The sequence below is a fragment of the Aquarana catesbeiana genome, linkage group LG02, assembly GCF_042186555.1.
Source record: "Aquarana catesbeiana isolate 2022-GZ linkage group LG02, ASM4218655v1, whole genome shotgun sequence".
Classification (NCBI taxonomy): Eukaryota; Metazoa; Chordata; class Amphibia; order Anura; family Ranidae; genus Aquarana; species Aquarana catesbeiana.
Window position 1 is genome coordinate 8,762,503 of NC_133325.1, and position 72,089 is coordinate 8,834,591.

General features: G+C 47.1%; 3 protein-coding genes across 3 annotated transcripts; 1 reads left to right on the forward strand and 2 right to left on the reverse strand.

The window, feature by feature from the left end:
• Positions 1 to 8,657: 8,657 nt before the first annotated feature.
• On the forward strand, positions 8,658 to 12,514 carry LOC141126386 (olfactory receptor 52A1-like). The gene is made up of 2 exons (XM_073612334.1): positions 8,658 to 9,384; positions 12,342 to 12,514. The coding sequence occupies exons 1-2, from the start codon at positions 8,658 to 8,660 to the stop codon at positions 12,512 to 12,514; spliced, it is 900 nt and encodes a 299-aa protein (XP_073468435.1).
• A 13,770-nt stretch (positions 12,515 to 26,284) lies between these two features.
• LOC141129576 (olfactory receptor 52E2-like) lies at positions 26,285 to 27,232 on the reverse strand. Its single transcript, XM_073617674.1, has one exon. The coding sequence runs from the start codon at positions 27,230 to 27,232 to the stop codon at positions 26,285 to 26,287; it is 948 nt and encodes a 315-aa protein (XP_073473775.1).
• A 28,370-nt stretch (positions 27,233 to 55,602) lies between these two features.
• Positions 55,603 to 56,550, reverse strand: LOC141129577 (olfactory receptor 52N5-like). Its single transcript, XM_073617675.1, has one exon. The coding sequence runs from the start codon at positions 56,548 to 56,550 to the stop codon at positions 55,603 to 55,605; it is 948 nt and encodes a 315-aa protein (XP_073473776.1).
• Positions 56,551 to 72,089: the final 15,539 nt, after the last annotated feature.

Below are 72,089 nucleotides of genomic sequence, written 5' to 3' on the forward strand. Positions count from 1 at the left end.
CCTCAGGACCGTCGCCTCTTGGGTCAGAGAAGACCTCAACCCAGGCAAGATCAAGAATGCTCTAGAGATGCCCGCCGCTATAGGCCGGGTTGCGAATTCAGGAAGAACTGGAAGAGAAATCAACCTTCTGGCCAGGAGTCCTCAAAGACAACCTCTTCTGGTGGACGGGAGGTGTCTAAGTCCTTTTGATATGAAGCCTGTCCAGGCGGAGCAAGTTGGGGCTCGGTTACTCCTTTTTCAGCACGTCTGGGCAGCTTCGATCAGGGACTACTGGACGGTCAAGACAGTCTCATCAGGTCATTCGTGGGTGTTCAGCAATCCACCCTTACACCGGTTTGTTCCCACAGTCCTTCCTCACCTGGAAGAGAAGAAACAAATTCTTCTGTCATATACAGATTCAATGATAGCTCAAGGGGCTGCCATCCCGGTGCCCTCGGAAGAAAGATTTCAAGGGGTGTATTCCCCCCTTTTCATGGTCCTCAAAAAGAGTGGCTCCTGGAGGCCAGTCATCGACCTGACACACCTGAACTCCTTCATCAAGAAGGAAAAATTCAAGATGGAGACACTGCTAACAATTCGTCAGACAATACAACCAGGTGATTGGCTGGTCTCCATAGACCTGAAAGATGCCTACTTTCACGTACCGATTGCAAGAGACTTCCAGAAGTATCTTCGTTTTGCAGTAGGTCAGAGACATCTCCAATTTACATGTCTCCCATTCGGGCTTACAACATCGCCTCGAGTGTTTTCGAAGCTCTTACTGGCTGTCGTGGCATTGATCAGAGTCAAGGATATCCGATTACACCACTATCTGGACGACCTACTCCTGCTTTCGCAGGACAGGGAACAACTGTTGTCACACCGAGATCAGGCCATTTCTACCCTGACAGAGTTCGGTTGGCTGTTGAACAGGGAAAAAAGTCATCTAGATCTGACACAGTCTCTGATATTCCTCGGAGCCCAGTTCAACATGATGAAGAGCACCATCTCTCTGCCTCTGGAGAAAATCCCTTTGATTCGGGACAGAATTCATCTGGCAATGTCATCACCAATACTCAGAGCTTCTCAGTGTCTCAGGATAATCGGCACCATGGTGGAAACAGCCCCCATGGTGAAATGGGAACAATGGAGGATGCGCCCCTTTCAGAAGGGTTTTCTCCAACAGTGGGATCCGGGATCCCGAGACCATCTCGTCCGGATATCCCCGTCCATGCGGGAGAGTCTCCCCTGGTGGCTGCAGCGGAAGAATCTCCTCAAATGCCATTCCATAGCACCCGTTTCCTGGATCACGGTGACAACGGATGCCAGCAGGAGAGGCTGGGGCGCTCTCTGTCTGACGGAGATAGCCCAGGGCAAGTGGGATTTCCCATCCCGAGGTGTAGTTTCAAATGTTCTGGAGCTTCGAACTGCCTTCTGTGCGCTACGAGCCTTTCTCCACTTAACATCAGGCGCCTCAGTCCTCCTAAGGCTAGACAACACGACAGCGGTGTCTTATATCAAGAGACAAGGGGGCACACGCAGTCTCTCCTTACTGAAGGAAGTGAGTCCAATCATGTCCTGGGCCCAGACGAACCTGACAAATCTGACGGCTGTCTATCTTCCCGGAGTTCAAAATGTCCAGGCAGACTTTCTCTCAAGGTTTGTCCTGGACAACAACGAGTGGTCTCTCCACGCAGAAGTTTTCAGTTGGATTCTGTCTCTGGGAGTGACACCGGGGGTGGACCTGTTTGCGTCCCCTTGCAACCACAAAATAGAAAAATACTACACGAGATGTCGTTGTCCCCAGGCCTTCGGAGTGGATGCCCTAACGGACCAGTGCAGATTCCACAGGGCTTATGCCTTTCCACCAGTTCCGGTCATTCTACGTTTTCTATCGAGGCTCAGGTGGGAAGAGGTCGAAGTAGTGGCAGTTGTTCCATATTGGCCCAACAGACCGTGGTTCCCCCTCTTACTACAACTCAGCTACCGGAATCCAATTCCTCTCCCACCCAGACCAGATCTCCTATTACAGGGGACATCTCTTCACCCATGCCCATCCCAGCTCCATCTGATGGCTTGGTTCTTGAGAGGGGAAGGTTGGAAGCCCTAGGATGTCCAAGTGCAGCTATTTCAACTCTACTGAATGCCAGAAGACCAGGTACCAATAGAATTTATCAAAGAATTTGGTCAAAGTTTGCAGATTATGTTTCCACTACTGACGGTTTCTGTATTGACCCAAGGATTCAGGATATTCTGGGTTTCTTACAAACAGGCCTGGATCTATCCTTATCAGGAAGTTCTCTACGGGTTCAGGTTTCTGCAATCTCTGCCTTCACAGGTATATCCTGGGCCAGACACCCTCTTATAAGGCAGTTCTTCAGGGGAGCAATAAGGATCAGGCCTCAAAGAAAAACAAGGTTTTCCAAGTGGGATCTTCTTCTTGTCCTGGATTTCTTTTCAGAAAAAGAAATACAACTTGTGGATCAGGCAGCTATTAAAGATCTCTCTCTCAAAGCTGTATTCCTAGTGGCCATAACATCGGCCAAGAGGGTCTCCGAGATCAGTTCTCTAGGATGTAAAGAACCATTCCTTACTTTCTTCCCTGACCGGATGGTCTTGATTCCTATGCTAGGATCAAATCCTAAGGTAACATCTGTATTCCATGAGAATCAAGAGATTGTTCTTCCAATTTTTCGGACAACTGAGGACTCTAGTATTCATCCTTTGGATGTGGGAGAAGTTCTAAGGCAATACCTTGAAACCACTGCCTCTTTTCGAAAATCCGATCATTTATTCGTTTATTTCCAAGGAAAGAACAGGGGTTTGCGTGCTTCCTCCAGAATCATTGCAGCTTGGATCGTTCAGGCTATACCAGGGGCTTATACAGCTAAGGGTTTGGCTCCTCCAGAAGCGGTGACCGCTCATTCTACCAGGAGTGTTTCTATGTCATGGGCAGCTTCCCGTCATGTATCCCCGGAAGTGATCTGCAAGGCGGCCTCTTGGTCGTCGATCAACACATTTATGACGCACTATTGCGTAGAACCGGCTTCTTTGTCTTCGGTTAATTTTGGTTTGCATGTGTTGTCTGTTGACGGTGCCAAATAAACCTTTTTTCTTTAAACCAGCAATTTCCCACCCGGGAGTGTATGGCTAGTCATTTCCCATACGTAGGCTGCCATGGAGTCTGTCAGGAAAACTGAAAATTTATATCAAATACTTACCGTAATTTTCCTTTCCTGATGGACTCCATGGCAGCAGGAGTTCCCTCCCATTTGCTGGAGTAGGCTAAGCTACGGAACATGGTCTCTGGCTAGAAGCAAAGATTTATGGGAGTGGGGTCCTATGAGGTATGAGAGGCGGGATTAACCCATACGTAGGCTGCCATGGAGTCCATCAGAAAAGGAAAATTACGGTAAGTATTTGATATAAATTTTCCGTTTTTTTTTACTTTACTGCTTAAGCTCTGGAAGGTTTTATCCCTCCTTGACCAGGATATTTTTTCCTATTCAGCATTAAGCTATTTTAACTGCTAGTCATACAACACTGTACACAAAATTACGTTTATGTAATTTTTTTCACACAAATATAGCCTTATTTTAGTGGTATTTGATCACCACTGGGGTATTTATTTTTTGTGATATAAACGAAAAAAGACAAAAAAAAAAAAACTATATCTTAGAAACAAATCTACTTTGTGTCATAAAATATTTTCAATTTAAATAAAATGTTGCCATGAATTTAGGCCAAAATGTATTCTGCTTCCTGCGATTGGTAAAAAAAAAAAAAAATCCCAATATGTGTATAGTGATTGGTTTGTGTGAAAGTTACCGCGTCTACAAACTCTGGGATATTTATTTGAAAATTGATCAATTCTGATGTATTCGGTCTCCTATCTCATTTCTTGGGGGTCCCTAAATTGTCAGGACCGCACAAATACCCCCGAATGTCCCCGTTTTTGAAAAGTAGACAGTCTGAGGTTTTTTGAAGTTGTCATTTTTGTCACAATTTTTTTTTGAAAATGAAGAAACTGAATACATTGTTTTTCATATTTTTTTTTTTTTACATTCTGTCACCGGTGCGGTGCAGCGTCATCATATGATTGGTGTGGCGGTGATCAGAGACACTGACTGGTGACAGGATGTTACAAAGATAATAATCGTTTTTTTTATTCAATTTTTTTAAACATATCTTACATTTTTTTACTTTCTTTTGCCTTTTTTTTTTACATACTTTCATCAGAGTAGTTTTTTTTATTCAATTTTTTTTAACATATCTTAAATTTTTGTTAACTTTCTTTTGGCTTTTTTTTTTTTACATATTTTCATCAGAGTAGTTTTTTTATTCAATATTTTTAAACATATCTTACATTTTTTTTTACTTTCTTTTGGCTTTTTTCTTTTACATACTTTCATCAGAGTAGTCACCACAGTAACACTGTACTACTCGGGGGGGGGGGCTGTGATCTACAGCTAAATGCAACAGAGAGGAAACAGAAGTAACAACGAGCTTTATCTATTGTAACAGCGAGCCAATAAAAACCTCTGGTTGTGTCCTGGATTAAAAATTGAGGTAAATTGGGCCAGCTGAAGCAGGTTGTCTGCTATTGAGCTTAAAGCGGGGTTCCACCCAAATTTTGAACAATATCTGTATGTATTCTCTTCCTTGCCTAGATGCTGACATGCCATTTAAAAAAATTTAAATCACCGTAATTACCTTTTATTTTTCTATTCTTCTTTGCACTTCCTGGTTCTCCTCCCGTGGGAGTAGGCGTGTTTTAGCCTCTCCCAGACTCCTGGGAGCTAGTCTCAGGCTTCCCAGAATGCCACTGAGCATGTGCGGGAACGAGCGGTGAATGCTGGGAGCACAGCATTCACCGCATCCAGGAAATAAATGTTTGTGGGCTTCAAATGCCCACAATGAAGATGGAAACCGCCTGCAGTGAATAATATAAGTTATTCTTTCCGACGAAATCTGACACAGGCGGACATATTACACACAATATGTGAGTATGTGATGCTGAGAAGAAAAGTTTGCGAATGAACTCAAAAAAAAAAAAAAAAAACGATAGATAGGTGGACCCCCGCTTTAATATAAACTCCCAGCATGCTCAGGGGTTGTGCTCAGCCCTGGATCCAGATTCTGTGTATGTCAGACTGGGGAGCACTGAAATACCTGAGTGGTGACAAAGACCTGAGTGGTGAAAGACAAAGACCTGAGTGGTGAAGGACAAAGACCTGAGTGGTGAAGGACAAAGACCTGAGTGGTGAAGGACAAAGACCTGAGTGGTGAAGTACAAAGACCTGAGTGGTGACAGACAAAGACCTGAGTGGTGACAGACAAAGACCTGAGTGGTGACAGACAAAGACCTGAGTGGTGAAGGACAAAGACCTGAGTGGTGAAGGACAAAGACCTGAGTGGTGAAGGACAAAGACCTGAGTGGTGAAGGACAAAGACCTGAGTGGTGACACACAAAGACCTGAGTGGTGAAGGACAAAGACCTGAGTGGTGAAGGACAAAGACCTGAGTGGTGAAGGACAAAGACCTGAGTGGTGAAGGACAAAGACCTGAGTGGTGAAGGACAAATACATGAGTGGTGACAGACAAAGACCTGAGTGGTGAAGGACAAAGACCTGAGTGGTGAAGGACAAAGACCTGAGTGGTGACGGACAAAGTCCTGAGTGGTGAAGGACAAAGACCTGAGTGGTGAAGGACAAAGACCTGAGTGTTGAAGGACAAATACATGAGTGGTGACAGACAAAGACCTGAGTGGTGAAGGACAAATACATGAGTGGTGAAGGACAAATACATGAGTGGTGAAGGACAAAGACCTGAGTGGTGAAGGACAAAGATCTGAGTGGTGAAGGACAAATACATGAGTGGTGACAGACAAAGACCTGAGTGGTGACAGACAAAGACCTGAGTGGTGAAGGACAAATACATGAGTGGTGACAGACAAAGACCTGAGTGGTGACAGACAAAGACCTGAGTGGTGAAGGACAAAGACCTGAGTGGTGAAGGACAAAGACCTGAGTGGTGAAGGACAAAGACCTGAGTGGTGAAGGACAAAGACCTGAGTGGTGACAGACAAAGACCTGAGTGGTGAAGGACAAATACATGAGTGGTGAAGGACAAAGACCTGAGTGGTGAAGGACAAATACATGAGTGGTGAAGGACAAAGACCTGAGTGGTGAAGGACAAATACATGAGTGGTGAAGGACAAATACATGAGTGGTGAAGGACAAAGACCTGAGTGGTGAAGGACAAATACATGAGTGGTGACAGACAAAGACCTGAGTGGTGACAGACAAAGACCTGAGTGGTGAAAGACAAAGACCTGAGTGGTGAAGGACAAAGACCTGAGTGGTGAGGGACAAAGACCTGAGTGGTGAAGGACAAAGACCTGAGTGGTGAAGGACAAAGACCTGAGTGGTGAAGGACAAAGACCTTAGTGGTGAAAGACAAAGACCTGAGTGGTGAAGGACAAAGACCTTAGTGCTGAAGGACAAACACCTGAGTGGTGAAAGACAAAGACCTGAGTGGTGAGGGACAAAGACCTTAGTGGTGAAGGACAAAGACCTGAGTGGTGACAGACAAAGACCTGAGTGGTGACAGACAAAGACCTAAGTGGTAAAGGACAAAGACCTGAGTGGTGTAGGACAAAGACCTGAGTGGTGAAGGACAAAGACCTGAGTGGTGAAGGACAAATACATGAGTGGTGACAGACAAAGACCTGAGTGGTGAAGGGCAAAGACCTGAGTGGTGAAGGGCAAAGACCTGAGTGGTGAAGGACAAATACATGAGTGGTGACAGACAAAGACCTGAGTGGTGACAGACAAAGACCTGAGTGGTGACAGACAAAGACCTGAGTGGTGACAGACAAAGACCTGAGTGGTGAAGGACAAAGACCTGAGTGGTGAAGGACAGCTACTGTTTGGTGGGACTTCTGGTTTGGTGGTAACTTTACATGCAGGGAATTAGGGGCCTGGATCAGCAGTAGATTGCTCCATTTGTGTTGGGGATCATGTACGTTGATAAGACACCGAGTGGTAAGGTTTTATTTTCTTGTTTGGATTTTTGTATTTTTCTGTCTCCTGCTCCTGTACATTGTATATACTGTATATAGTTCTGTGTAAATTGTATATTGTATATGTGCTTCACCGATAACCAACATATCTTAAGAGTCAAACATTTCACTCATTTTGAGGGCAATGCACATCTGTGTTATTGGGGCCGGTGTTCTGCCAAAATGAGCAACCTGCCAGAATGTGCAACCCGCGTCACTTCCTGTGACGTGAAATCAGCTGTGCTCACTGCGCATGCGCAAAGCGTCATTAATACCTTCAGTGGCTGACGTTGGTGCACAGAGAAATTTCCTCCTGCGCTCAGGTGTCCAGTGACTTAGTATGTGGTGTGACCAACTTTACGAAGTAATGCCTGCCGTCTTGCAGCCCTCCTCAGAACAATGGGTATTCATGGACTAAAGGGAAACAAGAAAAGAAGGAGGGTGAACCGACCTTGTGCATAACCACTGGTAAAGCCTTATTAAAGCATAAAAACAGCAAGATGTATACTCACAAGCAAGCATTCATAAAAAGCTTTGACAAAGGAGCAGGTACGCTGTTCTGAAGATCGACACGCCAGGACCTAATGTCGCAAGGATCAAACCGATAGGCTGATGGTTGACGCGTTTCAGGGAATACCCCTTTCCTCAGATCCTATTGCTCACTTAGGCTCTGAGGAAAAGGGTACTCCCCCAAAACGCGCCAGCTATCAGCCATTCCCATCAGCCACACAATAATAATTGGCAGAGGGTGTAGAAGCAGGTGCAACAGAGCCTAGCAGCACAACAGGGGGCCCAGAAATAAGCCAAGGGCCCCACGGGGGGGAATTGTTGTTGCAGCAGAGCCAAGATTTCATTGACAAATTCAGGTTACAATGCAGCAGCTTCTACAGAGACATCTAGCCTATAATGTGTATGGTTGGAGCAATACATTCGGTGCAAAATCTGGTGCAGCTGTGAACGGTAGCCAATCAGCTTCTAACTTCAGCTTTTTCAATCACGCTTTGACAATAAAACCTGGAAGCTGATTGGTTTCTATGCAGAGCTGCACCCGATTTTACACTCTCCAGTTTTAGTATATCAACCCTGTTGGCTTTCTGAGTAAGTAGCCTATTGTTAAGGTGGATGACCCTGAGGTTTTTTTGACCACTTCTTAACAACCGTCGAAAGAGAACGTTGGCTAAAGAATAGTAACCCAGAATGTTGGTCAAATTATTATCTGGAAAAACCCAAAAGGCCTACTATGACATGGAACCTGCAGATCCAAGGGGCTATCCTCACGAATATAGTAGAAATATTGGCACATCTGGGTGTAACCCTGGATGTCCAAGCTCAGCTTGTTCACAAATGGATTCATAGACTAGGAAAACCACCCTGATCATATATACAGTATATGACCGCATCCAATACAGCATGCTTATTGTGTCTATTGTCTAATATAACGTGTTCCTAGTCAGGTAAAAAAAAATTTTGTTTTTTTTTATTTATCAATCATAATTATATGTCTTCTATCCCATTAGGTAACTTAGGTGACCTTATAGTATATTAATCCTCCACAGAGAACTGTGGAATTGGGTGTAGAAGATGATCAATGGTGAAATGAACGACATCAAAGTCAATGGCACGTTCACGTTATAACTGGGTAGGTCTCGTTGTTTGCTTATGTTATGTTCTGGCATTGTTGGGAAATATCATGCTCCTGACTGCCATCTCAGTGTGTTCTGGCCTCCACAAGCCTATGTTTATTTTTCTTTCTCTGTTGGCCTCCAGTGATGCCCTTTTGTCTACAAGCATTGCCCCAAAAATGCTGTCTGTCTGCTGGTTCCAGCAGAGGCACATTCGTTTTGAGTCATGTCTCCTCCAGATGTTCTTCCTCCATTCCTTCACCAGCTTGGAGTCAGGACTTTTACTTGGTATGTCCTTTGACCGTTATATTGCTATCTGCCAACCGCTCAGCTATGGGTCCATAATGACCAATTCCATCATCGTTATACTGTTCATCTTCTTACTGCTCAGAGCGGTCACTTTGTTTTCTCCCTGCATAATTTTGATACAGAGATTTCCAGAATTTAGAACCAACATTGTGCCCCATTCATACTGTGAGCACATGGCGATTGTGAATCTCGCTGCTGCCGACATCAGAATAAACAGTGCTTTGGGGTTAGCTTTGGCATTCACAATCTCAGGAACAGACCTGCTGTTTATCCTGGTATCCTACTGCGCCATCTTCCACGCCGTCTTCAGTCTTCCATCCAAAGACGCCCGACTGAAGACCTTTAACACCTGCATACCTCATATGTGCATCTTTCTAAGTTTTTATGGTTTGGCCATCTTCACTTTCCTGTCCCACCGGTAGGGATGAGCCGAACACCCCCCTGTTCGGTTCGCACCAGAACATGCGAACAGGAAAAAAGTTCGCTTGAACAAGCGAACACCGTTAAAGTCTATGGGACACGAACATGAATAATCAAAAGTGCTAATTTTAAAGGCTTATATGCAAGTTATTGTCATAAAAAGTGTTTGGGGACCCGGGTCCTGCCCCAGGGGACATGGATCAATGCAAAAAAAAGTTTTAAAAACGGCCGTTTTTTCAGGAGCAGTGATTTTAATAATACTTAAAGTCAATCAATAAAAGTGTAATATCCCTTTAAATTTCGTACCTGGGGGGTGTCTATAGTATGCCTGTAAAGGGGCGCATGTTTCCTGTGTTTAGAACAGTCTGACAGCAAAATGACATTTGGAAGGAAAAAACACATTTAAAACTACCCGCGGCTATTGCATTGCCGACAATACACATAGAAGTTCATTGATAAAAACGGCATGGGAATTCCCCACAGGAGAACCCCGAACCAAAATTAAAAAAAAAAAAAATGACGTGGGGGGGTCCGCCTAAATTCCATACCAGGCCCTTCAGGTCTGGTATGGATATTAAGGGGAACCCCGGCCAAAATTTAAAAAAAAAAATGACTTGGGGTTCCCCCTAAATTCCATACCAGACCCTTCAGGTCTGGTATGGATTTTAAGGGGAACCCCGCGCCAAAAAAAAAAAAAAAACGGCGTGGGGTTCCCCCAAAAATCCATACCAGACCCTTATCCGAGCATGCAACCTGGCAGGCCGCAGGAAAAGAGGGGGGGACGAGAGTGCGGCCCCCCCCCTCCTGAACCGTACCAGGCCACATGCCCTCAACATTGGGAGGGTGCTTTGGGGTAGCCCCCCAAAACACCTTGTCCCCATGTTGATGAGGACAAGGGCCTCATCCCCACAACCGTGGCCGGTGGTTGTGGGGGTCTGCGGGCGGGGGGCTTATCGGAATCTGGAAGCCCCCTTTAACAAGGGGACCCCCAGATCCCGGCCACCCCCTGTGTGAAATGGTAAGGGGGTACTTACCCCTACCATTTCACTAAAAAACTGTCAAAATAGTTAAAAATGACAAGAGACAGTTTTTGACAATTCCTTTATTTAAATGCTTCTTCTATCTTCCTTTATCTTCTTCTTCTTCTGGTTCTTCTGGCTCTTCTGGTTCTTCCTCCGGCGTTCTCGTCCAGCATCTTCTCCGCGGCGTCTTCTATCTTCTTCTCCTCGGGCCGCTCCGCACCCATGGCATGAGGGGAGGCTCCCGCTCTTCTCTTCATCTTCTTCTTCATCCTCTTCTCTTCTTCATCTTCTTCATCTTCTTCATCTTCATCTTCTCTTCTTTTCTTCTCCGGGCCGCTCCGCATCCATGCATGAAGGGAGGCTCCCGCTGTGTGACGGCGTCTCCTCGTCTGACGGTTCTTAAATAACGGGGGGCGGGGCCACCCGGTGACCCCGCCCCCCTCTGACGCACGGTGACTTGCGGGACTTCCCTGTGACGTCACGGGGAATGCCACAGGGAAGTCCCGTCATGTCCCGTGCGTCAGAGGGGGGCGGGGTCACCGGGTGGCCCCGCCCCCCGTTATTTAAGAACCATCAGACGAGGAGACGCCGTCACACAGCGGGAGCCTCCCTTCATGCATGGATGCGGAGCGGCCCGCAGAAGAAAAGAAGAGAAGATGAAGATGAAGAAGATGAAGAAGAGAAGAGGATGAAGAAGAAGATGAAGAGAAGAGCGGGAGCCTCCCCTCATGCCATGGGTGCGGAGCGGCCCGAGGAGAAGAAGATAGAAGACGCCGCGGAGAAGATGCTGGACGAGAACGCCGGAGGAAGAACCAGAAGAGCCAGAAGAACCAGAAGAAGAAGAAGATGAAGGAAGATAGAAGAAGCATTTAAATAAAGGAATTGTCAAAAACTGTCTCTTGTCATTTTTAACTATTTTGACAGTTTTTTAGTGAAATGGTAGGGGTAAGTACCCCCTTACCATTTCACACAGGGGGGGGGCCGGGATCTGGGGGTCCCCTTGTTAAAGGGGGCTTCCAGATTCCGATAAGCCCCCCGCCCGCAGACCCCCACAACCACCGGCCACGGTTGTGGGGATGAGGCCCTTGTCCTCATCAACATGGGGACAAGGTGTTTTGGGGGGCTACCCCAAAGCACCCTCCCAATGTTGAGGGCATGTGGCCTGGTACGGTTCAGGAGGGGGGGGGGGGGCCGCACTCTTGTCCCCCCCTCTTTTCCTGCGGCCTGCCAGGTTGCGTGCTCGGATAAGGGTCTGGTATGGATTTTTGGGGGAACCCCACGCCGTTTTTTTTTTTTTTTTTTTGGCGCGGGGTTCCCCTTAAAATCCATACCAGACCTGAAGGGCCTGGTATGGAATTTAGGGGGACCCCCCCACGTCATTTTTTTTTTTTTTAATTTTGGTTCGGGGTTTCCCTGGGGGGAATTCCCATGCCGTTTTTATCAATGAACTTCTATGTGTATTGTCGGCAATGCAATAGCCGCGGGTAGTTTTAAATGTGTTTTTTCCTTCCAAATGTCATTTTGCTGTCAGACTGTTCTAAACACGGGAAACATGCGCCCCTTTACAGGCATACTATAGACACCCCCCAGGTACGAAATTTAAAGGGATATTACACTTTTATTGTTTGACTTTAAGCATTATTAAAATCACTGCTCCTGAAAAAACGTCCGTTTTTAAAACTTTTTTTTGCATTGATCCATGTCCCCTGGGGCAGGACCCGGGTCCCCAAACACTTTTTATGACAATAACTTGCATATAAGCCTTTAAAATTAGCACTTTTGATTTCTCCCATAGACTTTTAAAGGGTGTTCCGCGGCATTCGAATTTGACGCGAACACCCCAAATTGTTCGGTGTTCGGCGAACTTGCGAACAGCTAATGTTCGAGTCGAACATGAGTTCAACTCGAACTCGAAGCTCATCCCTACCCACCGGTATGGAGGTCAAAGGATTCCACCTTATGTTCACATAATTCTAGCCGATACGTACACTCTCGTTCCTCCCATGCTAAATCCAATTATTTATGGTGTGAAGACCAAACTGATCCGGGAGCAAGTCCGGAAATCTTTATCTACATATCAAAGTCTTCATGTAAAGTGACTGAATATGTAGAGCTGATGTATTTTCATCCTGAATTCTTCAGATTCACAAAATAAACAAATATTTGAAGAGGTCTGATGGGTTCACCTAAAATTTACTCCAAGTACGTGTGACGGTGGAGAGATGTTAGAGTGCAAGCTCTGCCGTCAGAGCAAATGGTAATTTATTATACTGTGAGACATGTTCGAGACGTGTTTTTTGTGCAGCACTGTGGTATATGTGAGCTATATAAATCCTTCATAATTAAACAGTCCCATTTCTGTTTTGCAATGGGGTAACAGAAGCAAGGGTGTGCACAACATAGGGGGAACCTAAAAGAGAAGTATGGCCAGATCTACCTGGCTGCCTGATTGACAGCTGACTCCACCTCTTAGTGTGTGGCTGAGAGTCAGAGCCAGATGCACCTGCCCCCTCCACAACCCGGCACTTCATTGAGCACTGAAGGAACAGACCAGGAACTGTGTGATCAGAGGTCATGTGATCGCTCAGTTCTCAGTCTTAGAGCTAACATGGGTCAGCTGCAAGCATCACACCGATGGAGGTAAAGTATGTAGGGTTATTTTTTTTTCATCATACGTCTCCTTTTATGTAGAAGAATTCTCAGGAATTAATTGTGTCTGATGTTTGAAGAAATTCCGGGAACATATAGGAAGGGAACAATAGATGGCACCACTCCACTCATGCAGACCTTCAGAAAACCTAGGTCTTCTCCACATAGCTTACCAGTCTCATACTGGTTTGAGTTATCTGCTTGCCGTGTATCAAGAATGGTAAATCTTCCAGTATTTGGGTAACAAATGCTTAAGGAGACATATGACTGTTCACCACGAAGCTCAGTAGTAGCAGCAAATGAATATTGGTTTGACAACAAAAGGCCCCCAGTCTTCCTCCTTCTCACTCCTCCCTCTCCTTCTCCTCCGACTCTATATGAAACTCCATCTGCTTCCACCGCAACCTCTGTGGCCTCAAGCAGTAGGGATGGAAGTCTGATAAGGGTTTAATAGGCCTACCTTACAGCATTTGAAGTGAGGAAGAGCGTTGCCAAGCATATCTCCTGCACATCTTTGTCCAGGATAGTGTATATTCCCCAGATGGTGGAGCAGAAGAAAGAATATTTACCCAACTGCCCACATTGCCCAAGGCCAGCTTGGCAAATGTGTTGGCATTACAGCTGCTGTTGCTCCAGATGTTGGAGTCTGTCCTCTTCTACTACTTTTGGGCCAGTTCTGCACCACATGGACAGATGTCCAACCACCATTTTTTCCTCCACAAAGCTGCCCCTGCTCTCCACCAACATGTGGAAGTTAATGGACCCATGTTGCTGGACCACGCATTTAGCAGCAGGATCCACACGAGCAAGTATGTTCTATATCTTTAATAAGCACACTGGGAAAATCTGCTGACATCAAGGAAGGATGCAGGATGGGGCACATGGCTGGAGCCCGTGGTGCCACAAATTAAATAAACAGAAGGATTATTGTAACAAATTACCTTCATTGGCTTACAAAATCCATAAAGTACAAAAATATCACACAAATACTAAACAATATCCCTCACCATTTCTCCACATTAAAAGACAATGTTGTCCCAAGACACAGACTGATCATTACTGTGGTCACTATGTGTAAAAGTAGCAACCCATAGCTAGATAACATGCAAAATCTAAATGAAATCTACAACAAGGTACAGGGTTGCTTCACCAAACACACCGCCCTACAAACAAGTACCTAACACATACTGTACAGTGTAATGAAAAAGAGTCACAGCCATAATACTATTGCAGAAGGAATAGTAATAATAAACCAAAGTGGACAGAACTTGGAGTAATGTGCAATAAAAGTTCTCAAAAGTGTTTGGGGACCCGGGTCCTGCCCCAGACATGTATCAATGCAAAAAAAAAAGTTTTAAAAACGGATGTTTTTTCGGGAGCAGTGATTTTAATGATGCTTAAAGTAAAAAAAAAAAAAGTGAAATATTCCTTTAAATATCGTACCTGGGGGGTGTCTATAGTATGCCTGTAAAGTGACGCGTGTTTCCCATGTTTAGAACAGTCCCTGCACCAAATGTCATTTTTAAAGGAAAAAATCTCATTTAAAACTGCTTGCGGGTTTAATGTAATGTCGGGTCCTGGCAATATGGATGAAAATCTGTGAGACAAACGGCATGGGTACCCCCCAGTCCATTACCAGGCACTTTGGGTCTTGTATGGATATTAAGGGGAACCCCGCACCCAAATTAAAATAAGGAAAGGTGTGGGGCCCCCAGGCCCTATATACTCTGAACAGCAGTATACAGGCGGTGCAAACAAGACAGGGACTGTAGGTTTGTTGTTAAGTAGAATCTGTTTGTAATTTTGAACTGGTACATTTTTAACGTGTTTAGCTCCAGCCAAAAAATCTTTTTTAAGCTTTTTGGAAAACCTAGGGAAGGGTTATCACCCCTGTGACATTTGTTTTGCTGTCTGTGCTCCTCTTCAGAAGATTTCACCTCACTTTCTGTCACAATGACAAATGTTTTTAGAAAATTTGGGGTTTTTATTGAAACCAGGATTGGTGATAAAGCATCAGTGGAAAGGAGAAATGTGTTTCCCATATTAACTCTTACAGGAGAGAATTTCCCTTCCTAGGGGTAGATTTCATCTCACTTCCTGTTGTCTCCTTCAGTTTGCAAGTAGGAGTCGTTTGTAAGTTGGATGTTTGAAAGTAGGGTCCTGCCCTATATACTCAGCAGAAATTTGGGCCTTAGGTGTTGTTGTGGCCACAACACTGTAAGCCCTCACAGGGCCCTGCTGTGAAATATTAGATCAAGAATTGTAATTACATGCCCCTGTTGAGTAGGGGCTGAAAAATTGGGCCTTAGGCACTGGTGCTGGTGCCACAACACTGCAACCCCTCACAGACACTCTAGTTGGAGTGCAGGAACGAGCCCTGCTGCAAAGTATTACATCAAAAATTGTAATTACACGCCCCTGTTAAACAGGGGCAGAAAAATTGGGCCTTAGGCACTGGTGGCGGCGCCCAGAACCAAAAATGTTCTTACAAGCTATCATCATGATCATTGAGGAGGAAGAGGATAATTACTCAGCATAACAGGATAGTCACTCAGCATCAGCATAGGCAGTCTTTGAAGGGATCTGACATTTCAAAAAAAAATATTTGGTTACATCAGCATCAGGTGCTTGGTAGCTGGTGGTAAACCAAGACTGATTCATTTTTATGAAGGTCAGTCGATCGACCGAGTCAGTGGACAGACGCACCCTGTGATCGGTTACAAAGCCTCCATCAGCACTGAATGTGCGTTCCGAAAGAACGCTGGACGCAGGACAGGCCAGTAGCTCAATTGCATACTGTGCAAGCTCTGGCCAGTGATCCATCCTCAAGACCCAGCAACCCAGAGGATTTTCTGTGGGAAAGGTGTCCAAGTCAGATCTTGCCCCTAGGTATTCCTGCACCATGTAAAACAGACGCTGGCGATGGTTGCTGGAACCGATCAGACCTTGGTGCTGCGGACTAAAAAATTGTATGAAAGCATCGGTCAGATGGCCACCTTTTCCACCGCTCCTTCTTTGACTGACCAAAGCCTCAGCAACACGTTGTCCAGAAACAGGAGTTTGTAACCTCCCAGTCTCTGGGAACGCGTTGTACAGACCTTTCTGCAAGGCCTCCCAAAGATGTTTCATCCTCTGCTCCCTCTGCGATGGCAAGATAAGGTCCGCAACCTTACCCTTGTAACGTGGATCAAGGAGGGTTGCCAGCCAGTATTGGTCCTTCTCCTTTATACCACGAATACGAGGATCCTTACGCAGGCTTTGCAGGATCAGGGAGGTCATGCAGTGTAGTTTTGCTGAGGCATTCGGTCCAGAGTCCTCTGGGTCACTAAAGACGACATGATCCGCAGCCACCTCCTCCCAGCCACGTACAAGTCCATGGGTTTCTTGGGACTGATCCCTTAAAGACTGCTGCAGATGCTGAGTGCCCGGCTCCACCTCCATACTGACACAATCCTCTTCCTCCTCCTCTTCCTGTGTGATCGGCGGGCACGCAGGAACACTGTCTGGATAAATGGGGCCTTGAGAGGTAATGAAGTCCTCCTCTTCCTCTCTCTGTTCTGCCTCAAGTGCCCTGTCCATTATTCCATGCAGCGTGTGCTCCAACAGGTTGACAAGAGGGACAGTGTCACTGATGCATGCACTGTCACTGCTCACCATCCTCGTGGCTCAAATGGTGGCAGGACAGTGCATGCATCCCTGATCATGGCCCACTGGCGTGGGGGAAAAAAAACAAGCTCCACTGACCCTGTCCTGGTGCCATAGTCACACAGGTGCTCATTGATGGCCCTCTGCTGCGTGTACAGCTGCTGTAGCATGGCCAACGTTGAGTTCCACCTGGTGGGCATGTCACAGATTAGGCGGTTCTTGGGCAGGTTAAACTCCTTTTGGAGGTCTGCCAGCCGAGCACTGGAATTATATGACCTGCGGAAATGCACACAGACTTTCCTGGCTTGCCTCAGGACATCCTGTAAGCCCAGGTACCTGCCCAAGAACCGCTGCACCACCAAGTTAAGGACGTGAGCCATACAGGGCACATGGGTCAGTTGTCCCTGTCAGAGGGCGGAGAGGAGGTTGGTGTCATTGTCGCAAACCACCATTCCTGCCTTAAGTTGGCATGGCATCAACCACCTCTGAACCTGACCCTGCAGAGCTGACAGAACCTCTGCCCCAGTGTGGCTCCTGTCCCCCAAGCACACCAGCTCAAGCACCGCATGGCATCTTTTGGCCTGCATACTTGCGTAGCCCCTTGAACGCCTACAGAGCACTGCTGGTTCCGAGGACAAAGCACAGGAAGAGGCCATGGAGGAAGAAGAAGAGGTGGGGGTGGAGGAGAGAAGTGTGTCAGAATCATTAGTAGTGGCATTTTGGAGGCGTGGTGGCGGAACAACCTCCAACACTACTGCACCTTGTCCTGCATCCTTCCCAGCTGCCAGCAGAGTCACCCAATGAGTGAAACTTAGGTAACGTCCCTGTCCATGCCTGCTGGACCATGAGTCAGCGGTAATATGCACCTTACCGCTGACCGCCCTGTCCAGCGAGGCATGGACATTGCCTTCCACATGCCGGTAGAGAGCCGGAATCGCCTTCCGTGAGAAAAAGTGGCGTTTGGGTACCTGCCACTGAGGAACCGCACATTCCACAAACTCACGGAAGGGGGCAGAGTCTACCAACTGAAAAGGCAGCAGTTGAAGTGCTAGCAATTTTGCCAAGCTAGCATTCAACCGCTGGGCATGTGGATGGCTGGGAGCAAACTTCTTTCGGCGGTGCAGCAGCTGGGGCAGGGAAATTTGCCTGGTACAATCTGACGTCGGTGTACCAAAAGCAGATTGCCCACAAGTACTTGGCTGTGACACACCTAATTCTACACCTTCATTCCTCTCAGTGCAGGTCTCAGAGAGGACTGAAGGTATAGTGGGGTTGGAAATCTCAGCTGATGAGGAGCAAGGAGAGGTCCTCTTTGTTCTTTGGTGTGGGTCTTTTAGATACGCTTGCCAACGAACTGCATGGCAGGTCAACATATGTCTGGTCAAGCATGTGGTACCCAAGCGGGAGATGTTTTGGCCACACAAGATACGCTTGAGACATATGTTGCAAATAGCAGCGGTGCGATCTGATGCACTCGTCTCAAAAAAGGCGCACACCAAAGAACTTTTGGAATAACGCGCAGAGACAGCAGTGCCCTGCACATGCAGAGCTTTGCGGTGTGATGCAGTCAGTGTGCTGCCCTTAGGCTGGCCCCTGGAGGGCATCCTGCCTCGTTGGTGATGTGCCTCCTCCTCCTCCTCCCCTCCCTCCTCATCACTGGAGCAAACCTGGCAGTATGCTGCAGCAGGGGGAGCATGACTGCCACATTGCTGTCCTTCTTGGGCACCCCCTCTGTCCGTGCTCACGTTACTGCCTTCATCTAGCTCAGTATCATCATCAGAGCCTTCTAAACGCTGGGCATCCTCCTGGAGCATGTACCCAACACTCTGGTCAAACAGTTTGAGGGACTCCTCAGGAGGACATGGTGGGGCTAGGGAAGGAGTCACTGATGACATTGAGCCGAGGGAAGAGGCCGCATTGGCAGCTGCTTTGCCAGACAAAGTACCCTGAGCCTGGGTGAGAGAGGATAAGGAGGATGAGGACAGCTTGGTCATTCACTCTACCAAGTCTTCCGCATGTTGTGGCTCAACACGGCCAGCTGCCGAAAAAAAGGACAAGCGTGTCCCACGGCCATGTGCCGATGAGGATGCACCGTCTCCACGATCAGCACTGTTGCCTCTAGACACAGAGCCTGCTTGCCCTCTTTTATTGGCTTTTGACTGCCTGCCTCTCCTTATAGCTTTAACTGAACACTGTTCAGGGGACGCACTACCCTAACTTGTAGCTTTAACTGAACACTGTGAGCAGGACGCACTACACTAACTGTAAATAGTCTAGCTGCCTGACTGTGGTACTAATAGGATCAAAAGAACACCAGCAATTTTCTTCAGGTAGCTGTAAATACTGTAACAAGACAAGCCTGCCTGTCAGTAGCAAGATAACAGGAACAGATCTAGCTAAACTGAATACAGTGTGTATATATATATATATATATATATATATATATATATATATATATACAACACCTGTGATGCATATATATATATATATATATACACAATACACTGTAAGTGCAGCTAACTCACTGACTGTCCTGCCTAATCTAACTTTAATCAAATGACACTGTCTCTCTCTCTCTCTATCTCTCAGCACACCGGAACACACACTACACAGGGCCGCCGTGCAGGCAGCCTTATATAGTGTGGGGCATGTACTAAATTCCCTGAGCCATAATTGGCCAAAGCCAATTACGGCTCTCTGTTCAGACGGCGCTGTGATTGGCCAAGCATGCGGGTCATAGTGCATGCTTGGCCAATCATCAGCCAGCAATGCACTGCGATGCCGCAGTGAATTATGGGCCGTGACAAGCCACACGAATTTGGCGCGAATGGCCCATATTGTTCGCAATTCGGCAAACGGGCGAACAGACGATTTTTTGAGTCGAACATGGGTTTGACTCGAACACGAAGCTCATCCCTAGTGGCGACTATTTTGGTCTAGGCACCTATGTCCAGTCTTTCGTTGGTTGAGGTTACACTGGCCACTTGGGCTACACTAGAACCTCTAGTGATTTGGCATACCACATGAATTTAGACCCCTATGATTTTTATTTGTTTTTGTATATGGAATTTAATTCTATCAGGTGGTTTTGTGACAGAAAAAAGAATGCACTGTTTCCCAACACAGTTGACTGGCTCACAAAATATTTTTTTCTTTTAATTTGCCCCCAAAGCACTATTATACCATACAGCATTGCCATCTCCGGTCACCATTGCTGGCCTGCCACAGTTTCCATATCCTGCCACCATTTCCAGCTTCTTCTATCAATACTGACCTTCCACCATAACCATCTCCTATCACTGCTGTAATTCTGCAACCTTATACTGCCTTTTTTTGCCCTAGTCCAAAGTTCCAGCACATTCAAGGTACCACGTGTTTCCTCAGCCGCCAGATCTGTGCAATGTTTCTGCGGGGTCATTTTTGCATTGAGCTTCGAAATCTGGGTTGTCTTATGGTGCTCCAGCACTGTCAAGGCGTCACACCTAATGTTTCCACATCTGCCCCTGTGGAAGTATTTTCTGTAGGATAAATCATGTTCCTTAACTGCTTTTTCAGTTTATTGCTTAATCAAGTACATGTGTGCCCATTGTCTCTCTGAAATAGTGTACTCCAACTGGGTTTTTATCATTAAACACAGTCTGCAGTCTTGTAAAAGTGTTGACATACTCTGCAAGGAGTCACTAAAATATCCTGTAAATAGACTCTGAAGTTGTAAATACACTCTGAAGTTGATTTTTGTTTTTACTAAAAGCTGACTGTTGTCCCTCCTGTTCAAAATGCAGCCTACCAAAAGTGCTTAGCTACAATCTTTGATATGACAGCAATATTTCTTCTTGCTTCAAAAGTGAAAGTATCACTGATCCTCCTTCCCACCACTGCCCTGAACACATCTGAGGTGGGGTTTTTTTGGAGAGCTGTTACCTTTTTAAACAGCTCAACTCTTGCCTCTTCCTCAACTCTTGCCAGACATAGCTTGTTTTGACCCCCTCACGCTGGTCGCATCCTCCTGGGACATGTTACTCATCCCAGGAGGTTGCAGGGCCAGTATCACTGCACACTCCATGTGCACACTGAGAACCAGCTGTCATACATCAGGAAGTCACAGTAGGGTTTGCCACCTGTCTGGGATTCACCCGGACAGTCCAGGATTTGATTCACGTTTCTGGGTTTCGGATCACCTGAAACCCGGAGTTCAAAAGGATGACCGCTCCAGGTGATAGCCCCGTGTTCACACCACCCTTGTGTTTCAGGAGATGGAGGGTGCTGGCCCAGCAAATACGATAACAAGAGAAATCAAGTAGCACAGCCACACTCCGATATAATGCCTTTATTGATAAAACTTAGTCTATACACCAACAGAGGCACAGGTACAGATGATAACTGATGCGTTTCGCACCGTTAGTGGCACTTAGTTATAGCTGTAGGACTACTGACCCCTGTATGGTTAAACATGAAACATTCTTATCATGCACATCAATCCAATGCCTGGTGACATTGGTCAAGTGATTATTTTTCAATGTCATGCAGATGATCGTAGAGGACTACTATTTATATCTCACCTCCCTGCTTTGAAAGGTCTTTTTATAGTGGGCAACTTTATATCTGCCTTCTTGCCATCGCACTATATCAGGATTATACTGAATATATATATATTTTAGGATTACACTACTAATATTTATGACACCAATTAATATCTGGAGAGACTATATGGCCTGTAATTTGCATTTACATTGTTCTAGAGGGCAGAGGATCACATGGCAGAGAAGGAATGGATGAAGAACATCTGAACCAGACAATCCCCAAAGCAGACCTCTTGGAGGCTGAACCAAGAAAGCATCTCAGGGAGGACAGTATTGGACTTGAATAAGGTCTGTGAACAACAACATGAAAATGAAGAATCGCATTGGCCGGTGGAGGCTCACCTCTGTTTTAATAATAAGCAGAACACTAATATTGGCCAACAAGGTCATCAGAGAAGATCTGCAATGAAAACCAAACGCATTTGACCTTATTCATCCTTTAGTACAACAAAACCCCAAAAAATATCCCACAATGTAAATCCATCATCAATTACTGTTCATTGTCAATCGTGCTGAACAATGCCACCTGGTCTGCCGAAAAAACCCTCGGCATGTCCCATCCAGATGACTGTTCACCCGAAAAGACAGATCTTGGCTTACAGCTGAATTGTAATCAAAAGGGGCTGGGAGGTTGGTTGATGTCATTGACCAAATTATGGCTGTTGGCATTAGGTAAATATGGTCATGGGTGTAATTGGTTAGCCACCATCCCATCCCCTTGTTAACATTTAGCTGTCAGCTGCTGGGACCTGTCATTTGGTATGAGCAGTTGTCAGGATTGGACTTGTTGGCGGTTATCATGTTTTTTTCTTTCTAAGGTCAGTAGGTGTTGTTTATCGTAACCGAAAATGATCTTGTCAGGAGCATCTAGCGTTCCTGCTCCTCATTCCAGCATCCTGGTTTTGGCTGTGGCATTCTCCTTGTCTGTCTGTCCACCTGCATGGTGATTGATGTGGCCAGTCTCTGGGTGGAGACCAAACCTGATTTAAGCCAGCCATGCCTGTAGTCTCATGCTTGTGTTAGTTTGGGATCAAGCTGCCTGCTTGTCTGCCCTGCTCTGCTAGATTGGATTTCCCTCTATGACCTCGGATCAGATAACGACTATTCTCTGAACCTACCTACCTTTTTTTTTTCCCATAATAATTTTTATTAACAAATGCATAGAAAAACACATACAATAGAAGGGGTATCATGTAGTATTTTTGTAACACAGTTCAAGGTTACAGGTACACAACATAGGTATGGAATTGTCATTACAGCAAATTGAGATTTGTTTCCATATCTTCAAGTTAGCAAAATGTTTCAAGTAGACCTAAAAGAATACGAAGGGAACAAATTTGTTCCATTAAAAGAGTAGGGGTGGTATTTAGAGAAAGAAACAAAAAAAGGGAAAGAGAAAAGAAAAAAAAAAAAAAAAAAGAAAAGAACCAGGAGGGGAAAGAGGAGTCAGGAAGAGAGGGAGAAAAAGGGGAAAAGGAAGGTAAGAATATAAAGAGCATGAACGTTAGAATGGTGGGAAGGAAAAGAGAGGAAAAGGGGATAGGGGTTTCGAAAGGAGGCAGGAGGTTTAGAGTGGGGAGGAGAGGTAGGATGGAGGGGTGAAGTCCACATGACCGCCCCCATGCGGTGCCACCTCCCCGGTGTGGCTCTCTCTGTCCCCTGCCATATGGTTTAGGAGCTATATGTACTATAGCGTTGAGAACATTTGAAGTGCGACCAACAGGCCCATGTAGTCGTGAATTTTTGGATTCGTTCTTGTGAGATATGACCCAGCTCTTCCATCTCCTCTATTTTAGAGACCTTCCGAAACCACTCTCCAATCGTAGGAGAGCATGTGGATCGCCAATGTGTCGGGATGCATAATCTCGCCGCGTTCACCAAGTGCATGGCCAGAGATTTATAGTACTCATTTTTGGTTAGATGGGTATGGTGTAAGAGATACTGAGCAGGAGAGTAATCTAAAGAGTATGTTGTGACATATGTAATAAGTTCATGTACCTCTTTCCAGAATGGTTGTATGAGGTCACAATCCCACCAGATGTGGAGCATGGTACCCTTCGCTTTCCCACATCGCCAGCATGTATCTGGGATGGCTGGGGGGAATTTATGTAAACGTGATGGGGTCCTGTACCAGCGTGTTTGAATTTTATAGCCGTTTTCCTGGATGGCAACATTAAGGGATCCCTTGTGTACGTATTCGTTGATGCGAGTCCAATCCTCCTCCGTAAGAGATATCTGTAAATCAGATTCCCATGCTGTGCGTGCTGGGTCTGAGGTGCCAGGAAGTGTCATCTATAAGTGCATTGTACATATAGGAGATTAGATGTCTCTGCGGGGGGAGCTCGGGTGCATAATTCTTCAAAAGGTGTTAATTGTCTCGTCCAGGTCGTTGTTGTTGCCTGAGTTGAGAGAAAGTGTTGAATCTGTCGGTATGTCCAAAAAGGAAGGGAGTTAAGAGGGGACGAGTCTACCAAGTTCTCGTATGACCGAGGGGTTCTACCAGTAAAGAACTGGAATGCTAGTACCTGCCTACCTTTTACCTGGACTGTCATTGAACCACTCTGCCTGTCTGCCAACTGCCAGTACCTGTTTGCTTTGCTCAGTTCGTGCCTGCCCTGGCGTGGTGGTAAAGGCACCATCGCATTGTGTATAAGTCCTGGGGGCAAACGAGTAGGCCTGCTTGCCTTAAGGGTAAGGGGGCTACTACAGGCGGAGAACACAGTAGCCAACTATAGTGTCTGACCACCTGCGTTAGGGTTAAGCGTGACAGATCTGCATCGCTGGGCCACATGACTGTTAATAGATTTACATTTTGCCTTTTTTTTTTTGCTCTTTTACATAGTGGTGGCCAATATCCTTATTTTTAAAGGAGGCTTCCAATAATTCCCTATCTGCACACACACACACACACACACACACACACAACCGCCAGGCCAGGCGCAGGCCCTTGTCAATATTGTAAAAATGTGCTTTGCCAGTGGTGTCCCCTCTGGTAGGTTACCCTTTCAATGTTGAGGGCACATAGCCCGGTACGGTTCAGGAGGTTGGACTGCACGCTTCTTCTTACCTTCCCCGGCCAACCAGGCTGGTTGCTCTGATGAGGGTTAGGTATAGATTTTGTGGGGAAAACTTTTTTTTACCATTTGTTTTTTTTTTTTTTTTGCATGGGGTACAGCCTTAAAACCCATTCCGAGACACTGAAGTATCTGGGAGCAGTAGTACAAAATGTTTACCTTTAGATTGAGGGGTGAACGTCCCTGAATGTTCTGATTTGGACCTAGCTCTGAACAAGTGAAATTTCCATTTCTGAACCCGAAGGTAATCCCTAAACATGGACAAATGGGAATCTTCACAGACATCCCACCTTCCTACTTTTCTGTTACTCTAATGCCGTGTACACGCCACCAGACTTTTCCATGGACTGAACTCCGAAGGACTTTTCAACGGAGTTCTGACGGAATGGACTTGCCTACATACGATCACACCAAAGTCCGACTGATTCGAACGTGATGACGTACACCGGACTAGAATAAGGAAGTTCTTAGCCAGTAGCCAATAGCTGCCCTTGCGTCGCTTTTTGTCCGTCGGACTAGCATACAGACGAGCGGATTTTTTTCGATAGGACTCAAGTCCGTCGGAAAGATTTGAAACATGTTCTATTTCTAAAGTCCGTCAGATTTTTCGACAGAAAAGGTCAGATGAAGCCCACACACGATTGAATTGTCTGACGGATTGGTTCCATCGGACCTTTGCTGTCGAAAAGTCCGGTCGTGTGTACACGGCATAACAGGTTTTTGAAGAGTATGTACACCCAGAAAAGTAAAGTGAGTTATAGTTAGTCTGGTTGAAAAAAGACACAAATCCATCCAGTTCAACCAATAAATACACTATATTGCCAAAAGTATTGGGACACCTGCCGTTACACGCACATGAACTTTAATGGCATCCCAGTCTTATGCCCCGTACACACGGTTGGATTTTCCGATGGAAAATGTCCGATCGGAGCGTGTTGTCGGAAATTCCGACCGTGTGTGGGCTCCATCGGACATTTTCCATCGGATTTTCCGACACACAAAGTTTGGGAGCAGGCTATAAAATTTTCCGACAACAAAATCCGTTGTCGGAAATTCCGATCGTGTGTACACAAATCCGACGCACAAAGTGCCACGCATGCTCAGAATAAATTAAGAGATGAAAGCTATTGGCCACTGCCCCGTTTATAGTCCCGACGTACGTGTTTTACGTCACCGCGTTCAGAACGATCGGATTTTCCGACAACTTTGTGTGACCGTGTGTATGCAAGACAAGTTTGAGCCAACATCCATCGGAAAAAATCCATGGATTTTGTTGTCGGAATGTCCGAACAAAATCCGACCGTGTGTACGGGGCATTAGTCTGTAGGGTTCAATATTGGGTTGGCCCACCCTTTGCAGCTATAACAGCTTCAACTCTTCTGGGAAGGCCGTCCCCAATATTTAGGAGGGTGTCTATGGGAATGTTTGATCATTCTTCCAGAAGAGCATTTGTGAGGTCAGGCAAAGAGTGGGCCAACTCAATATTGAACCCTATGGACTAAGACTGGTATGCCATTAAAGTTCATGTTCGTTTAAAGGCAGGTGTCCCAATATATCCCATAATATGAGACTTCCATATAGTACAAATTACAGATCTTGAACATCTTGTAGAGCAAACCTAAATGGTATATTTCCCTTGACTTACAGGTTCTCCATGCAGAATGGTAAACATGTAAGGCCAATGGCCATGTCAACCACATAACTGTGTCTGATGATAAGGTATAGCTCAAGGAAGCAACGTTGTTGGCACTGATCTGCATTCCCCCAAATTTTGAATTGCTTAGACAATTAGGCACTAATCAGAAATACTTTTCATTGTTTTGATGTTCAGCCAATAAAAGGTGATTGGTTGCCACATTTATCTGCATGTGATTGTTCTTTCCAGTGCAGGTTCAATATGTCCAACAAAATTTGTCCAAAATCACTGACATCTGGACCTCTGTGCACAGTATAATTTTAAAACATTTCTCTTGATCTCTTTGGTTTTTATTCCATATATTATCGGGTTCAGCATTGGAGGAATGATTAGGTATAGGTTGGACAAGATAATTTGGGTGGAAGGAGCTATCTTCCCCCCAAACCTTTGAGTGACAGAGGAGAAAAGTGCCGGGATGTAAGCCAAAAGAATGACACAAACATGGCTGACGCATGTACTCCCGACTTTGTGTCTGGCCTCTCGGGATGGGAGGTTGAAGACCGCAGTTACAATCATCGAATAAGAAACTGTAATACCTATGAAATCTGCAGCTGTAAGCAGAACAGCTACTAACCCGTATACGACATTAACTCCGATGTCTGCACAGGCCAGTTTAGCCACAGTCATGTGATCACAATAAGTATGCTCAATCATGTGGCTGTTGCAAAACGGCAACCTCCTGACCAGGAAAGGATGGGGTAGCACCAGAACAGTTCCTCTCATGGCCACCGCAACTCCAATTTTTGCGATCAATGGGTTGGTCAAGATGGTAGAATATCTCAGAGGTTGGCATATGGCCACGTAACGATCAAAGGCCATAGCCAAGAGGACAGAGGAGCACATGACAGAGAAGGAATGGATGAAGAACATCTGAAGAAGGCAACCTTCAAAGGTGATCTCTTGGAGGTTAAACAAGAAGAGCAGGAGCATCTTAGGGAGGATGGCATTAGACTGGACAAGGTCTGTCAGCAACAACATGGAAAGGAAGAGGTACATGGGCTGGTGGAGGCTCTCCTCTGTTTTAATGGTAAGCAGAACACTAATATTGGCCAACAAGGTTATCAGGTATATGCAGAAGGCCGGCAATGAAAACCAGAGCTGGATGTTTTCCATCCCAGGAATTCCAACCAGGATGAAATAAGAGGAGCTCAGATTATTACCCCCAGACGTCATGACTCTGTTGTGTGCTGGTTCAAGATGCCTTCTTCTAATGTTACTCCTCGGTATGACAAAATCAGGAAACACTTTTCTTGACCGAGATAAAATACTATTCTGCAGAAGACAAAATCACAGAAAAAAAAGAGGTGCTAATTATGTTAGTGATACTACAGGCCTAAAATACGACCTATCATTTCAGTTCATCTGACTTAATGCTGGAACTAATACCGATAAAAATGATCAAAAGATGACCTGTCCCCATGAATGCCTTCAAGAAAATAGACTCTATGGCGTTTGCGTGCCACCCTATTGGTGTGGGTTTCTTGCAAGTGATTTGCTTTCCTGCCACAAACCTGAGACTGGTGTGTAGATTATCCCTAAGGCTTAAATGTTTAACTTCCATCTGCCGGTGGGAGATTCTGGCTGTAGTGCCCTCCTCCTCTCCCCACCTCTGTTTCTGGTCAATAGGCTGGGAGGTTATTCAGGATATCACCGTTAGGGGCACCCCTTGAGGATTACAAGCCTTGACATTTACTTTAGGTGGCATTAACACTTCCAGGAAGGAGACACTAATACCACTATAGTAACACACCCCTGCAGAAGGAACATGTCTTCTTCTGCATCTTCTCAGTCAATGACATGGTCTATTCCTACCCGTCCTGAGTCACATGACTCCAAAGCATTTTGAGTAGGTGTTAGTGGTAGAGAAAAAGAACGTATCTCTACCAGCTTGATTCACATCTTAAAGTTATTCTAAAAGCTCAAGGGTTTTTTTTTTTATTTCATCCATTCTATGCATAAAGGTAAAAAAAAAAAACTTCTATCTGCAGCAGCCCCCCTCAGTCCCCCAATACTTAACTGAGCGCCATTGTGATCCAGCGATGTGCACAAAAACCTGAGAGTCTGCAAAAGACTTGAGACTGGGGCGGAGGTTCACCTTCCAGCAGGACAACGACCCGAAACATCCAGCCAGAGCTACAATGGAATGGTTTAGATCAAAGCATATTCTTGTGTTAGAATGGCCCAGTCACAGTCCAGACCTAAATCACATTGAGAATCTGTGGCAAGACTTGGAAATTGCTGATCACAGACGCTCTCCATCCAATCTGACAGAACTTGAGATATTTTACAAAGAAGAATGGGCAGAAATGTCCTCTCTAGATGTGCAAAGCTGGTAGAGACATCCCCAAAAAGACTTGTAGAGAAAGGGGGTTCTACAAAGTATTGACTCCGGGGGGCGCCATACAAATGTCCCTCCCCCCACACTTTTCACATATTTATTTGTATCATTTATCATTTTCCTTCCACTTCACAATTATGTGACACTTTGTGTTGGTCTATCACATAAAATCCCAATAAAAGACATTTATGTTTTTGGTTGTAACAAAATGTGGGGAATTTCAAGGGATATGAATACTTTTTCAAGGCACTGGACCTGCTCTCTGTGTAATGGTTTTGCACAAAGCAGCCTGGATCCTCCTTTTCTCGGGTCCCTCGCTGGCTCTTCTGGCCCCTTCCTCCTGTTGAGTGCCCCCCACTGCAAGCAACTTGCTATGGGGGCACCCGAGCTCCGTGTATCCATTCAGACACAGAGCCACTGCCCGGCCCCACCCCCTCTCTAACCTGATTGGCTAACCGAGTTTAATTGACAGCAGCGGGAGCCAATGGCGCCGCTGCCGTGTCTTAGCTAATCAGGAGGGCGAGTCCCGGATGACCAAGGCATTCGTAGACATCGCTGGACAGAGATGGGGCTCAGGTAAGTATTAGGGGGGTGAGGGGGGGCTGCTGCACACAGAAGGCTTTTTATCTTAATGCATAGAATGCACCTTCTGCCTTTACAAGCACTTTAACTCAGTATATTTACCTATATTCTGCCCTTGGGTATACAGGGAAGCCCGTATACTTCACTTTTCAAGGCCTTGCACACAGTGACCCCAGGCTCTATCTTCCAGTGTAAATTTACATGATATTATCTCAGTCTGTAGAAATCTAGGGGAGGGGTAGTTTCTCACCTCGGAGTGTAACGGTGGTCAGAGGATGCAGGCTGTCACAGCTATTCTACATTATGGGAAACCATCTGTAATTATAAAGCTTGTGTGATCCTCTGGGGAGCCGCACAGAGGACAGGAAAATGACACGAATGTCAAACCATTTCATTATAATTAACCTGTAGATCCCTTAGGAGTCACCTAGAGCAGCTGGGGAGATACAAACCTTCATCTGGATGTGTCTGCCATAGGGAATTCTAATTGTTCTCTCCTTGTGATCACAGTTCATATAATTATTCCATAAGACTGGACAAAGACCCAGAAATATTTTGGATGACTCTACTTGCTATAGACTTCAGTGAGACAATGGGAATCCATGGTGGTAATCCATGTTGGTAATACATTTTGGGAATTCATGCAGGGAATCCATGTTGGAAATCCATGTTCTGAATCCATATTCAGAATCCATGTTGGTTATCCATATTGGAATCCATGCTGGAAATCCATTATTGAAATCCATGACGGGAACCCATGTTGGGAATCCATGTTCGGAATCCATATTCAGAATCCATGTTGGTTATCCATGTTGGAATCCATGCATGGAAATACATAATGGGAATTCATGTTGGAAATCCATTATGGGAATTCATGTTGGAAATCCATGTTGAAAATCCATGATGGGAACCCATGTTATGAATCCATGATGAGAGTCCATGTTGGAAATACATAATGGGAATTCATGTTGGAAATCCATGTTGGGAATGCATAATGTGAATCCATGTTGGAAAATCCATGATACAGTGAGAACATTTACAAGACTTGATAATTGTCTTCAAAGAGAAGTCCATAGACTGAGAGTATAAAAAAGAAATTTCTGGGCTTTGTGTAACCCTATAGCTTATTCATGACCCTCATTGGTTTAAGGAATTAAATAGAAGAAGGCCTTGGGGTTCTTTAACTGATACAAACAATACTTCCTTACATCATTTGTCACCTAATACTTCAGGAAATATTTGATGGCTCTTTCTCTGTAGTAAAATGTGATTTTTTTTTTGCATTATAATAGTTAGGTGAGTCCCTCAGTAGTCAGTAATGGGACCCATCGCAGATTTATTCCAACAACTTTGGCCCACTGGTTGGGTCATTTGAGTTTGACATACATTAGTCAGACTGGCCCTGGTCATTTTTCTTCACTAGGTTTGTAAGTAGTGATGAGCAAACCGGGCAAAGTTGGGTTTCCAGAAGGTTAGGAAGCCCAGGAGGAAGTCCATGATTCCCTGAACAAAGCACAAAACCAGATTCCCAGCCCAATATGATCATGACTATGTTTATTCAAGGACGTCATCTGGGATAACTAGCCAGTGTGTTTACCAACAGAAGCTAACCAGGGATCTTTCATTTTGACTTTAGTCTGTCGGGGGGTCTTCATGATTAACGAAAATCTACATTGCTGGACAATTGTGGGATATTAATTACATTAATGTCTAAACCACTGGTAACAAAAGTCAGTACACCCCTAAGTGAAAATCTCCAAATTGGGCCCAATTAGCCATTTTCCCTCCTTGGTGTCATGTGACTCGTTAGTGTTACAAGGTCTCAGGTGTGAATGGGGAGAAGGTCTGTTAAATTTGGTGTTATCGCTCTCACTCTCTCATACTGGTCACTGGAAGTTCAACATGGCACCTCATGGCAAAGAACTCTCTGAGGATCTGAAAAAAAAGAATTGTTGCTCTACATAAAGATGGCCTCGGCTATAAGAAGATTGACAAGACCCTGAAACTGATCTGCAGCACGGTGGCCAAGACCATACAGCGGTATAACAGGACAGGTTCCACTCAGAACAGGCCTCGCCATGGTCCACCAAAGAAGTTGAGGTCACGTGCTCAGCGTCATATCCAGAGGTTGTCTTTGGGAAATAGACGTACGAGTGCTGCCAGCATTGCTGCAGAGGTTGTAGGGGTGGGGGGGTCAGCCTGTCAGTGCTCAGACCATACGCCGCACACTGCATCAAATTGGTCTGCATGGCTGTCATCCCAGAAGGAAGCCTCTTCTAAAGATGATGCACAAGAAAGTCCACAAACAGTTTGCTGAAGACAAGCAGACTAAGGACATGGATTACTGGAACCATGTCCTGTGGTCTGATGAGACCAAGATAAACGTATTTGGTTCAGATGGTGACAAGTAGGGATGAGCTTCGAGTTCGAGTCGAACTCATGTTCGACTCGAACATTGGCTGTTCGCAAGTTCGCCGAACAGCGAACAATTTGGGGTGTTCGTGGCAAATTCGAATGCCGCGGAACACCCTTTAAAAGTCTATGGGAGAAATCAAAAGTGCTAATTTTAAAGGCTAATATGCAAGTTATTGTCATAAAAAGTGTTTGGGGACCCGGGTCCTGCCCCAGGGGACATGGATCAATGCAAAAAAAAGTTTTAAAAACGGCCGTTTTTTCAGGAGCAGTGATTTTAATAATGCTTAAAGTCAATCAATAAAAGTGTAATATCCCTTTAAATTTCGTACCTGGGGGGTGTCTATAGTATGCCTGTAAAGGGGCGCATGTTTCCTGTGTTTAGAACAGTCTGACAGCAAAATTACATTTTGAAGGAAAAAACTCATTTAAAACTACCCGCGGCTATTGCATTGCCGACAATACACATAGAAGTTCATTGATAAAAACGGCATGGGAATTCCCCAAAGGGGAACCCCGAACCAAAATTAAAAAAAAAAAATGACGTGGGGGGTCCCTCTAAATTCAATACCAGGCCCTTCAGGTCTGATATGGATATTAAGGGGAACCCCGGCCAAAATTTAAAAAAAAAATGACGTGGGAGTCCCCCTAAATTCCATACCAGGCCCTTCAGGTCTGATATGGATATTAAGGGGAACCCCGGCCAAAATTAAAAAAAAAAAATGAGGTGGGGTTCCCCCTAAATTCCATACCAGACCCTTCAGGTCTGGTATGGATTTTAAGGGGAACCCCGCGCCAAAAAAAAAAAAAAAAACGGCGTGGGGTCCCCCCAAAAATCCATACCAGACCCTTATCCGAGCACGCAACCTGGCAGGCCGCAGGAAAAGAGGGGGGGACGAGAGTGCGCCCCCCCCCTCCTGAACCGTACCAGGCCACATGCCCTCAACATTGGGAGGGTGCTTTGGGGTAGCCCCCCAAAACACCTTGTTCCCATGTTGATGAGGACAAGGGCCTCATCCCCACAACCCTGGCCGGTGGTTGTGGGGGTCTGCGGGCGGGGGGCTTATCGGAATCTGGAAGCCCCCTTTAACAAGGGGACCCCCAGATCCCGGCCCCCCCCTGTGTGAAATGGTAAGGGGGTTCTTACCCCTACCATTTCACTAAAAAACTGTCAAAAATGTTAAAAATGACAAAAGACAGTTTTTGACAATTCCTTTATTTAAATGCTTCTTCTTTCTTCTATCTTTCTTCATCTTCTGGTTCTTCTGGTTCTTCTGGCTCTTCTGGTTCTTCTGGTTCTTCCTCCGGCGTTCTCGTCCAGCATCTCCTCCGCGGCGTCTTCTATCTTCTTCTCCTCGGGCCGCTCCGCACCCATGGCATTGGGGGGAGGCTCCCGCTCTTCTCTTCTTCTTTTCTTCTCTTCTTCCTTCTTCATTTTCTTCTCCGGGCCGCTCCGCACCCATGCTGGCATGGAGGGAGGCTCCCGCTGTGTGACGGCGCTCCTCGTCTGACAGTTCTTAAATAACGGGGGGCGGGGCCACCCGGTGACCCCGCCCCCTCTGACGCACGGGACATGACGGGACTTCCCTGTGGCATTCCCCGTGACGTCACAGGGAAGTCCCGTCATGTCCCGTGCGTCAGAGGGGGGCGGGGTCACCGGGTGGCCCCGCCCCCCCCGTTATTTAAGAACTGTCAGACGAGGAGCGCCGTCACACAGCGGGAGCCTCCCTCCATGCCAGCATGGATTGCGGAGCGGCCCGGAGAAGAAAAGAAGAAAAGAAGAAGAGAAGAAAAGAAGAAGAGAAGAGCGGGAGCCTCCCTCCATGCCATGGGTGCGGAGCGGCCCGAGGAGAAGAAGATAGAAGACGCCGCGGAGGAGATGCTGGACGAGAACGCCGGAGGAAGAACCAGAAGAGCCAGAAGAACCAGAAGAACCAGAAGATGAAGGAAGATAGAAGAAAGAAGAAGCATTTAAATAAAGGAATTGTCAAAAACTGTCTCTTGTCATTTTTAACATTTTTGACACTTTTTTCGTGAAATGGTAGGGTTACTTATGTACCCCCTTACCATTTCACACAGGGGGGGGCCGGGATCTGGGGGTCACCTTGTTAAAGGGGGCTTCCAGATTCCGATAAGCCCCCCGCCCGCAGACCCCCACAACCACCGGCCAGGGTTGTGGGGATGAGGCCCTTGTCCTCATCAACATGGGGACAAGGTGTTTTGGGGGGCTACCCCAAAGCACCCTCCCAATGTTGAGGGCAGGTGGCCTGGTACGGTTCAGGAGGGAGGGGGGGCCGCACTCTCGCCCCCCCTCTTTTCCTGCGGCCTGCCAGGTTGCGTGCTCGGATAAGGGTCTGGTATGGATTTTTGGGGGGACCCCACGCCGTTTTTTTTTTTTTTTTTTGGCGCGGGGTTCCCCTTAAAATCCATACCAGACCTGAAGGGTCTGATATGGAATTTAGGGGGAACCCCACGTCATTTTTTTTTTTAAATTTTGGCCGGGGTTCCCCTTAATATCCATACCAGACCTGAAGGGCCTGGTATGGAATTTAGGGGGACTCCCACGTCATTTTTTTTTTTAAATTTTGGTTCGGGGTTCCCCTTTGGGGAATTCCCATGCCGTTTTTATCAATGAACTTCTATGTGTATTGTCGGCAATGCAATAGCCGCGGGTAGTTTTAAATGAGTTTTTTCCTTCAAAATGTCATTTTGCTGTCAGACTGTTCTAAACACAGGAAACATGCGCCCCTTTACAGGCATACTATAGACACCCCCCAGGTACGAAATTTAAAGGGATATTACACTTTTATTGTTTGACTTTAAGCATTATTAAAATCACTGCTCCTGAAAAAACGGCCGTTTTTAAAACTTTTTTTTGCATTGATCCATGTCCCCTGGGGCAGGACCCGGGTCCCCAAACACTTTTTATGACAATAACTTGCATATTAGCCTTTAAAATTAGCACTTTTGATTATTCATGTTCGTGTCCCATAGACTTTAACGGTGTTCGCGTGTTCGAACAAACTCTTTTCCTGTTCGCATGTTCTGGTGCGAACCGAACAGGGGGGTGTTCGGCTCATCCCTAGTGACAAGCGTGTGTGGGGGCAACCAGGTGAGGAGGACAAAGACAAGTGTGTCTTGTCTACAGTCAAGCATGGTGGTGGGAGTGTCGTGGTCTGGGGCTGCATGAGTGCTGCCGGCACTGGGGGGCTACAGATCATTGAGGGAACCATGAATGCCAACATGTACTGTGATATACTGAAGCAGAGCATGATCCCCTCCCTTCAGAGACTGGGCCGCAGGGCAGTATTCCAACATGATAACCACCCCAAACACACCTCCAAGACCACCACTGCCTTGCTAAAGAAGCTGAGGGTAAAGGTGATGGACTGGCCAAGCATGTCTCCAGACCTAAACCCTACTGATCATCTGTGGGACATCCTCAAACGGAAGATAGAGGAGCACAAGGTCTCTAACATCCACCAGCTCCGTGATGTCATCATGGAGGAGGGGAAGAGGACTCCAGTGACAACCTGTGAAGCTCTGGTGACCTCCATGTCCAAGAGGGTTAAGGCAGTGCTGGAAAATAATGGTGGCCAAACAAAATATTGACACTTTGGGCCCAATTCGGACATTTTCACTTAGGGGTGTACTCACTTTTGTTGCCAGCAGTTTAGACATTAATGGCTGTGTGTTGAGTTATTTTGAGGGGGGCATAATCCACATCCATATTAGGGGGCAGAATGGGGGGCTCTTTTTCCATCAACATGATGATAATGTGCCTTGCAAGACAAAAACAAGCCCCATTCCCTCTTTCAAATTAACTTATCTCTCATGCTAAGAGAAAAAAGACCTCACCCCACATCTGGTCCCCAAAAAGGATATGGTGGTTTGCAGGGGTGTACTTATCAGGACATACAGTATTTGTGAAAAAACAAGTGTAGCGCTCAATGTGGTAATATAACAGGCAATGAACGGAAATAATGAAGGTATGTGAACATATATTATCAAATAGAAGTGAACGTGCAAAAGTTTAATATTCACTGGTGTGAAAAATGTGAAAGTTCAAATAAACATAAAAGAAACTGCTGGAAAAGACGTGTCCATCTGGTACATGGCTTGTGACTCCTCAATGATATTAATGGCAGTGCAAACAATATGTGACTAGCTGTGAAGCTGCAGAAACAAAATCCTCTATCAAAGAGTATGGATGGGTACTCTTACTGGATATGGTGGACCCACTTACCAGCGGTGGTGGGTCAATCAGGCTTGTATAGTCTGACTGCTTAAGGGTTAAAAGTTGACAGGAAGTAGGTTTCTCCAAACGGGGTAATTTCACTCCTCGATAGTGACGGTCCAACTGAAATTCCTAGACTTGAATAACTCTCAAAAGAGCATAGAACCTCCACCCAATAGGGGAGCCATCTGGAGGTCGATGGTGTGTACAGATAGGCTCAATCAAACCGGGGTATAGGTTAAGAAAAATTGGAGAAGCTCCATATGGTGCAGGTCAAAAACGGAGAGTATGAGTACAATAGATGAGTACAAAAAATACTGGTGATCACAAGTAATAAAAGTATAAAAAAGCAATGTGGGAAGCAAGCGTAGCAAGCCCAACGCTTTTTGCCCCAACGGACTTCAACTGGGGCATACAGTATTTGGTCAATCGTGATGCACGTGATCCCTGGCAAGTTTGTTTAGAAACAGAAGTTGGGGGTTCAGGTGGGTGAACTGGTCTCATTTGGTCATTTTTTCAGTAAATGAAATGTTCCTTTAAATATCGTGCCTGGGGGGGGGTGTCCTTAGTCTGCCTATAAAGTAGCACATCTTTCCCATGTTCATAACAGTACCACAGCAAAATGATATTTCTAAAGGAAAAAAATGTCATTCAAAATTGCTCGCGGCTGTAATGTATTGTTGGATCCCGGCAATATACATAAAAATCATTGAAAAAAATGGCATGGGTCCCCCCCAGTCCATTACCAGGCCCTTCAGGTCTGGTATGGATTTTAAGAGGAACCCTAGCCAAAATAGAAAAAAAATAGATAGGGGCCCCCCAAAATTTATACCAGACCCTTTTCTGAGCATGCAACCTGGCAGGCTGCAGGAAAAGGGGGGGAAGAGAGAGCACCCCCCCCAAACCGTACCAGGCCACATGCAGGCAACATGGGGAGGGTGTTTTGGGGTCCCCCCCAAAACACCTTTTCCCCATGTTGATGGGGACAAGGGCCTCTTACCCGCATCCCTTACCCGGTGGTTGTGGGGGTGTGCAGGCGGAGTGCTCATTGGAAACTGGAAGCCCCCTTTAACCATTTGCTTACTGGGCACTTAAACCCCCCTCCTGCCCAGACCAATTTTTAGCTTTCAGCGCTGTTGCAATTTGAATGATAATTGCGCGGTCATGCTACACTGTACTCAAATTAATATTTTTATAATTTTTTTCCCCACTAATAAAGCTTTCTTTTGGAGGTATTTGATCACCTCTGGGGTTTTTATTTTTTGTTAAAAAAATGAAAAAAGACCGAAAATGTTGAAAAAAAATACAAAACAGTTTTATATTTTGTTATAAAATTTTGCAAACAGGTCATTTTTCTCCTTCATTGATGTGCGCTAATCAGGCTGCACCGATGGGCACCGATAGGCTGCACTGATGGGCACTGATAGTCGGCACTGGTGGGCACTGATGAGGTGGCACTGGTGGGCACTAAGAGGTTGCACTGATGGATGGCACTGATGGGCACTGATAAGTAGCACTGAAGGGCACTAATAGGTGGCAGTGATGGACAGTGATGGGCACTGGTAGGTGACACTGATGAGGCATTGATTGGCACCACTGGTGGGCATTGCTAGGTGGCACTCGTGGGCATTGATAGGTGGCACTGATTGGTGGCACTGAGATACACTGGTGGGCACAGATTGGTGGCACTGATATGCACTGTGGGCACTGGCAGGCGGCACAAATGAAGTGGCTGTGCCTCTTCCTCTTCGGGATCGATGTCCCTTGTACAGAAGCCGGTGATCAGCTTTTTTTCTGCTCATGCTGTCAGCGTGAGGAGAAAAAAAAAAAGATTACTGATCCTCTGTTTACATCACGTGATCAGCTGTCATTGGCTGTAAATTGGATGTAAAGGGCTGGGATCGGCCCCTTCAATCTGTGATCAGCCAAGTCTCATTGACTCGGCGATCACATCGTGCCCTGCAGGGAGTGCGCGGGGAGCGTGCAAAGTTTTGACGGCCTCCTGGCAATGTAGGTCCGCGCTGTAGCCGTTATTCGGCTATAGTGTGGACGGAAACAGGTTGACAAGGGGACCCTCAGATCCCGCCCCCCCATGTGAATGGATATCGGGTACATTGTACCCCTACTCAGTCACCATAAAAGTGTCAAAAAAGTAAAAATGACAAGAGACAGTTTGGGACAATTCCATTATTTAAAAAAATAAAAATGTCCCCACGATGTCCATTCATTCTCGATCACAGCGTCCGACGACCCGAGAAAAAAAACAACTGAGAAACTTCGCCTCCAGGGAGGCGTCCCGCGACTGCAGCCTTTTTGCGCTGACAGCTCTTATATAGCTGATGGCGGGGTCACCAGTTTACGTCACCGGGTGGCCCCGCCCTCAGCTATATAACAGCTGTCAATGCCAAAAAAAGCCTGCAGTCACAGGACGCCTCCCATGGAGGCAGAGTTTTTCTATTTTGTTCTGTTTTTTTCTCTGGTTCGTCAGACGCTGTGATCGAAGATGGATGAACATTTTTATTTTTTTTAATAAAGGAATTGTTCCAAACCATCTCCTGTCATTTTTACTTTTTTGACACTTTTTTTGTTGAATGTGTAGGGGTACTATGTACCCGATACCCATTCACATAGGGGGGCTTGGATCTGGAGGTCCCCTTGTTAAAGGGGGCTTCCAGATTCCGATAAGCCCCCCACCTGCAGACCCCCACAACCAAGGGTTGTGGGAAGGGTTGTGGGAAAGAGGCCCTTGTCCCCATCAACATGGGGACAAGGTGTTTTGGGGGGACCCCAAAACATCCTCCCCATGTTGAGGGCATGTGGCCCGGTACGGTTCAGGGGGGGGGGTACTCTCTCACCCCCCTTTTCCTGAGGCCTGCCAGGTTGCACGTTCAGATAAGGGTCTGCTATACATTTTTTTTTTTAAATTTGGCCCGGGGTTCCCCTTAATATTCATACCAGACCTGAGGAGCCTGGTACCCCCACACCATTTTTTTTAAATTTTGGCACAAGGTTCCACTTAATATCCATACCAGACCCGAAGGGCCTGGTATGGACTTAGAGGGGGACCCATGCGTTTTTTTTCAATGATTTTTATGTACAGTATATTGCTGGGATCCGGCAATACATTACAGCCGTGAGCAGTTTTAAATGACATTTTTTCCTTTAGAAATGTAATTTTGCTGCTCTCATTCATTACACTATGTATGACCGCTATGTAAGCAGCCTAACATAGTGTGGGGCGTGGACTTAGCCCCCTGAGCCATGATTGGCCAAAGGTACCCTGCCTTTGGCCAATCATAGTTCTCACAGCAGAGCGTGCTGTGATTGGCCAAAGCATGCAGGTCAGGTGCATGCTTTAGCCAATCAGCAGCCCTCAATGCACTGCGATCTCGCAGTGCATTGACAGTCTCACCATTCATTATGGGGCATTCCGCGGGCCTTCAAATTTCCTGCAAATGCCCCATAAGGTTCTAAATTCGACGAACGGGCGAACACCTGATGTTGGCCTCGAACATCGGGCTCATCCCTACTTGTGAATTATCAATAGTCACTTCCCCTTCCTGTCCTATATATGTATAGGTTCCATTTCCTGCTTGTAGGTGTTTGATATATAGTATTCTTGGTTGCTGACTTCTGCTTGTTCCTGACTTTGCTTCTTGGATTACTCCTTTGGATTATGCTCATCGTTGTTGCCGACCCTGCCTGTTGCCGATGCTGCCTTCTGGTTTACCCCTATTAACTTCTGCCCTGGTTCGCTGACTTGGATCATCTTGTATTGCCCTTTCTTCTACCGGGTTCCTGACTTGGATCATTTTGGATTGTCCTTTCTTCTACCTGGTTCCTGACTTCAACCACTACTAACCGTGAGTTATTTGCTGGTTGTTCCTTGATATAGTCTGTTTGCACTTCCCATTGTGGCCCCTATTTCTGGCTACAGGATCTCAAACATCCCTCCACCGGATACTGGGCTAAGAAGACTACTGGTCAGGAAACTGGAGTGACGGTTGGAATCTCCTGGCAGGCCTGACAATGTGAATGAGTATGGAGTACATGGTTTTCCATTTTAAAAAAAAAAAAGATATCATCTCGAAATAAGGCCATACAAATGTCTGAAAAGCCATTTATTAAGAAAAAAAAAATAAAGAATCCTCCCAAAAATGTCCCATAATCAATCACAATGCCTACTACTTGCCAACTTGCAGGAAAAAATAATGATGATCTGGAGCACCTGACTGATCCCAAAGATAGACATATCTGAATGACAGCTTAACAAGCTCTCATCAGCTATATAAGGATAGGGGCAGGGATATTGGTGACATCATTAGCCGAAAGTGGACAGGGCCATATATGGTCATTGCCGTTGCCCAGCGGCCATATTTGAGAAGTGGCGTCACTTCGGTCCCACTCCTTTAGTTACATGGTTAGGAATTCCTGGTGATGTCATTGGTACCTAGGGGAGCAGTGGGTGCAAGCACCTGCTATATCAATCAGTGACAGTGGGATGCTTCATAGAAGCCATAGAAATGGTTCCTCTATATATGATTTTCAGCTCCTGACAAGCAGGGGACCCAATAGGCAGACATTCAGATGTTTGCCGAAACAGCCATCCATGGGTTCAAACCTAGGCTCATACTGAACTGTTGGCTCATCTCTAATGATTGGTCAGGATCGGTTGTGTACGCCATTTTTTTTTCCAGTGAAGCAGCGTGATTGATGATGGATTTACAATGAGGGACATTTTTGGGGGAGACTTTTTTTTAACAAAGAACATTCAACAGTCTATATTTCCAGATGACATATACTTTTTGTGTGAACAAGTAGAGGTACTATGTGCATAGGGTGGGAAAAAATATCTGGGGGCCCCCTATTATAAGAGAGGTTTCCAAATTCCGATAGGCCTTCTAACCACAGAATCCCATGAGAGAGGCTTCTTCTCTTTCTGTTCAGAGACACTGAGATCCACCAGACCCAACAGTGTGTGTGTGTGTGTGTGTGTTACCAAAAGTATTGGGACGCCTGCCTTTACACACACATGAACTTTAATGACATCCCGGTCTTAGTCCGGAGGGTTCAATATTGGGTTGGCCCCGCCCTTTGTAGCTATAACAGCTTCACCTCTTCTGGGAAGGCCGTCCACAAGGTTTAGGAGGGTGTCTATGGGAATGTTTGATCATTCTTCTAGAAGAGCATTTGTGAGGTCAGGCACTGATTTTGAAAGAGAAGGCCTGGCTCGCAGTCTCCGCTCTAATTCATCCCAAAGGTGTTCAATTGGGTTGAGGTCAGGACTCTGTGCAGGCCTGTCAAGTTCCTCCACCCCAAACTCGCTCATTCATGTCTTTATGGACCTTGCTTTGTGCACTGGTCCAAATCATTTGGTGGAGGGGGGATTATGGTGTGGGGGGTTGTTTTTCAGGGGTTGGGCTTGGCCCCCTTAGTTCTGGTGAAGGGAACTCTTAAGACGTCAGCATACCAAGACATTTTGGACAATTTCATACTCCCAACTTTGTGGGAACAGTTTGGGGATGGCCCCTTCCTGTTCCTACATGTATTGAGCCACAAAGCATGAAGGTGGGCATATCTCTTCTCCTGTTCCATCAGCTGGGGCAGGAAAACTTGCCTGCTCAGTGCTACAACTGGAAATGACAGAATCAGAGCAAGGTCTTTTGTTGCTGGGGGGGTGAGTTATTGCTGGGAGGAATCTACTGTTGAAGAGGTTGAGAGGTCCATTGCTGCTGGCTGCTCGAGGGTCTATTGCTGCTGGCTGCTGCAGGATCTGTTGTTGCTGGGGTAGTATTTCTTTGTGGGGGGGTCCATCATTGCGCGGGGGGGACTATTGTTGTGTTGGGAGTCTATTGTTGCTGCGGGGGTGTCTTATGTTGCTGAGGGGGGTCAATTGTTGCTGAAAGGAATCTACTGTTGATGGAGAAGTCTATTGCTGCTGGCTGCTGGAGGACCTATTGCTGCTGGCTGCTGGGAGATCTATTTTTGCTGCTGGGGGTCTATTGTCGCTGTGGTGATATTTCATTGCGGGGGGGTGCATTGTTGCTGGTGGGCTCTATTGTTGTGTTGGGGGGGTCTATTGTTGCTGGGGTGGGGTTTATCAAATTCCATACAAATTACTTAGTAGCACAAAATTATACTTTGTTCTGTATTCTCTAAAACGGGTGGTAGAGGGAATTGGGTAGGGGGTGGACCCAAGGGACGGCACTCAGAGGTGGGTAGGGGTGGAACCAAGGGATGATGCTCAGAGGTGGGTAGGGGTGGAACCAAGGGATGGTGCTCAGAGGTGGGTAGGGGGTGGAACTAAGGGATGGCACTCAGAGTGGGTAGGGGTGGAACCAAGGGACGGCACTCAGAGGAGGGTAGGGGCGGAACCAAGGGATGGTGCTCAGAGGTGGGTAGGGGGTGGAACCAAGGGATGGTGCTCAGAGGTGGGTAGGGGGTGGAACCAAGGGATGGCACTCAGAGGTGGGTAGATGGTGGAACCAAGGGATACTGCTCAGAGGTGGGTAGGGGGTAGAACCAAGGATTGTGCTCAGAGGTGAGTAGATGGTGGGACCAAGGGATGGTGCTCAGAGGTGGGACCAAGGGATGGTGCTCAGAGGTGGGTAGGGGTGGAACCAAGGGATGGTGCTCAAAGGTGGGTAGGGGGTGGAACTAAGGGACGGCATTAAGAGTGGGTAGGGGTGGAACCAAGGGATGGTGCTCAGAGGTGGGTAGGGGGTGGAACCAAGGGACGGCACTCAGAGGAGGGTAGGGGCGGAACCAAGGGATGGTGCTCAGAGGTGGGTAGGGGGTGGAACCAAGGGATGGTGCTCAGAGGTGGGTAGGGGGTGGAACCAAGGGATGGCACTCAGAGGTGGGTAGATGGTGGAACCAAGGGATACTGCTCAGAGGTGGGTAGGGGGTAGAACCAAGGATTGTGCTCAGAGGTGAGTAGATGGTGGGACCAAGGGATGGTGCTCAGAGGTGGGACCAAGGGATGGTGCTCAGAGGTGGGTAGGGGTGGAACCAAGGGATGGTGTTCAGAAGTGGGTAGGTGGTGGGGCCAAGGGATGGTGCTCAGAGGTGGGACCAAGGGATGGCGCTTAGAGGTGGGACCAAGGGATTGTGCTCAGAGGTGGGCAGGAGGTAGAACCAAGGGATTGTGCTCAGAGGTAGGACCAAGGGATGGTGCTCAGAGGTAGGCAGGAGGTAGAACCAAGGGATTGTGCTCAGAAGTGGGTAGGGGGTTGAACCAAGGGATGGTGCTCAGAGGTGGGTAGGGGGTGGAACCAAGGGATGGCACTCAGAGGTGGGTAGATGGTGGAACCAAGGGATACTGCTCAGAGGTGGGTAGGGGGTAGAACCAAGGATTGTGCTCAGAGGTGAGTAGATGGTGGGACCAAGGGATGGTGCTCAGAGGTGGGACCAAGGGATGGTGCTCAGAGGTGGGTAGGGGTGGAACCAAGGGATGGTTCTCAGAGGTGGGTAGGTGGTGGGGCCAAGGGATGGTGCTCAGAGGTGGGACCAAGGGATGGCGCTCAGAGGTGGGACCAAGGGATTGTGCTCAGAGGTGGGCAGGAGGTAGAACCAAGGGATTGTGCTCAGAGGTAGGACCAAGGGATGGTGCTCAGAGGTGGGTAGGGGGTTGAACCAAGGGATGGTGCTCAGAGGTGGGTAGGGGGTGGAACCAAGGGACGGTGCTCAGAGGTTGGTAGGGTTCAGAGACGAAGGGTGGCTCAGAAGGGTAGGAGTTCCTCCACCTATTCTCTGAGAAAAGCCCTGATCACCATGACACCTTTTGTTCTTTCCAGCCTCATACACCAGGTATGAAATGAAGCATCTCCACCTTTCACAAATATTCTCAAAAATAATGAAAAGCTATGATTATGTAGTATATTATAACTTTATTATAACAAATGAAAAGCCACTTATAATAAAAGTGTACATATTACCAGTGAGTTCACCTCAAAAAGTTTTCTTTTGCCCCCTTAAGAATGAAACTCTGCATCACTTACACTGAGAAACTCCTCATTCCCAGCTCCGACCTGGAGTAATGAAGTCACGCAGCTCCACCCAATGTGTTTTGTCACACAGCGTGACTTCCTCAAGGGGAAAACCGCTAGATGCTTCACCGCTCGCTACAGGATATGGGATTAACTATCCCCTCTGTGCCCGACATGTTTTTAATATGAGGCTTATTTCCTACTTTTTTTAAAAAGCTCTGGCAAGAGCTGTTTGTGGGGGTTGTGGTTTTTGGTAGCACTGGAAACAGTGGTGCTTTTGTGGGCTAAACTGCACCACAATCATACATGGTGCTCCACTGCACACAAAAGGCAGCTTTTGTGGTGTCACTAACCACTTCATGCTGCCTCTTCCCCCCACTACTCTGGCCCAGAGGTTGTGGGGGAATCTGGAACCTATTTAAAATAAGGGGACCCCAGAACCTGCCCCCCTACATGAACGAGTAAACAGTAAATAAAGATACCACACACATTTGACAAGTCCTTTATTAACAGAAAAAAAACAGAAAAAGTCCCATCATCAATTACTTTGTTCTACAAAGCCGATCATTGTCAATCAAGGTGTCAGCTGACCCGCCGAAGAAACACCCACTGACACCTCTGATCCCGATGAATGCTCGCCACAAATGACAGATCCTGGCTGACAGCTGAATTGTAAACAAAACAGTGGGATGGTGACTGATGCCATTGACCAAATACAAGTATGGACATTGACCAAACATGGTCCTATTTGGTCGGTGACACCAGCAACCATTTCCACATCTTCTCTAACATTTAGCTGTCAGTTTCTGGGATCTGTCATTCGGCGCAAGCAGTTGTTGGGATTGGACTTGTCAAAGGTTGGTGTGTTTTATCTTTCGACTGGTCAGTGGGTGTTGTGTATTGTGATTGAGAAGGATCTTAACCGATGGACCACATAATTGATGATGGATTTACATTTGAAACATTTTTTTTAACTCATTCACATAGTGGGGCAATATCTGGGGCGCCCTTATTTTTCAAGGTGGCTTCCGGAGTCCAGTAAGCCCCCATCCACAGGACACAAAATATTCCCTTTTTTTCTTTCATCCACAGAACACAACAATCACCAGACCAGGGCTGGCCCTTGTCGTCATCATCACCAATAGAACAAGGTGCTTTTCCAGTGGTGTCCCCCCTGCCAAGTTATCCTTTCAATGTTGTGGGCATGTAGCCTGGTACAGCTCAGGAGGAGGTAATGCCCTCTCATCCTCTCCTTCCGTGGCCAGCCACGATCCATGCTCTGAGGGTTAGAAAAAGATTTTGGGGGATAAACATTTAATTTTCTTAGTATTTTTCTTTGGTTCAGACATATAGTGGGGGCAATATCTGGTGTCCTCTTATTTTTAAAGGAGGCTTCCAGATTCCAATAAACCCCCACCCACAGACCCCCTGCAACCACCAGACCACGGCAGACCCTTGTCCTCATGAACATAGGGACAAAGTGCTTAACCAGTGGTGACCTCCCTGGCAAAGTACCTTTTATATGTTGAGGGCATGTAGTCTGTTATAATTCAGGAAAGAGGGGAACATGTTATCTTGGCCAGCCAAGTTGCATGTTCTGCTGAGTGTTGGCTATAGATTCTGGGTGGGGGGGGAACCCTGTGAACATGTGAAATTGCTATTTTCAGTCCAAACTCGAAGCTTAACTTGGACAATGAGAATCTTCACACGCTTACTTACTGTAACAGGAATGCTCACCCGGAAATGTAAAGTCAAGCATTACCAGAGGCCATGATACGGTAGATAATGGTACAGCTCCATCCGTAAAGAATGAGAAATCTTATTTCATTTAAGTGTTTGTAAGGGCTGAAGGTTTCTTACCTTCTATGCATGACAGTAAAAAGTCTTCTCTATGTAGCAGTCCCCCAGCCCCCCCCCCACCAATACTTACCTGAGCCCGACCATCCTCTAGTGATGTGCATGAGAGCCTTGGCTCTCTGGGGACTCTCTCTCCTCATTGGCTAAGACAGCAGCGGGAGCCATTGGGAGTAAGTGAGCCAATGAGGAGAGAGAGTCCCTGGAGAGCCAAGGCTCTCGTGCACATCACTGGGCACCTGAGCAGGCTCGCTCCTGAGTCACAGCTCTGTGTGTCCATTCACAAACAGAGCCGCGGCTCGGCCCTGACCCTTTTCTTTCCTCATCGACTGAGCGGGAGCCATTGGGAGTCAGTGAGCCAATGAGGAGAGAGAAGGGGAAGGGCCGAGCCGTGGCTCTGTTTGTGAATGGACACACAGGTCTGTGACTCAGGTAGCGAGCCTGCTCAGGAGCCCCCATTGCAAGCTACTTGCTCTGGGGGCAGGAGGGAGGGGCCAGGAGAGCTGGTGGGGGGACCCGAGAAGAGGAGGATCGGGGCTACTCTGTGAAAAACCATTACACAGAGCAGGTAAGTATAACACGTTTGTTATTTATTTATTATTTATTTGACTTTAATATCACTTTAAGGTTGCCCATGGGACTTTAACAGGAGTTGCACCAAACTAAAATAAATCAACAAATTCTAAAATATAAACTTTTATTGAAACACATAATAAATGCATGGATTACATTAAAACAAGTTGTACGTTATTGTGACATGTATACATGGGAGAACAATCTGTTGGAGTCCTAACACTCGATGCGTTTCGTCACTTCATCAGGAGACAGACATGTAATATAGGATATCTTTGGAAAGACCAAGTCATTAATGCACCATAAGTAAAATGCACCAAAAGTAAAAACGACACGGTAGAAAAAATATATACACCATAAAAAGGGTCAAATAACTCAAAAAAACAAGTGTCGCCTTTGTTACTTATTTGGTGGGCGGTTGTGCCCTGTATTTTTTGAGTAAGTTTACCCTTTTTATGGGGTATATATTTTCCTGCCATGTAGTTTTTTTCTTTTGGAATATGGTGCATTGATGACTTGGTCTTTCCACAGATTTCTTATATAGCAGGGGTCTCCAAACTGCGGCCCAAGGCCCAGATGTGGCCCTTTGCTTGCCTTTATCCAGCCCTTGGGGCACTATTCCTCCACTGACACCAATCATGGGGCACTATTCCTCCCACTGAAACCAATCATGGGGCACTATTCCTCCCACTGACACCAATGACGGGGCACTATTTCTCCCACTTATAGGAGCACTACTCTTCCTCCTACTGACCACCAACCCTGAGGCCATATTTATTTTCACTGACGCCGGGCCCAGGATATTTTCTGCCCCCGCTGGCCACAATCTGGCCCTCCTAAAGGCTGAAGGACAATAAACTGGCCCTTTGAAAAGTTTGGAGACCCCTGTTATATAACATGTCTGGCTCCTGGTGAATTGAACGTTGCTTTACGAAACGCGTCGCGTTTTAGGACTCCAACAAATTTTTTTATCATGTATACATGTCACAATTATGTATGGCTTTTTTTTTTTCCATTTTTTATTCAGTATCTCAGACAATAATGAACAAACAAAGCAGGACACTTATTACATGACAGCATGTGAACAGTACCGGGTAACAACACCATTTAACAGAAGAAACACGGGAGTCCATCATACGAGGAGACAGCCAGGAGCCAGTGGTTAGGATGAGAGTCAGCGTTGTCGGGCAGAGGGTCATTTCTCATTTTTCACCTCCCCCCCTCACCCTCCCCTAGAAGCCCAGGAGAGGGGATGGGTTATGAAAACGCTCCTGGCCTATGCCCGCGGCATACTAACTCCCAGGAAGGCATATATGGTATCAACAAAGACAGCATGCCTATCCGCAAGTACCGTTGTTCATGTTCAACTGGGGTATATGGAGATGGAGGGGATCAGTAGAAAGAAGGACCAGAATATGTCAAACGAAAGAAAAGAAGAGTCAGTGAAAGGAGAGAGAAACAGGAAACAATGGGAAAGGAAAAGGGTAGGAAAAGACTAGAGAGGAGAAAGAAAGGGGGGTATACTGGGGACGTTCAGCAGGGGTGTAGATATGAGGAGACAGGAAGGAATGGACCCACACCCAGCCCCCCGTCACCCGAGAAACCCGAACTCCAACCATAGTTTCCGCCGAGCGACCTAAGAAAGGTACTGATGGTATCTATCAGTGGTTGTGAAGTGCGTCCAGCAAGCCCAAGTAGATGGAAACTTAGGCATTCTATCTTGTGAGATATGGATGAGTTCTTCCATGTCTTTTGTTTTAGAAATTCTTACAAGCCATTCCCTGACTGTTGGGATGCTTATGGAGCGCCAATGCATAGGGATGCAGAGTCTGGCAGCATTAACCATATGCATGGCTAGGGACTTGTAATATTTTTGTTTGGACAGGGACGTGTGGTGTAAGAGGAATTGGGCCGGGGTGTAGTCAAGAGTAAATGTAGTAATATGTGTGATTAAAATGTTGACCTCCCTCCAAAAAGGTTGGAGGTTTACACAGTCCCGCCACACATGGAGCATTGTACCCACTTCCAATCCACACCTCCAACAGGTGTTGGGGATATTGGGAGCATATTTGTTGGTCCGCGAGGGAGTCCTATACCACCTAGTGGCTACCTTGCACCCGCTTTCCTGGATAGCGACATTCAATGAGCCCTTATGTGCGTACTCATAGACCGTAGTCCATTCCTCATTTGTTAAGGGTTTTTGTAAGTCCCTGTTCCAAGAGATTTGTGAAGGTGCAAGGGTCGGATTTGGAGATTCAGAGAGCAGGGTATACAAGAGGGAGATAAGGTGACTTTGAGGCGTTTTGAGATGACACAGAGATTCGAAGGGCGTAAGTTGTCTCGTCCAATTTGTTAGACAGGTATGAGTTTCGAGGAAGTGGCAAATTTGTCTATATGTCCAAAAGGAAAATGAGAACGTACTGGCGGTTGCTCTAAGTTTATCGAGGGACAAGGGTTTTCCGTCAGAGTAGAATTGGAGGGCCAACACATCCTCAAATGGCCATTCCTGTTTCAAAAAGGTATTGGAATCGCCTGGTGGAAAATCAGGGTTCCCTCTCAATGTGGTTAAGGGACCCGGAATAGGGGCGAGGGTCTTATTAGTTGATGCTTTCCTGAAAGCCATGAGGGACGGGTGAATTAGTGGGTGAGTCGCTGGCGTTGGAGGCCAGTGTTTAGGGGGTAACCACGGGAGCAGATGCAAGGGTCTAGACGAGAAAGCATTCTCAAGGAATATCCAGGACTTTTTATAGGCATGGATATTACAGTCTGCGATCCTTGTGAGATGACAAGCATTGTAATATTTACGTAGGTCCGGCAACCCAATACCACCCCTAGGTTTAGATAATGTAAGAGGGGAGTATTTGATGCGTGGGGGAGAATCTCTCCATAAAAAGATCGTGCAGGCCTTTTGGTAAGTTGAAAAGAAACTGGATGGCAAGGCTATTGGGATTGCTTGTGCCAAGTATAGTAAACGTGGTAGGATGAGCATCTTGATCAGGGCCGCCCGCCCAAACCACGAAACGTGTAGGGCTTTCCAGTCTTTTAGAAGTTTTTGGACTTTAGATAGGGCCATATGGAAGTTCATTGTATACAGGTCTGACAGACAAGTTGGAATCTGAATGCCAAGATAAGTGATAGCGTTCTTATTCCAGAGGAAAGGGAAGGATACTTGGCAGTGAGTCATTTCCTGGGGAGTAAGAGAGATATTTAAGGCCTGAGACTTTGCATGATTAATTTTTAAATTGGATATTTTACCAAATAGGTTAATATCCTGAAGGAGGTTTGGAAGAGAAACACGAGGTGATTGCAGAGAAAGCAAAATGTCATCAGCAAAAGCTGCAACCTTAAATTCTCTCCCCTTCACAGTAATTCCTTGTATGTCAGGGTTGTGTCACAGCTTATTAAGAAACGGTTCTAGGGTAAGAACGTAGATCAAGGGTGAGAGCGGGCAGCCCCGACATGTTCGGCGTTCGACAGGTGGCCGTTAACTCTAACAGCGGCCGAAGGCTTGGAGTATAGGGCCAATATGAAAGAGAGCATGCGGCTCCCAAGTCCAATAGCCAGGAGAGCCTTGCGCATATAATCCCAGGCCACCCTGTCGAACGCCTTCTCAGCATCCAATGAAAGGAGGAATGCTTGTGTTTTGGAGGATGTTAGCCAGTGGTGCAAATTTCTTCTCTTCCAGGGACAAAACCCACTTGATCAAGAGAAATGATACCCGGCAGCAAAGGGAGTAATCTATTAGCTAGTATCTTTGCGTATAATTTAATATCCACATTCAGGAGGGATATTGGTCTGTAGTTTGCTACCGACGAGGGGTCTTTACCCTCTTTGGGTATTACGGAAATGTGGGCCGCTAACATTCTGGCAGGATAGGTCTGGGAGTCTGCATTTAAGGTAATTAAGAGTTTAGGGGAAAGGACCTCGGCAAAAGATTTATAGTACCGGAGGGTGAAACCGTCAGGTTCCGGACTCTTGCCCAGTTTCATTTGTTTGATGGCGACTTCTAATTCTGCTGCAGATATATGATTTTCAAGTTCAAGTGTTTGTTGGGGGGATATTGGCTTCGGGCTATACCGGGGAAGAAAATCTTGAATAAGTTCAGTGCGTGTTTCGGAGGTTGTCTGAGTCATATGATCAGGGTGGAGGTTGTAGAGATTCGAGTAAAACTCTTCAAATGTTTTAGCAATATTCTCATTCTTGACCAGAAGATCTCCCCTAGGGTTGCGGATATGGTGAATTATAGAGGATGTTTTAGAAGATTGGACCGTGCGTGCCAAAAGGCGGCCACATTTGTTACCTTGTTCATAGAATATCCGCTGGCCAAGAATGTATCGTCTTTTGGTACGTTTGCCCAGTTCGTCCTTAAGGAGGGAGCGGGTATTGGTCAGGTCTTGTAAGGTGTTGGAAGCTTGTGTTCGTTTGTGAGCTATTTCAAGGTATTTAATCGACTCAAGAAGGGTATTAATAGTTTCCTGATTCAGTCTCTTGGCTTTAGCAGCTAGGGATATCAATTCACCCCTGATCATGCATTTATGCGCTTCCCATAGGGATATTGGAGAGACGTCTGGGCTCGAGTTTTCAGTAAAATAATGGTGTATGCTTGTGCATATGTGGTCAATTGAAACTTGGTCTTTGAGTAAAGATGCATTTAGGCGCCAGATCTTCGTTCTCGAGCAGGTTTCAGGGAAAGACAGTGTAACCGTTATAGGATGGTGATCAGACAAGAACATTGGCTCTATGGTGGACTGTTGTAGGAAGGGTAAGTCTGCTTGGGAGAGAAAAAAATAATCGATTCTAGAATACTTTTTGTGTGGGGCCGAAAAAAATGTGTAATCTTTAACTGACGGAGATAGGGTGCGCCAAGTGTCATGAAGGGTCAAATTTTGCAGTTGGATTTTGATCTGGCGCAATGCTTTGTATGTTAATGCAGATGTTTCTGTAGAGGAGTCCAACAGTGGGTTCAGGGGAACATTGAAGTCCCCGCCCATGAGGACTAAGCCTTCCTGAAAGATGCATCTATAGAAAGTGACCTGATGGTCATTGGGGCAATATATGTTCGCCAAGGTTATTGGTTTAGAAGCATAGGAACCCTTGAGAAAAACAAATCTACCTTCTGGATCAACAAGAGAGTCTGTCAGATGAAAATTTGCGTGTTTGGAGAGTAAGATGGAGAGCTAGACCCTAGCTTTAGGGTTGGTCGCATGGAAGGCTGTTCGATATATATGGTTGGAGAGTTTGGGTATGGCATCTGACCGGAAGTGCGTCTCTTGTAGAAAAATGAAATGCGCTCTGTGCTTAGTAAGGGATGATAGAACTTGGGATCGTTTTTCCATTAAATTAAGGGATATGCATTTCAACTTCAGGAATGAGTCGGTTGGTAGTTTGGTGTTCATAATGAGGGTAAAGTGTTAATGTGTGGTAGCTGTAAACAGGAACGAAATGTATTAATGGAAGCCGGGTATCCCAGGTGTTCAACCAGGGGGGGCGGGTGTGGGCCCAATCCGAAAAAAAGAAGGGTTTTGGACTAAATTGAGAAGGGAAGGGGAGAGAAAAGTGGGTAATCGGGGGCGGCCTGAGGATAAGGAAGGGGGGAAGTAGAAGGGGTGAAGGAAAATCAAAGGAAAGAAAGAGAGAGTGAAGAGAGATAGAGAAAAAGAGGAGAGGAAAGGGAAGTGATTAAACCGGAGGTGGAAGTAGTTGCTCTATACCACCTGAGGGAAAGAAAAACCTGGGGTGTCAGCCAATGTCCCAACGGGACTGCTGTGTGGGGGTGGAAGAAAGGGCGGAAACCTCAGGGCGTTTGCGAACCGGGGATCGAAAATGGAATCATGGTGGAAACACGCACGAAAAGTAAGGCAGTTGAAGATGAGTGGAGAGCCTACAAACTGTGTAAACTTGTTACCATATTTAATCAAACCAGGAGAAGTATAAACACTAAAAACAATAAAATTAACATTTCTAACAATCCCGCCATATCTCGTTATGAATTTCATTTCATCACTAGAGCAAAAAAAATGAGCAGGTGGGGAAGGTTATACTTTCAATTTCCTCTAATGTGTCGAACCCAACTGGAGACTAGGGTCAAGAAGATCGTCTCTCAGAAGTTGGGGGAGGGGAGTGAGGGGGGGACGGGGAAGGGGAGATAGGAGTTCAAGGAAGGGGAGGTAGAGGTATGGGGAAGGAGGGGGAAAGGGAGGAAGGAGGGGAGAAAGGGAGGGGGGAAAGGGAGGGGAGGAAGGGACAGGGAGGGAAGGAATAAAGGAGGCCCTACATAGGAACACATAGTTCAGAATACCCTCTAGAAGCTGAAAGCGTTAACTGTGTTATAGTAACCAAGTAGACCCATAACATAGTGCATAGTTATCTCTAATGGGTCTGCTTAGATATCTGAAGGCCAGGGATGTCAAACCAAAGTGTTGGAAAGAACCACCAACCACTAGGTGGCATGTGAGGTTATCCTCCAGACGTGGTATGCATTCAGCAGACGGGGGTAGATAAGCAATTTTGAAAGTACCCTAATGGGACATCCCTGGTATTCAAGATGGTAATTTTCAAGACCATTCCTGTGTATCCAACCAAAATTCATTAGAAATAAAACAAAATATCATTAGAAATTAGAAATTGTTGCTCCTATAAAAGCACTTTCTGAAAAGAAAACAAAAAAGGAAGTAATTCCGTAAGGTAACATGCCAACTTGTCCAGAATGTGATGTGCGGTGATCAGAAACCTGTGGGCCAGGCAGCTTCAGCGTATGCATAACAGAGGCAGCATGTCCTTATGTAAAATAGGATCTACGGATGCGGGTCTGAATGCGGTCGGTGTTCACGAGGTAGCTTAGTTTAGCACCCGGGTGATGCATATGAAGGAAAAGAGAGTCCATTTAGACAGCATCTAGGAGATAAAGCAGCGTTTCTGTTGTTGAGGGATGAAGGGTAGGGAACGCAAAACAGCAGTCTGGTATGAGGGTGAGTAAGTGATGTTAGTGCATAATAAAGATCATAACATACTGCGGGAAGAAGAGGGAAGAGTTGTTTGTTCGAGAATTTACTTATGAGTACTAGTAAGTAGCTGGAGCTAGTAGATGAGTAGATGAGGCCTCCAGGCGGTCCCGTCTCACGGGCGGCGAGGGTGAGCGATCTGGGGTGAGTGTTGATAAAGATTGCGGCATGATGAGTGGGCTTTTGGAGATGCCAGGTCCACTTTTTGTCTGCGCGATCTCTGGCGTGGGGCCTTCGGCGATGGGTTGAGAGAGACTGGGAGCCGTGGTTCAGATGGAAAGTAGTGCTCATACCAGTCTGGAAGCTCTACCCGAGGAAGATCAAGTTGGTCACAGAAGCCTTTCAAGTCTTCCGGTGTGCGTAATAAGGCAGAGCGGCCCCTAGCGGACGCAGATAGAGCGAAGGGGAACTTCCATCGATATTGGATATTTCTGGCACGAAGAGCATCCAGCAGGGGGCTCAGGGCTCTTCTATTTTGAAGTGTTATCTGGGATAAGTCCTGAAAGAGCTTCACTTCAGTGCCATTAAAAAGAATCCTACCCCTTTCCCTCGCCTTGCGAAGGATTTCCTCCTTGAGGGGAAAATTAACCAAACAGCATATAATGTCTCTGGGCGGCTCATTCTCCTGGAGTTGGGGGCGTAAAGCACGATGCGCCCTTTCCATGTCACTGGAAGAGTCTGCAGGGCGATCGGTTAAATCATTAAATATTGTACACAGAGCTTTCTGCAGTGAGTTCGGGTCAACGCTTTCAGGGACCCCCCCGTACCCTAATGTTGTGTCTCCGACCTCGATTATCGAGGTCCTCCACATGTCTATGGAGGTCAAACACGTGGGAGAGCTGAGAGTCATAGGTGGATTGCACCTGGCGTATGGCGGCCGCATGAGTCTGGGCAGTTTGTTCCACAGTGTCAATACGGTGAGCGATCACCTGGAGATCTGATTTTAAGTCGGCGATTGCAGCCGTTACTGTGTTTTTAATGTCCGAGGCCACTTTTTCAAGATCGAATAGGCTGGGTGGTTGCGCTCGTCCAAGGCAGGGGGTAGAACTGGCCGATGCCTGCATGTCGAACATTGCGTTAGGCGAGATCGGGGTCTGGGCCTGTGCTGCCGCGTGCGCTGACAGCTTTTGGGAGCGGAAGATCTCCGGAATGTTTTTGCTCAATTGTGTACCTGGGTCCATGGCAGCACGGCATACAGAGGAGCTCCGGGTGTTTCTGCTCATACTAATGGTGAGGTGTAGGCTCCCCTGATCGCAGGAGCTCTCAGACTATACTGCCATCTTGGCCTCCGTCCAGGCCACGCCCCCTGACGTATGGCTTTTTATATGTACTCTATGCAATTTTTGTAAGATCTTTTATTATGCATTTCAGTAAAAGGTTGTTTTTTTTTTTTTTTTTAATTTGTTGACTTATTTTTGTTTAGTGCAACTCCTGTTAAAATCCCACCTTAATATAGGAGTAATATTAGAAGACTTCCAAATGAAAAGATTTACAAATCACAGCTCTTTGTAGAGCAAATCCAAAAGGTACATTTCTCTTGAATCACAGGTTCTCAGTGAAGAATGATAAACATTGATGGTCATGTCAACCACGTGCTTGTGTCTATTGAGAAGGTATAGATTATGGAAACATTGTAGCAGGGAAAGTATCCCATAAGCCGCACTAGGAATGCTGTTAGAAATCATGGAGCCCTGTACAGCCTTCCTGACGAGGCCCCCTTTAACCCACCCTCGAGCCCACCCCTGGCTCCTCCCCTGACCCGGCTTCAAACATGTAACAGCATGAGCCATGAGAGGCCCTCTTTGTGGAGAGAACTGTGGCCTATTAGACCCCATATCTCTCTTTTAGCCTCCAAAGCATCTGATCAAACTGAGATTGCTGCTCTTGCAGGGCTTTAGAAAGCCCTGTTTTTATTTTGTAGAAATTAACTGTGAAGGTGCCCGGACCCCTCAAATTGATCTGATGGGGCCAGACCCAGTTCAACAGGACTGGCTGTACTGCCTTATTTGCAGCCCTGAGCAACACATCGCTGCAAGTCCTCTATAAAAGAGTATGTGGCAGGCTCAGCCAGGCCACACCCAAAACATGGTTACCTTCACCCCCGAAGCGTCCCCGTGATTAAGCTTCGGAAGGCAGGGCGAAACCCGCTGGGGGCATGGCTTGGTTGGAGCCATGGCTGAGACTGCCACATAGGATTTGCAGTGACGTACGTCTTATGGGATACTTTTCCTGCTACATGGTGATGTCTGAAGCTGAGAAGTGCTCCGTTCACTTCCAGCAGTTGGCATCGGATGAGGACACTCTAAAGAGCCTGAGCAGCACCTATACTGTCTATCTGGTTCACAGCATAGATCATGAAAGTAACATTGCTGGGACTAACATTACCCCCCCCCCCCCAAAAAAAAAAAAAAAAAATGTTATCTTGTTTAGACCATTATCCACCACTCAGAACTTCTTCATAGCTTTGCTCAGCCGATGAAAGGGAAATGGTTGCCATTTTCATCTGTGATTGTTCTTTCCAGTGCGGGTTCAATAAGTCCAGCAAAATCTGTCCAAAATTACTGAAATCTTGACTTCTGCGCACAGTATAATTTTAAAACATTCCTCTTGATCTCTTTGGTTTTTACTCCATATATTATTGGGTTCAGCATTGGAGGAACGATCAGGTATAGGTTGGACAAGATAATTTGAGAGGAAGAAGCTGTGTGCCCCCCAAACCTCTGAGTGACAAAGGCGAAAAGTGCTGGGACGTAAGCCAATAGAATGACACAAATGTGGCTGACGCATGTACTCCCGACTTTGTTTCTGGCCTCTCGGGATGGGAGGTTGAAAACAGAAATTACAATCATCGAATAAGAAACTGTAATACCTATGAAATCTACTGCTGTAAGTAGAACGGCTACTAACCCGTATACGACATTAACTCCGATGTCTGCACAGGCCAGTTTAGCCACGGCAATGTGTTCACAATAAGTATGCTCAATCCTGTGGCTGCTGCAAAATGGCAACCTCCTGACCAGGAAAGGATGGGGTAACACCAGAAGAGTTCCTCTTATGACCGCCAAGACTCCAATTTTTGTAATTAATGGGTTGGACAAGATGGTGGTATATCTCAGTGGTTGGCATATGGCAACATATCGATCAAAGGCCATAGCCAAGAGGACAGAGGAGCACATGACGGTGAAAGAATGGATGAAGAACATCTGAACCAGGCAACCTTCAAAGGTGATCTCTTGGAGGTTGAACAAGAAGAGCAGGAGCATCTTAGGGAGGACAGTATTGGACTGGACAAGGTCTGTTAACAACAACATGGAAATGAAGAGGTACATGGGCTGGTGGAGGCTCTCCTCTGTTTTAATGGTAAGAAGGATGCTAATATTGGCCAACAAGGTAATCAGGTACATGGAGAAGACTGGCAATGAAAACCAGGCCTGGACATTTTCCATCCCAGGAATTCCAATCAGGATGAAATTACAGGAGCTCAGATTAATATCCCCAGATGTCATGATGTCTGTGTGCTGGTCCAAGATGTCCTCTTGTAATATTATTCAGTGTGACAAAATCAGAAAACACTTTAGGGATTTCTCTTCACTGAGATATAACACTATTCTGCAGAAGACAAACAGATATGAATAGGAGGTGAAAATACTTTTTACTAATAACACAGGCCTAAAAAATGCAAAGTAGAGCAAGAGTAAGAGATGGCTCTATGGGAGGAAAGCTATCAAGTAATCTTACCCTAGGTGGTATCTATTACTGAGACAATAATCCTCCTTCCATCATTACAAACAAACAAGAAGCCAGGAGGTGGACACACCACGAGACACATCCCTCCATAGCCACCTCACCACCCACCCCCCAGGTCAGTGAGTGCCTCTACACCCAACTCAACCTGTAGACTGGTGTAGTTCTTACTCCATTCAGTAGGTGGCATCTGGCCGCTGTATGGGTGTAGTGGGGTCTCAGAGGAGTGATGTTCCTCTGCAGCCTCTATAGACGTCACAGTGGGAACAAGTGTCCGATTGGACGCTGCAATCCCCAGTGACCTTCTGCGTTCATTTTGGATGGGGCAGCCCCAAGGAACCCTGCATGGATTAGGGGTGTACTTGCTAGTGGACAGAGTAGGGACAGGAACACGCTTGTTAGAGAGAGAGATTTAGCAGCAAGGAAAGGTTCCAGAATGAGGAGGACAAGTGTAGGGATAATGCTAGATACCCCTCAAGCACCAGTCACCAGAGCTGTTGTCACCACTTTCTCAATATCCTCCCCAGCTGAGTCTGCTATTGCTGTAGGCCTTGCCTATAGTGTGCCTTGATGCTGTGTGATCTACAGGTATAACTGGTAAGACCTTTGGCACCATCAGTGCCTGCACCCGCGCACTGTTGGGGAACGTTCTTTTGACGGAGCAAAGCTTTACTCCTACCAGTTACTGAGACTGTTACTGCACATATTACTTCAAGTATTACTTGCCCTGTTACCACAAGTGTTAATACCAGTGATACCTACTGTTTTGCTGCAAGTAGTCTTGTAACCCGTCCACCATACTACTTTTCCAAATACAAGAACTGTTAACTCTTCTTTAGCTCTGTGTTTGCCATGCTCTCTGCACAGGTACCTTAGCCCCTGGCCCCGCCCACAGCCCATCTATCACAGTTCCACCTTATCGTGCCAATGATGCATATCCCTCCATGGACACCTCACCCCCTCATCATAGTACATCCTTCCACATCTACCTTAATTTACTAACAGAGCACTCATCTCTCTGGGGCCACCTCACCCCCTCATCACAACACAACCCTCTCCACCTACCTTACCCCACCAAGGTGCACACCCTCCATGGCCGCCTCAGTCCATCATCACAGCACACCCCTCTCCACCTAGCTTACCCCACCAACAAGAACATCATCCATGACCTCCTCACCCCCTCATTACAACACATCCCCTGCACCAACTTTACCCCACCAAGAAGTGCACCTCTCCATGGCCACCTCACCCCCTCATCACAGCACATCCCTCTCCACCTACCTTACCCCACCAAGAATAACATCCTCCATGGCCTCCTCACTCCCTCATCACAACACAACCCTCTACACCTACTTTACCCCACCAAAAAGTGCACCTCTCCATGGCCACCTCACCTTCTCATCACAGCACATCCCTCTCCACCCACCTTACTCCACCAAGAATCACACCCCTCCATGGCCTCCCCACTCCATCATCACAACACATCCCTCTCCACCTGCCTTACCTCCCCAAGAAACACATCCTCCATGGCTACCTCACCCCCTCATCACAGCACATCCCTCTGCACCAACTTTACCCAACCAGAAAGTGCACCCCACCTACCTTACCCCACCAAGAAGCACACCCTCCATGACTTCCTCACTCCATCATCACAGCACATCTGTCTCCACCTACCTTACCCCACCAAGAAGCACACCCTCCATGGCTTCCTCACTCCATCATCACAACACACCCCTCTCCACCTAATTTACCCCACCAAAAAGCACACCCTCCATGACCTCCTCTCTCCATCATCACAGCACATCCCTCTCCACCTGCCTTACCCCATCAAGAAGTGCACCCCTCCATGGCCTCCTCACTCCATCATCACAACACACCCCTCTCCACCTACCTTACCCCACCAAAAAGCACATCCTCCATGGCCTCCTCACTCCATCATCACATCACATCTGTCTCCACCTACCTTACCCCACTAAGAAGTGCACCCCTCCATGACCACCTCACCCCCTCATCATAGAACATCCCTCTCCACCTACTTTACTCCACCAAGAAGCACACCCTCCATGGCTTCCTCACTCCATCATCACAGCACATTCATCTCTAACTACCTTACCCCACCAAGAAGTGCACCCCTCCATGGCCACCTCACCCCCTCATCACAACACATCCCTCTCCACCTACTTTACCCCACCAATAAGCACCCCACTCCATAATCACAGCACACCCCTCTCCACCTACTTAGCTCACCAAAGAAGCACATCCTCCATGGCCTCCTCACCCCATCATCACAACACATCCCTCTCCATCTACCTTATCCAACCAAGAAGCACATTCTCCATGGCCTCCTCACCCCCTCATCACAACACATCCCTCTCCACCTACCTTACCCCACCAATGAAGCACATCCTTCTGTGACCACCTCATCTCCTCATCACAAGACATCCCTCAACACCCACTTCACCCCATCAATGAAGCACACATCCCTCTTTGATCACCTCAACCCCTCATCACAGCACATCCCTCTCCACCTACCTTACTGCACCAAGAAGCACACCCCTTCATGGCCTCCTCATTCCATCATCACACCATATCTCTTTCCATCCTCCTTAACTCACCGATGAAGCACATCCCTCTGTGACCACCTCACCCCCCTCATCACAAGACATCCCTCCACGCCCGCTTCACCCCACCAATAGTTTGTGCAGCGCGTTACAACATGGGGGTAGACAGTACAGCTACAATACAATACAGGAGGGATTAGAGGGTCCTGCTCATTAGAGCTTACAATCTAGGAGGGAGGGTCAAGTGATACAAAAGGTAATAGCTGTGTGGGATGATCTGATGGAGAAAGTAAATGTAGAGTTGTTAGGTGGGGGCTAGGCTTCTCTTAAGAGAAGTGTTTTCAGGGATCGTCTAAAAGCGAGCAGAGTAGGAGATAGTCGGACAGATTGGGGTAGGGAGTTCCATAGGATTGGAGAGGCTCTGGAAAAGTCCTGGAGGCAAGCATGGGAGGAGGTGAAAAGGGAACTAGAGAGCAGGAGGTCTTGGGAGGAATGAAGAGAACAATTAGGTTGGTATTGTGAGACTAGGTTAGAAATGTAGCTGGGGGCCGAGTTGTGGACGGCTTTGTAAGTTGTTGTTAGAATTTTGAATTTAATTTTGTTGAGTGGCAGCCAATGGAGGGATTGACATAGAGGGGTAGAGGACACTGAACGGTTGGTATGGTGGATGAGTTTAGCAGCAGCATTCATGATGGACTGAAGGGGGATAGCCTATGTAAAGGTAATCCCGAGAGGCAGTAGTCGAGGCGAGAGATGACCAGGGAGTGAACTAGGAGCTTTGTGGTGTCATTGGTTAGGAAGGGGTGTATTTTATAGATATTGTGGAGGCTGAGACGGCAAGATTTGGAAAGCTTTTGGACATGTGGCCGAAAGGATAATTCAAAGTCCAGGACTACAGCTATAACCTTGGCATGCGGGGACGGGCTGATAGTAGTGCAGTTGATCCTGACAGAGAAATCAGGGGAAGAAGCACGTGGGGGAGGAAAAATCAGGACCTCAGTTTTGGATAGATTGAGTTTGAGGAAATGGTGTGACATCCAGGCTGAGCTGTCTGTTAGTAAATTAGTGATACATGAGGAGACAGAGGGAGTGAGCTGAGAATGAGAGAGATAGATTTGGGTGTCATCAGCATAGAGATGGTATTGGAAGCCATGGGAGGCTATTAACTGACCCAGGGAGGAGGTATAGATGGAGAATAAGAGAGGTCCAAGAACAGAACCTAGGCAGACCCCGACAGAGAAAGGTAGAGAAGAGAAGGAAGAAGAGTTGTAAGCGACACTGAAGGTGCGGTAGGATAAGTAAGATGAGAACCAGCAAAGAGTACAGTCACAGAGACCAAAGGCGTGGAGTTTTTTGAGGAGGAGGGCATGGTCCACTGTGTCAAAGGCAGCAGAGAGGTCTAATGCCGCGTACAGACGATCGGACATTCCAACAACAAAACCGTGGTCTTTTTTCCGACGGATATTGGCTCAAACTTGTCTTGCATACACACGGTCACACAAATGTTGTTGGAAATTCTGAACGTCAAGAAAGCCGTGACGTACAACACTTACAACAAGCCGAGAAAAATGATGTTCAATAGCCAGTGCGGCTCTTCTGCTTGATTCCGAGCATGCATGGAATTTTGTGCGTCGGAATTGTATACACACATTCGGAATTTCCGACAACAAGTTTTGTTGTCGGAAAATTTGAGAACCAGCTCCCAAACATTTGTTGTCGGAAATTCCGACAGCAAATGTCCAATGGAGCCTACACACGATTGGAATTTCTGACATCAAGCTCACATCGAACATTTGTTGTCGGAAATTCCGACCGTGTGTACGCGGCATAAGAGTAGGAGTACAGAATAGAGTCCATTGGGTTTAGCTGTTAGCGGATCGTTTGCGATTTTTAAGAGAGCAGTTTCCGTTGAGGGCGGAATCCAGACTGAAGGGGATCAAGAAGGTTATTCTTGGTGATGTGGTTGCTCAGGCGGTTGTAGATGAGTTTGGATAAAAAGGGGAGCAATAAGATGGGGTGTAGGTTGTTAAGATTACTTTTTAATAATGGGGCTGACTAGTGCATGTTTTAGAGAGTTTGGGAAGAAGCCTGAAGAGAGGGAGAGATTGAAGATGTGAGTTAGGGAGTGAAGAATCAAATGCCCATCAAATGCAGCCACTGTGCTCATTATATGCAGCCATTATTCCCATCATATGCAGCCACTGTGCCCCATCGTATGCAGCCATTGTACCCATCATATGAAGCCACTGTGCCCATCATATGCAGCCAACTGTGCCCATCATATGCAGCCACTGTGCCCATCATATGCAGCCACTGTGCCCATCATATGCAGCCACTGTGCCCCATCATATGTAGCCATTGTGCCCCATCATATGCAGCCACTGTGCCCATCATATGCAGCCACTGTGCCCATCATATGCAGCCACTGTGCCCATCATATGCAGCTGTTTGTGCCCATCAAATGCAGCCACTTGTGCCAATCAAATGCAGCCACTTGTGCCAATCAAATGCAGCCACTTGTGCCAATCAAATGCAGCCATTTGTGCCCATCATATGCAGCCACTCATGCAAGTCACATGCAGCCACTTGTGCCAATCAAATGCAGCCACTTGTGCCCATCAAATGCAGCCACTTGCGCCCATCAAATGCAGCCACTGTGTCCATCAAATGCAGCCACTTGTGCCCATCATATGCAGCCACTTGTGCCCATCATATGCAGCCACTTGTGCCCATCATATGCAGCCACTGTGCCCATCATATGCAGCCACTGTGCCCCATCATATACAGCTACTTATGCCCGTCATAAGCAGCCACCTTTGCCCATCAAATGCAGCTGCTTGTGACCATCAAATGCAGCCATTGTGCCCATCATATGCAGCCACTGTGCCCCATCATATGCAGCCATTGTGCCCATCATATGCAGCCACTGTGCCCATCATATGCAGCCGTTTGTGCCCATCAAATGCAGCCACTTGTGCCAATCAAATGCACCCATTTGTGCCCATCATATGCAGCCACTTGTGCCCATCAAATGCAGCCATTTGTGCCCATCAAATGCAGCCACTTGTGCCCATCAAATGCAGCCACTTGTGCCAATCAAATGCACCCATTTGTGCCCATCATATGCAGCCACTTGTGCTTATCAAATGCAGCCATTTGTGCCCATCAAATGCAGCCACTTGTGCCCATCATATCCAGCCACTTGTGCCCATCATATCCAGCCACTTGTGCCCATCATATCCAGCCACTTGTGCCCATCAAATGCAGCCACTTGTGCCCATCATATCCAGCCACTTGTGCCCATCATATCCAGCCACTTGTGCCCATCATATCCAGCCACTTGTGCTCATCAAACGCAGCCACTTGTGCCCATCAAACGCAGCCACTTGTGCCCAGTATATGCAGCCACTTGTGCCCAGTATATGCAGCCACTTGTGTCCATCAAATGCAGCCAGGCGCGTCCCCCAGCTCGGCTGTCACTTCACTAACCCCCCCGGCGCGCGCACGGCCGGTCCGGTGGCACTTACCGCTCCTGTGGCAGGGCTCTGCTCCTCTCCTGGAGTGACTGGGCTCTCCTCCTCTTCTGTAGTGACAGGAAGCGGCGGTTGCGGCTCTGTGTCCGCTCTTCTCCTCAGGCTTCCTCTTCCACCAAAGCGTTAGGCATCCAATAGGATCGCCTAATGCTTTGGCCAATCGGGAGACAGGTCTCACTGACCTGCCTGACGATTGGCAGGGAGGAACGTTAGTGTGAAAATAGCGAAAATTCATTCGCTATGCCACACAACAGGGTGGTATCGGATTGCAGTGCTCTGCGCCCCGAGCCCACCCTATTTTGAAGCCTATTAAAGACTCTGGCTCTAATCATGTGCTTCAAAATACACTCCCCCTCCCCGCCTATCCCCGCCATAGTATTTCATGTGTCCGGCGTCCTGAAAGGAGCCAGGCACATGAATAGGGAGGGCGTTGAAGGTGTTGGGGGGGCGGCGCCCGTGCACCCACAATGCACAGGCCGCCACTGGTAGTGTCCCCCAGGGCAGGACCCGGACCCCTATAACCATTGTATGCCCAATTACTTGCATATAAGCCTTCAAAATGGGCACTTTTGATTTTTGATGTTCGGGTCCCATTGACTTTAATGGGGTTCGTTATTTGGGTTATTTGGGTAACTTTCACAGTGTTCGAAAATTCTGGTGCAAACTGAACAGGGGTTCGTTCGGCCCATCCCTAATCACAGCATGTCCCTCCACACCCACTTCACCCCACCAATGAAGTACATATATGCTTCACCCCCTTAGCAGAGTACACCCATCTCCATCCACCTTACTCCATCAGCACAGCCCATGACTCTGGGCTCAACTCACCCTACCAATGAAGCACATCCCTCTGTGCCCAACTCATTCTCTTATCAGACCACATCCCTCTGCTCTCACCTCACCCCACCAATGAAGCACATATCCCTCTGCATCCACAATGTCATCTCACCCCATCAACAAAGCACATCCCTACACATCCTTCTGTGGGCACCTCACTCCTTCATCACAGCGTATCATTCTACCTCCACCTTACCCCAGTAAACAAAGCACATCCTTCTGTTACCACCTTAATCCTTCATCACAACATATCCCTTTCCACCAACCTTACCTTCCAATGAAGCCCATTCCTCTGTGTCCACCTCAACCCCTCATTACAGTACGTTCCTTTCTACTCACCTTATCTGACCAAAGAAGCACATCCCTCTGCCACCTCTCCTCCTCATCACAGTGCATGTCTCTGCATCCACCTCTCCACAACAACAAAGCACACATCCCGAAGTGGCCACCTCACTCCCTCATCGAAGCACATCCCTCTGTTGCCACCTTACTCCACCAAGAAGCACATCCCTCTGTTGCCACCTTACTCCACCAAGAAGCACATCCCTCTGTTGCCACCTTACCCCCATCGCAGAACATTCCTACACTCAGCCTCCCCCATTGCAGTGCACCCCTCTACACATCTCTTCTCATCACTCTGTAGCCATCTCACATCTACCTCATCACAACATCCCTTTGCACACAACTCACCACCCTATCACAGGACATCTCTCTGCACTCCGCAGTGCAATGCATCTCTGTACACACACCCAATTCCCCGCTCACAGTGCATCTCTCCATGGTCACCTTACCCACCAACCGCATTGCAGCTCATCCCTTCACACCCACCTGACCCCTGTCACAGTGTATCCCACTGCACTCACTTCCCCCACATTGTAGCAATAATCCCTTTCACAGTGTATCCCTCTGCACCCATCGTAACCCCTATTGCAGTCCATGCCCCTATGGCCACCTCACCCCTCATCACAGCACAGTCCTCTGTCAACAACTTACACCAATATTGCAGTGCATACCTCCTTCATCACCTCTGGCCCCTCTATGTAGTGCACCCCTCCACCATCATCTCACTCATCCCATCCCACCCCAGTCACATGCCCCCTCCAGGCCACCTTGCCCACCTCCATTACAATGCCCACCTCGAACCTTACCTCCTCAGTCACAGCACTCACTCATCTCACCCCCCCCCATATCCACTTCAGCCCGTTCATCACAGCACTGCCTCCCACACCCACCTGGTCCCCTCTATCACCGCTCCCCCCTCACATCCACCTTGGTTGTCCATAACAGTACCAACCACCTCACCCCTCCAGTCACAGAACCCCCCCTTCACCTCACTACCCATCTCTGCTATGCACAAATCTACCCACTGGAGGACATTAGAGTGTAAGCTCCTCTGGTACAGAGACCGATGTGACTGGTTCAGTGTTCTCTTTGATTTCTCTCTCCTCTCTTTCCTATCTTCCTGTGTAAATCTACATTATAGTATCCCAGTCTGTAGAAATCTAGATGAGGAATCGTTTCTCACCTCGGCGTGTAATGGCGTTCAGAGGACGCAGGTTTTCACATCTTCAGCTATTCTCCGGTAATGGAAACCATCTGTGATTATAAAGCTTGTGTGAATCTCTGGGGACCCGCACAGAGGACAGTAAAATGACATGGATGTCAAACCATTTCGTTATAATTAATCTGTAGATCCCTTAGGAGTCACCTAGAGCAGCTGGGGAGATACAAACCTTCATCTGGATGTGTCTAACCATGGATAATCTTAATTGTTCTCTCCTTGTGATAACAGTTCATAAAATTATTCCATAAGACTGGACAAAGACCCACCAATATTTTGGTAGAGATTACTCTACTTGCTATAGTGTTCAGTGAGACAATGGTTGGGAATCCGTGTTGGGAATCCATGTTGGGAATCCATGTTGGGAATCCATGTTCTAATGAGACCATTCACATGACTTGCTCAGTGACTTCAATGTGTTGTCCATAAACTACGTATATCAAACTATTTTGTGGTCTTTATCTGATCCTATAACTTATTCATTGTCTTCAGCAGTTTAAGGATTTGATTGAAGAAAGCCCCAGAGGTTCTTTATTTGATACCAGCGATGCTCCAGCTAAATACTTTAGGAAATGTTTGATTGGCCCTTTCTTTGGAATAAAATGTAATTTTCTTATTAAATTTAGCTAGGTGTGGCCCTCAGCGGGCACAATGTGACCCTTTGCTGATTTATTCCACTGTATTTGGCCCACCATTTTATTTGAGCTTGACACACCTGTGCTGAATGGTGTCGCATACCTGTATGAGGAGCCTAATGGAGATGATGAGGGTTGCCTCTTACACAGTTTTTGTCTGATCACCCACTCTCTCCCTTCCCCAGAAGCAGGACTGGTACAGGTTCATCCAGCGCCCAGGGCAAGGATGCGGAACTGCACCTCCTTCCTCCGCTGATAATGCATAACATAGAATGGATACACCACTCTGTGCCCATTCTGTGCCCCCTTGCCATGGCTACACATAATTGGAGTGTGAACTACACGTGTGTGTGGTCAATCACTTGTTTTTTTTTTAGCAGCTGAAAGGTAGCTGTGCATGCACAGCATGTGTTTTTTTGTTTCAGCTGTGGGTAGATGAGGTGGAGAGCGGCCATGTTGGAGCACAATGTGACAGGAGGGACAGGTACCTTGGAGGTGAGCCTGACGTGCAGAGGGAGACCTCTTGTACAGCCCTGGTTCCCGGGATCACTGGAGTTGGGACAGCGACCGTCGGAGCGCAGGGAGGTATGAGTGCCTGCAAGGTTCACTTGGTTGGAGATAGGGACAGACTTGATTGCTGCGGATGCAGGTGCGCTGAGGGGCAGCAGATGCGGATGCACACAGATGCAAGACAGCAGGCAGGAGCAAGGTCATACTAGCCAGGTAATACACAGCGGATCAATCAGGCAGAAGCGGCAGGCAGCGAATGGTCAAAGTTCAGGCAGTGTTGGTAACAGAAGATCAGGCAGACAGGTAAACAAAGCAGGATCAAGGCAAGCCAAAGGTCAGGTCTGGAGACATCAGCGAGGTCAGGAAGCCGGGTAAGTAATGGATCAGATGCGGGTTCAGGAACAGGTCACAGCTGCAGGTCAAACAACAAAGGATCCATGCAACAGGAGCCCCTTTTAAAGGCCACTGGGAGCCAAGGCAGCGTCACTGTGTGCGCATGCACGATCTGCACAGGCGCATGCGCACTGGCACACGTCTGTTGACCAATGGATGCCTGTTATCTGGACTGCGTCTCTGTGTATTTGTGCGCCTGTGACCAGTTGCAGCGCTATGCGCAGCGCGCCCATGACAAGGAGTATCTGTCAGAGCAGACATGAAGCCGTGGCCCAGCTACTGGTTTGGACCATTCAGTGAGAGGGCACCCTCTCCCCTTGCCATTGCACCCAAGGCTGCTTCCCCTCCCGCCCACCCCATGCCCAGGCTCTGCCTGGAAGTTGAGACAGGGTCGGCAGGGGCAATGGAATATCACAAATGCAAAGGGGACAGACACTGAAGACTGGAATTTTGTGGTGCTGGTATCAGATGAGCAGGGGTACAGCTAGTGGTAAACCATGGATATGCCAAGTGCAGTTGTAAGTACAATCAAATCATAAGCAGGGTCCAGTAACAGCTGAGCAAGCAGGCATCAAATCATAGACAGGATCAGAGTCAGGAACAAGCAGAGGTCAGCTACGTGCAAGCATTGAGGTACAGAGTTGATAGGCATAAGTCGGTAATGGAAATGGGCATCAAAGCTGGGCAGACAGGGGTAATCCCAAAGCAGGTCATGTGGAAGCCGTGGTCAATACCAAGGTCAATCTCAGTTTTTCAGGAACACAGGAGTAAAGACAAAAAGACCATTCAATATTGATCTTGTGTGGAGCTCAGGTTTAAATAGCCTGCTTGGTGCCAGTGTATGGACCCACATGCCCACACGTACATTGTGATGTGCACATGTTTCACTCATGTAGTTAGGCTTCTAGCACAATGTTCCTGACAGGCTGTTCCTGCTCATCTTTTTTTTCTCTAGGTTTGTAAAGGATTCTTACATATTTCGCCAATTTTCCCTCTAAAGAGTGTAGCTGGGTGCAGCTGAGATTCTATTCCATGATTGGAGAGAATCGTCATCCAAAAAAGTGTGTCAGTAGCTGGGCGGGGGCATTAGGATACCAGCATTATTTGGCATTGATTAAAACCTTTGAGTCTTGATAAAGACCAACCATGACAAGATGCCCATGAGTTCAATGTTCTACACCAGTGGTCTCCAAACTGGGGCTCAAGGGCCAGATGCGGCCCCATTGCTAGCCTTTATCTGGCCCTTGGAAAACTATTTCTCCCACTGATATGAGGCACTATTCCCCCCACCTGACACCAATGATGAGAAATGATTCCTCCCACCTGACACCAATGATGAGAAATGATTCCTCCACTGATACCGATGATGAGAAATATGAGAAATGATTCCTCCACTGACACCAAGGATGGGACATTATTATTCCCATCGATGGGGCATTATTGTTTTCACTGATACCGTTTTCTACTCCCATGGGCTACAGTCTGCACCCCCCCCCCCCCCCTCCAAGGTCTAAAGGACAGTAAACTGGCCCTTTGTTTAGAAGGTTTGGGCACCTCTGTTCTACACTAAGGATGGACATGACTAAAACCTTTACATACTGTATATGAAGGGTGTGAATGAGGTTCAGGATTGACAGTATGCAGTCAAGATCAAGAACATCAAGGATAGGACCTTACAATAGCAGAACGAAGTTCAAAACTAATCTTAGAAAGTATTATTTTACTGAAAGAGTAATCATTGCTTGGAACTGACCTTCAGCAGATGTAGGGAGTCAGTCGACAGAAAATAAATGTTTGGGATAAGCCTAAGTCTATACAGAAAGGATAACAAAAAAATGCTCAATACCTGCTTGGACTGTTTCTGCCATCACTTCTCTATGTTTCCATGTTACTTCAAGGTGATTGTAAAGTCCTAATATTATTTTTTAACATTAAACATGTTATGCTTACCTGCTCTGTGCAATGGAATTTGCCAGAGCGGCCCCAATCCTCCTTTTCTCCTCAACTAGTGCTCCTGGCTCCTCCTCTTCTCCATGTGGCCCCATAGAAAGCCATTTCCTTTGGGGACATACGTTGGAGGCTAGATCCCAAGCCACGCTGCCTTGTCTTCCTCTATAGACACAGAGAGCGTGGCTCGTCCCACCGCTATGGAAAGCCGCTACGGACAGGAACAGTGCTAAATCAAGTGAGGGCTTAGGAATTAGAAGGGGGAAGGCAGGGGGGTGAAGAGGACAACTGCTACTGGAACATTTTTTACCTTAATGCAAGAAATGTATCGAGGTAAAAAATGTTTAGGCTTTAGAACCACTTTAAGCTAAAAAAAAAGCCACGTAGACGTTATGTGTCACACATACTGTATATTGATGTGTCCCGCTATAGATGCCTAGGATAAGACAAAAATCTGTGTCTATCCTTGTGGGCTGGATGGTTGAACTAGATGGACTTGTGTCTTTTTTTGACCTGACTAACTGTGTAACTAACCTGGAAGAGGCTGCTGGCTTTGATGATGGAAGGTGGACCAAGATGGCGGCTTGGGACCCATGCTGTCACACCCAAGCAGCAGATTGCAGCAGGACAAATTTGGACCCTTTGGGTGGGGGAGTATATGAATCAAGGACAGTGCTGCATGACAGATAAAAGGGAGTAAAAAAATGGCAAGTTGGAGTTCCTACTTAAGGAGCCTTTTTGTCTCATCAATGCACATACTCACCAGCACATCATGGATCTTCAATTGCAGTCCAAAGCTTTTATTGCAGAGGTCACATCACAAAGAACAAGTGCAAGTTTTCGGAGCTGCACAGGACCCCTTCATCAGGCATTTGTCATCAACACATCCTCAACATATTTGATGCTAATGCTTACTCTCTAGTGATATTGTATAAATGTTATCAACAAAGTTCAACTTTAGCAGGTGAGACTAAGTAAAGATTGGTATAGTGGAATGGAAATTGATCCTCACAATTCCAGGAATGTATATTGTACCAGAAGTGTTGGAGGAGAGGTGGAAGGTGAATTGTTCCAAATATGAAAAGTATAGGGTAGTGTCCAAATAATGATTACATGGTCACCATTAGTGATGGTTGAATCTGTTCGAGCCTGATTCATCACAATTCATCACAAGTTCAGTAAGCCTAAACTTAGAGGAGAATCCCACTGAAGCCAAAGAGGTGTAAATCCTGTTAAATACTGGCCATTTTTTTGAGCTAATAGGCAATCTCCAAAAAAGAAAAATGTATGGATATCTGGGCACTGCGGTGGGATGGTCTTTTCATGTAGCAACATGGACCCACACAGCATGCCGGCATTGGGTAGTTTGTTCAGGCACCATGCCCCTCCCAATCACTGCCTGCCCCTGGCATCCCCCATCACAGTCTGCCTCTGGCACCCCCTCCCAATCACTGCCTACCTCTGGTACACACCTCTCCCAATCACTGCCTACCTCTGGTACACACCCCCTCCCAATCACAGCCTACCTCTGGCACACACCCCCTCCCAATCACAGCCTACCTCTGGCACATACCCCCTCCCAATCACAGCCTACCTCTGGCACACACCCCCTCCCAATCACAGCCTACCTCTGGCACATACCCCCTCCCAATCACAGCCTACCTCTGGCACACACCCCCTCCCAATCACTGCCTACCTCTGGTACACACCCCCTCCCAATCACAGCCTACCTCTGGCACACACCCCCTCCCAATCACTGCCTACCTCTGGAACACAACCCCTCCCAATCACAGCCTACCTCTGGCACACACCCCCTCCCAATCACTGCCTACCTCTGGTACACACCCCCTCCCAATCACAGCCTACCTCTGGGACACACCCCCTCCCAATCACAGCCTACCTCTGGCACACACCCCCTCCCAATCACAGCCTACCTCTGGCACACAGCTCCTCCCAATCACAGCCTACCTCTGGCACACACCCCCTCCCAATCACAGCCTACATTTCGTACACACCCCCTCCTAATCACAGCCTACCTCTGGCACACACCCCCTCCCAATCACAGCCTACCTCTGGCACACAGCTCTTCCCAATCACAGCCTACCTCTGGCACACACCCCCTCCCAATCACAGCCTACCTCTGGTACACACCCCCTCCCAATCACTGCCTACCTCTGGCACACACCCCCTCCCAATCACAGCCTACCTCTGGCACACAGCTCCTCCCAATCACAGCCTACCTCTGGCACACACCCCCTCCCAATCACAGCCTACATTTCGTACACACCCCCTCCTAATCACAGCCTACCTCTGGCACACACCCCCTCCCAATCACAGCCTACCTCTGGCACACAGCTCTTCCCAATCACAGCCTACCTCTGGCACACACCCCCTTTCAATCACAGCCTACCTCTGGTACACACCCCCTCCCAATCACTGCCTACCTCTGGCACACACCCCCTCCCAATCACAGCCTACCTCTGGCACACACCCCCTCCCAATCACAGCCTACCTCTGGTACACACCCCCTCCCAATCACAGCCTACCTCTGGTACACACCCCCTCCCAATCACTGCCTACCTCTGGCACACACCCCCTCCCAATCACAGCCTACCTCTGGCACACACCCCCTCCCAATCACTGCCTACCTCTGGCACACACCCCCTCCTAATCACAGCCTACCTCTGGCACACACCCCCTCCCAATCACAGCCTACCTCTGGCACACACCCCCTCCTAATCACAGCCTACCTCTGGTACACACCCCCTCCTAATCACAGCCTACCTCTTGTACACACACCCTCCTAATCACAGCCTACCTCTTGTACACACCCCCTCCTAATCACAGCCTACCTCTTGTACACACCCCCTCCTAATCACAGCCTACCTGTGGCACACACCCCCTCCCAATCACTGCCTACCTCTGGCACACACTCTCTCCTAATCACAGCCTACCTCTGGTACACACCCCCTCCTAATCACAGTCTACCTCTGGCACACAGCTCCTCCCAATCACAGCCTACCTCTGGCACACAGCTCCTCCCAATCACAGCCTACCTCTGGTACAAACCCCCTCCTAATCACAGCCTACTTCTGGTACACACCCCCTCCTAATCACAGCCTACCTCTGGCACACACCCCCTCCCAATCACTGCCTACCTCTGGCACACACCCCCTCCCAATCACAGCCTACCTCTGGTACACACCCCCTCCTAATCACAGCCTACCTCTGGTACACACCCCCTCCCAATCACAGCCTACCTCTGGCACACACCCCCTCCTAATCACAGCCTACCTCTGGTACACACCCCCTCCCAATCACAGC

Bases quoted from the DNA above. Each gene is read 5' to 3' on its own strand.
- LOC141126386 (XM_073612334.1), top strand. From the start codon at position 8,658: ATGGCACGTTCACGTTATAACTGGGTAGGTCTCGTTGTTTGCTTATGT. The intron at 9,385-12,341 runs CCCACCGGTAGG...AGCTCATCCCTA, and splicing joins GGCCATCTTCACTTTCCTGT to CCCACCGGTATGGAGGTCAA.
- LOC141129576 (XM_073617674.1), bottom strand. From the start codon at position 27,232: ATGACGTCTGGGGGTAATAATCTGAGCTCCTCTTATTTCATCCTGGTT.
- LOC141129577 (XM_073617675.1), bottom strand. From the start codon at position 56,550: ATGACATCTGGGGATATTAATCTGAGCTCCTGTAATTTCATCCTGATT.